This window comes from Perissodus microlepis, chromosome 9, assembly GCF_051167445.1.
Source record: "Perissodus microlepis isolate ML-2025 ecotype Zambia chromosome 9, ASM5116744v1, whole genome shotgun sequence".
NCBI lineage: Eukaryota > Metazoa > Chordata > Actinopteri > Cichliformes > Cichlidae > Perissodus > Perissodus microlepis.
Window position 1 is genome coordinate 8,049,364 of NC_140469.1, and position 72,089 is coordinate 8,121,452.

At 41.0% G+C, this 72,089-nt stretch overlaps 3 protein-coding genes and 3 pseudogenes across 5 annotated transcripts; 5 read left to right on the top strand and 1 right to left on the bottom strand.

Moving 5' to 3' along the window:
• Nucleotides 1-985: 985 nt before the first annotated feature.
• LOC146379968 (kinesin-like protein KIF1B) lies at nucleotides 986-3,522 on the bottom strand (annotated as a pseudogene). The gene is made up of 9 exons (XR_014801340.1): nucleotides 3,488-3,522; nucleotides 2,828-2,942; nucleotides 2,596-2,735; nucleotides 2,434-2,495; nucleotides 2,188-2,339; nucleotides 1,807-2,006; nucleotides 1,643-1,714; nucleotides 1,424-1,543; nucleotides 986-1,330 (listed from the first exon to the last, which is right to left on the bottom strand). The product of XR_014801340.1 is annotated as a kinesin-like protein KIF1B (transcript).
• A 10,156-nt stretch (nucleotides 3,523-13,678) lies between these two features.
• LOC146379969 (kinesin-like protein KIF1B) lies at nucleotides 13,679-19,942 on the top strand. Its single transcript, XM_084939910.1, has 5 exons — nucleotides 13,679-13,694; nucleotides 16,385-16,462; nucleotides 19,391-19,499; nucleotides 19,618-19,684; nucleotides 19,832-19,942. The coding sequence occupies exons 1-5, from the start codon at nucleotides 13,679-13,681 to the stop codon at nucleotides 19,940-19,942; spliced, it is 381 nt and encodes a 126-aa protein (XP_084796036.1).
• Nucleotides 19,943-22,104: 2,162 nt separating this feature from the next.
• On the top strand, nucleotides 22,105-36,642 carry LOC146379970 (kinesin-like protein KIF1B; annotated as a pseudogene). Its single transcript, XR_014801341.1, has 6 exons — nucleotides 22,105-22,343; nucleotides 22,505-22,704; nucleotides 22,797-22,868; nucleotides 22,968-23,087; nucleotides 23,181-23,333; nucleotides 36,501-36,642. The product of XR_014801341.1 is annotated as a kinesin-like protein KIF1B (transcript).
• Nucleotides 23,618-24,226, top strand: LOC146379971 (kinesin-like protein KIF1B). Its single transcript, XM_084940387.1, has 3 exons — nucleotides 23,618-23,770; nucleotides 23,946-24,064; nucleotides 24,196-24,226. Exons 1-3 carry the CDS (start codon nucleotides 23,618-23,620, stop codon nucleotides 24,224-24,226), a joined length of 303 nt encoding a protein of 100 aa, XP_084796513.1.
• LOC146379972 (putative E3 ubiquitin-protein ligase HERC6) lies at nucleotides 24,502-32,134 on the top strand (annotated as a pseudogene).
• A 10,318-nt stretch (nucleotides 36,643-46,960) lies between the features above and the next one.
• On the top strand, nucleotides 46,961-50,576 carry LOC146379973 (uncharacterized). The gene is made up of 4 exons (XM_084939911.1): nucleotides 46,961-47,096; nucleotides 48,074-48,670; nucleotides 49,016-49,062; nucleotides 50,027-50,576. The coding sequence occupies exons 1-4, from the start codon at nucleotides 47,079-47,081 to the stop codon at nucleotides 50,574-50,576; spliced, it is 1,212 nt and encodes a 403-aa protein (XP_084796037.1). The 5' UTR covers nucleotides 46,961-47,078.
• The last annotated feature ends 21,513 nt before the right edge of the window (nucleotides 50,577-72,089 follow it).

Sequence of the window (72,089 nt, forward strand, 5' to 3'; positions counted from 1 at the left end):
TGTAACAATTTACCAGTGTACAGTTTGGTTTGTATCATATCTATCTAATAGACTCCAATTTGTGCATGTAAATGGAGAGTCCTCTTCACACACTGAGGTTAATTATAGAGTTCCACAGGGTTCAGTGCTAGGACCAATTCTGTTTACATTATACATGCTTCCCCTAGGCAGCATCATTAGAAGACATAGCATAAATTTTCACTGCTATGCAGATGACACCCAGCTCTATCTATCCATGAAGCCAGATAACACACACCAATTAGTTAAACTGCAGGAATGTCTTAAAGACATAAAGACCTGGATGGCCGCTAACTTTCTGCTTCTTAATTCAGATAAAACTTATCTTAATGACCTTGTAGTACCATATCACCCTATTAGAGCACTTCGCTCTCGCTCTGCAGGCCTACTTGTTGTTCCTAGAGTATTTAAAAGTAGAATGGGAGGGAGAGCCTTCAGTTTTCAGGCCCCTCTTCTGTGGAACCAGCTTCCAGTTTGGATTCGGGAGACAGACACTATCTCTACTTTCAAGATTAGGCTTAAAACTTTCCTTTTTGCTAAAGCATATAGTTAGGGCTGGACCAGGTGACCCTGAATCCTCCCTTAGTTATGCTGCAATAGACGTAGGCTGCCGGGGATTCACATGATGCATTGAGTTTTTCCTTTCCAGTCACCTTTCTCACTCAGTATGTATTAATAGACCTCTCTGCATTGAATCATATCTGTTATTAACCTCTGTCTCTCTTCCACAGCATGTCTTTTATCCTGTCTTCCTTCTCTCACCCCAACCGGTCGCAGCAGATGGCCCCGCCCCTCCCTGAGCCTGGTTCTGCCGGAGGTTTCTTCCTGTTAAAAGGGAGTTTTTCCTTCCCACTGTCGCCAAAGTGCTTGCTCATAGGGGGTCATATGATTGTTGGGTTTTTCTCTGTATCTATGAAGCGCCTTGAGGCGACTTTTGTTGTGATTTGGCGCTATATAAATAAAATTGAATTGAATTGAATTGAATTATTTGAGGAAGAAGCAGAGTTGGTTTGTTTCCAGCTGAAATCATCCAGGCTCAGGAATTTGAATCGATCCACATCATTTCTGCTTGAACTAGAGAACATGAGTGTCGACTTACATTTGGTCTGTGAGACACATGTCATAGTGACAGTATTTGGGTTAATATGGCATTACTCACCCTGGTCGCATTTCTTCAATATCAGGCACCAAGTTCAGGAACTCGTTCTTTGCAGCCCGCGCAAGGTAGGAGGTCTCCAGAGTGGGAACCATCGGGAAGTTTTCATAGTCTGAGCAGGAGGGACTGGAGGCACGTGAGCTGTTCTCAGGGGTCCTTTATCACAAATCACACCAAGTTAGAATCAAATAGATAACCTGTCAATAACCGTTTGCAGATCGAGGTCAATGTTCCTAAAAATATGTTTACGTCTGGCCCATGGAGCCACAGCGGGAGTCCGAGAGAGGGGCAGGTAGAGGAAGGGGTGAGGGTGGCACTGCTGAAGCTCGTCACGGATGGATCATGTCCGATTGGTGAGATGAGAGAAAGCTGAAGTGAAACAACAGCAGGATGAGGTAGACGTCAATATAGGAACTCCCTGATGTGACACAGAAAGGCTATTTTTTATTTCTTTGTATTATTTCTCACCTTGCAGTCACTGATGCTGTTCACCAGCTGGTTGTATTCAGTATTGAAGGTGTGTGTCAGAAGGCGCAGGCACTACAACACAACAGGAACAAGACCGATCAGCTCCGAGCAGAGAAGGAAGAAGGCAGCAACAAGAACGCCCACTAAGCCGATGTTTTTCTCACCTTGGTGGCCAGCTCCTTCTCACGCTTTCAAAGGTGGTGCTGGAGATCTGCGAGGAGACGGAGGTGGATGTGGACAGAGTGCCGGAGCTCACGCTGGGGGACAGAGACTCGCTCAGGGACTTGGTGGTGGGAGCTGTTCCCACGGGAGCCGCCTCTCCCAGCTTCTCTCCCAGTGCCAGAAGGTGACGGGTCTTTTCCACCTGGAAGAAAGATGGGGGCGAATGTGAGGTGGGAAGAAGAGGGGAGGGTTAGTCATGTAAAGTCTGTACTCTAAGAAAAAACTTTTTAGAATAGCACTTTGGTCTTTGAGTTGAAAAGTCATTTTTCCCTCAATGATATTAAACAGAGATTTATTTCTTTATGAATCTTTTAAGGCCCCACCTCCTGCAGCTGCTCCAGCTTCTCTAGCTCCCACTCGTGCTCTAGGATGAGGCTATCTCCTCTGGGCCCCCAGCCGGCCAGGTTCTCCTCTCCACGCACATAAGCCACTGATGTGTCCAGGACCTTCCTCTTCCTCCTCCTCCTCTGCATCCCTGCTCAGGACATGAGCCCTCATTAGCATGAAGCTCTCCACAGAATTATGATAAAACAGCTGCCGTTCTTTAAACATGTTTCATGGCCGCTCACCTGGGCTTCCAGTGTCAGACATCTTACACAAGCTCAGCTCGTAGATCCCAGTCACTCGGTTGCTATAATGAAGCAGAAGTTTTGAACAAGGAAACTTTGTAACAGGGCAGATATCTTTGATTGTGAAACAGAGATGGCCACAGTGCAGCAGCCCAGATTTACCAGTCAGGAGTTTTGGAGTATCCAGTCCCAAAGAGGTTCTTGAGAGAACGGGGTGGGGAAATCTTGGCGTCTCGGGAGTAAAAGACCATGCAGATGTCTTTGGTGATAATAGCAGGCTGGATGCAATGGTCCAGCTGTAGAGAGGAGATAAAGGGTGTGTGTTAGACACGATGACATCAAGAGACTTAAAAACACGTACAAACAGGTACAACACGGCGGAGCAGCGGCTGACCTCCAGATACGCAGATAAGGTCGTGTAGATCTTCTCTCTGTAGGGAGTGACGTGGTTGAGCAGGAGGGAGTTGTGCAGGGAGCTGTCCCACACTGCCTCAAAGCGATAGAAAGTGCTGAAAAAGACAGAAAGAGGAAAAGTTAGCTTGACAGCATTATTGTTCACATTCATCCTTTAATCATGACAAAACGTGAGGAATCGCACTGAGGTGAGACCTTGACAACAGACAAATCAGGAGCCACAGAGTGTCAAGTGTCAGCCGACACCAATCGGGACAATGATAAGAAAGAAATTCATTTACAGACACGTGAAAAAGCAGTTTAAGGTTCTAGATCTGGATTATTACAACACATCATTATTTATTTAAAGCAACCCAAAATGCACAAATGACTATAACCAAGTACATCCTGTGATTCAGCAGCTGATGGAACCAACTTTAGCAGCAAAAACTTGAGGTAATCATTTTTTATTAGTGTTTCACAGCAGTGTGGACGGATTTCTGGCCTGTTTGTCTTTACAATGTTTCTTCGGTTCATTGAAGTTTGCAGATATTTATTCATTCACAGCTTTCTTAACGTTCAATCATGTTGAAGTCTCAACTTTGAGCCACTGCAGCACCACTCTGTTGTTGCTTTGCTGCTGCGCTCTGGAGTCACTGACCCAACGATGATCTCTTTGACTCTAGAGTACTTCATGGCTCACTCAGTGACCTGGACACTTTGCAGCTTCTTTGGCAGCAAAAAAAGCCCAAATAATCATCACCTGAGCAAAACCGTTGGTATGAGGTGTTTGTGCTGATATGCTGTGTTTGGTTTTCACCAATGTTGAAGCTGTGCATTAGGGCTTAGCTTTTCAACTTTGCAAACCTAACCCATGCTGCCATGTTGTATTTAGAGGGAAAATGGTTTCTCCTGGAAGTCTTTCCAAACAGGCCATATTTGTTGAGTCTTTTTCTAATTGCACTGCCATGAACTCCAACATTTAGCATGCTAACTGTGGCCTGTAGAGCCTCAGATGTGTGGGGTGAATTTTCTGGGACGTCCACTCCTGGTAAGATTGGAAACAGTCTTTGAATTTTTTAACTTGCGAATAATTTTTCTTGCTGTAAAATGATGGACTTCAAAGCCTTCCCACATTCATGGGTATCAACAACTGCTTCTCTCCTCCTCAGTATGTTACCACTTACCTGAATACACCACACCAGCAAACTGACAGTAGTGGTTACACTTACTGATGATCTAGTGCACTTGATTAGCACTTGGCTAATACTGACCCTCTTAAATAATTATGGAAATAGTCTTGGATGTACTTAGTTTTTGAAACATCTGAATTTCGGCTCAGTGTTTGTTAAATAAATAATGACCTGGTATAATGTGTTGTGTTGTTCATCTGAGGTTGCATTTACCTCATACTAAGACCTACTAAGGACCTGATATTTTTTTTTAAATTTATGTACATAAAACCAGAGAGCTCACATAACTGCATATGCTCAGAATAAACAGCACACATGGATACAAATGACTGCCTTGAAGCAGCAATCTTAAGACCATCACTATGAGCTCCATACAAGGTTACACTGTTCCTGTTATTAACATTACGCTTTAAAAGAAGATATTCAACTGTGTACAAAGGAAGCAGTTACCACTGTGTGAGTAATTAGAAAACAACATGTGCACCAATCCTGTACCTGGTGCGGCAGGTAGGTACCATGACAGGGCAGGCCTCCACTGTGATCCACGATGGCTGGGAAGTACCTGTGCATGGAGGGAGGAGGTGACACAACATCCCAACTTATAATATTCTTCCTGGAGATCATTTTTATGGTTCCTTTAAAGCTTGTGCGTGAATATAACACTCCAGGTGGATACTCACTCTCCAGTGGGCTCCAGCTCGCTGATCTCAAACCAGACCAGCAGGTCGTACTTGCTGACACACTGACCCAGGTTGGATTTGGTGATGGTGTTCAACTTGGTGGCTGCAACTGCCACACACACACACACACACACACACACACACACACACACACACACACACACACACACACACACACACACACAGAAGCTCAATGTTATCAAGCTGGAATTTGTCTGAATTTAAGAGAAGATGAATAAAAGTGAGGAGTATTTTCTACATGCTTTGGGTGACTAAATGGAGGATGGATAGGTGACGTGAAAACACTACTGACCCTTTATACTGAGCCAATAGCTCGCACACTTCTACTAAATCTGTCTAAAGAGCCAGTAATCACAGAGGATAGATACTGGAAGCAAACTGAAATGTTAGGAGGAACTAAATCACACATTACAACACCAGTGGCAGCACCCTGCTGTCTCACACATCGGGATCACGGTCCTGTTGAAACGGGCTAATTGCTAAAGCTCACAGTTGCATTCCTCTATACTCAATATGATTGAAAGGAATGTTATTACACTTGAAAACTGCTCTATTCACGTCTTCTTTTGGTGTGAATGATATGTCAGCAAGGTGCAGCACTCATAACCACAGCAGAGCTTTACCGTGCTACCACCTGCAGCCACAGAGCACTATAAGAGCACAGCACGACTCTAATCACTACAGCACCAGCATCAAATGTCTGGCTCATTAGCAACGTGATACACTGTTTACAGCAACACTGTTTACAGCAACAATACTGCACAACAAGCTAAATAGATTTAAAAAAACGAAAAAAAAAATTGTTGGACAACAGAAGATAAATGTCCTTTTTTTTCTAATGTCAACTGGCTGGCTGTGTGGTGCACAGCCTTAAGAGGCCAGCATTCAGACCCCAGAGTTTAACGGCCAAGTTCGAGTCTCTGACGGTCCGTCTGCTATAGCGGGGTAGGCCGAGCGAAAGACGAAGCTCCGGGTTCCTCCTTTTTCGAGCTTTTTTTTTTTTTCATTCACATTTATTTACATTTATTTACATTATTTACACTGAAGCTGTGTTCACATTCATCCTTTAATCATGACAAAACGTGAGGAATCACACTGAGGTGAGACCTTGACAACAGACAAATCAGAAGCCACAGAGTGTCAAGTGTCAGCTGACACCAATGATAAGAAAGAAATTCATTTACAGACAGGTGAAAAAGCAGTTTAAGGTTCTAGATCTGGATTATTACAACACATCATTATTTATTTAAAGCAACCCAAAATGCACAAATGACTATAACCAAGTACATCCTGTGATTCAGCAGCTGATGGAACCAACTTAAGCAGCAAAAACTTGAGGTAATCATTTTTTATTAGTGTTTCACAGCCAGAGATGGGCAGTAACGCGGGGTAAAGCGTTACTGTAATCCGATTGCTTTTTTCAAGTAACGAGTAATGTAAGGGATTACTGTTGCAAAAACGGTAATTAGATTACTGTTACTTTCCCGTAAGCACGCTGCGTTACTGCGTTACTAAAACCGTCATTTTTTTGCCAGAGTGCCTCATGACAATAACAGCTGTGTGCAGATCAACAATGGATAATCTATGGAGGAGTGCAGAGAGAGTATGACCGTGCAGCGTTTAAAGCGTGGAAGTACTGAGCTTACTTTGAGTTTGATTCTGTAAAAAGTGACAAAAACTTTTAGAAACTTCTTTTTACAGCGAAAAACCCCTTAACTTCAGAGCAAGCACCGAGTACGCTACTACGGGATTGGAAATTCACAGAGAGACTCACGGATTCTTCCACAAATTTCTTCTAGTCAGAATGTTGCATATAATTAAATTTTTGCTTGATGCATAAAGTTAAAAGATTAAAACGAATAAAACAAGTTTTAAAAACAGACTTTTCCATTTAATTACATTTTGTATGATGGATTATGCAGAAAAAGTAGAATTGGGCTGAAAGATCTATTGCTTTATTACCTATTCAGGTCATAAATCATGTTTTTAAAAAGTAACTAAGTAATTAATTACTTTTGAAAATAAGTAATCAGTAAAGTAACGGGATTACTTTTTGGGGGAAGTAATCAGTAATTAGTTACTGATTACTTTTATTCAAGTAACTTGACCAACACTGCTAGTTAAGTTACTACCATAGTTAATACAGTTACGGGTAACATGATAGTGCTAACCCATAACCCCGAACTCTGTAATACTGTAAATGATGAGTGATTTAAGTTAACACTAAACATTAAACAGTGTCTCCTGAACATTTATAATCAGGTGTGAGTCTGGCTGCATTGACCTTTGAAGATGCAAATTTAGCATGATGGCTGATGGTGCTGTGTAAGCTTCTACTTACAGGGCTCTAGACTAACTTTTTGCCATGGGCGTACAGGTACGCCTAACTTTAAAAAGTTAGGCGTACCGGCACAAAAGTTAGGCGCACACAAATTTTATAATAATTTATATAATATAATGTGTTTTTCTGGATACACTGTGCTTTTTCAGCATTCAAAGATTGACGACACCGTGTCAGAGCACTGGCTATGAATTTCAGAAGGATCAGGCCTTAACTTAACAGAAAAGTTAGCAATAGTTCTTTTCCTATTACAGCTACATCCACTTCTGTCGTGCTTAGGCTGCTCACTAGGGCTGGGTATCATCACTGATTTCTATAATCCATTCGATTCCGGTTTTCAAAGTCCCGATTCGATTCAACTTAGCCTCAGACAGTCAGAAATATTATAATTCTGATCACTTATCAGTATTGACTTCATCAGAATTGTGAACATCACAGCAGATGCCTTTGTGTGAAAGTAACTGAGAATAAAACACAGAAAAACATGAAGGAGATTTTCCTGGTCTGGCTTTTTATAGCAGATAACCTTAAAAATATTCTACAATGTTCTGCATATAAAGTTTAAATTTCTTCAGTATTGAACAACAGAAAAAATAGGCTTTCTTGTCCGAGGTCATTTAAGTGAAAAAAAGAAAAAAAGACAGCAGCTGACAGCGCTGTAAACAACGGTAGACTGGTGGGTAATAAGCGAATGAATAATACAGAAAACAGAGATTGGAGACGGGAAACTGTTCTTGAAGTACAGAGAGAGAGCTAGCTGTGCATAAAGTGTGATTTTAATAGTCGTGGAAGCAAAACAGCAAAATTCATGACGACATTGATCAAATGTGAAGCGCAGTTTGCTGCTTCTTTTGCTGCTGGCTCGGTGAATTTTGGTTGGAGAGAGACAAAACCCGCAGCTCAGAATCAGCGCAAGAAGACGTAATCACAGCGCGGACCGGACGCATCAGAATCGCTAAGCTCCGACAGCGTGTCCGTCTACGGGCCGTCGGGTGAGAAAGCGGAGAAAGACAAAGTTGATTCTGATGCGTCGGGTCCGTTCTGTGTTTACGTCTTTGTGTGGAATCCGTGTACCTGCTCTCATTTGCTGTTTGGTTGTTGTTGAAATGGTTTTGTGAGCTTTAATGAGAAATAAATAATAATAATGAGAATCTGGCGTTTCTGGCAAAACACAGTTATATTTAAAAGTCGATTCAGGATTTAATGAATTGATATCGCTTTATTCAAGCTACTCACCTCCCACTTTCAACTGGACCATGGCCAATCAGAGAGCTCCCGCCCCTTACTATCTCTGATTGGTTTAGTCCACGATAGGGGCATAATGTGTGTCTGTTGTTGACCACAGGGAAGGTTGCAGATTTTTTTTTTTTTTTTTTTTTGCTACCCGAACAGTTGGTCGCACAGGTGCAACCAAATATTTTTTTTTAGTCGCACCACTGAAAAATTTGGTCGCATTTGCGACCAAATTGGTCGCACTCTAGAGCCCTGACTTACCTTCTACACTGTGTTTAACACACATTTCAGAATAGCAAAGAGGAGCACTGTTGCTTCATCCTTGATACTTTAGAGGAGAACTGGACTGCAGATCAAAAGGTCCTTAATAGCTTTTTGTCCTCCCCGACCCTCAAAGCCAAACCAGCCATGAGAGCTGATGGGACACGATTTGTAAAAGTGACATTATCAGAAACAAAGGGGAGCAACAATACTTCATATTTGCATTCTTTAGAGAAAAGTATTTGAAAAGGCTGTCTGCTGTTTTGGATTGATGTCGTTCTCCTGAGGCTCAAAGAAGTAGGGCAGTGTCACGGTCCTTTTGGCAGCAGAAAGCTGCTGAGTGCTGGAAAGAAGCACGGCCACACCAGCTGAAATGTCTCACTGACACAGAAGCTGTTGGCCATCCTCTGTGTTGCCACTGTCTTCACCCTGCTGTTATTAAGTCTCAATAACATACATTTCTATATAGCTAAGCTTGATGAGCGATGCCTTGTTGGCTGACATTTATGTCTTTGAGCGTGTGAGAAGTTTAATAATTATAAAACCACATGAATTTGACAAATGTCCTTTTAACCGTCAGCTCATGGTGAAGTACACTGAGCCACCCGGAGCTATAATATCAAAATAGAAGCTGCTACCTTTGTCAAGAGTGGCTGGATCTGAGTGCATACTACTTTCAGTTATTCAAATTTTGCTTAATTTGTTAAAAGTCCTGTCTATGTGCAGAGAGTGTCTTCCAGAGGAATGGTTCTGTGGGGATTGTGATGTTCTACATCACAAACATCAGCCACTCCACAACAGAGAAAGTGTTATTGATGTTTTTTAAAGCCATTCCTCCAACCACATGTATTATTAGAGTGGACGGTCAAAATTGCACCAATATACAAGGTATTTCCTCATGAGATTCACTCAATTTTGGTTTTCATATGTGTCTACAGCCAGTTAGAAAGAATCTATTTAAGTGGTTTTCTCTTTCTTGGTAGCTGGCATTCTGGCAACAGTAAAGCTTTGAAACTGCTCCTGTGGGTTGCGTAAACTTCACAGTGTCAGCAGGAAAAATCGTGATTTTAATCGACATTAATAGTAAACAGCAACCTGCTATTTAGGTTTCTGTGGTGGATTTGAACATAGTGTGATGGAGCATGTTTTCTGCCCTTGCTGTACAATCAGAACATGGTATTGCTTTAACAGAAGTCATCTGTGAAGGCAGTGGTGTATTATTCATGTTGTTTCTTTTTCTTTTTGGTCCAAGGACGTTATGATGTGCACCAGGCGATACACAGATGTCAAACATGCCAGCAGCGGTGCAGCCCTGATTTAAAGGACCTGATTAGGAGTGGATATTGGCCAGCATCTGTCAACATGTCTACTCTTTACACTTTAGACCTCTTGAGCTCCTTCCTGGAACTAAAAGTATTTTCTCCATGATTCTCCAGGGAAGCTTTTGCAAAACTGTTGGAGCATGGTACTACAGTGGCTTGCAAAAGTATTCGGCCCCCTTGAACTTTCCCACATTTTGTCACATTACAGCCACAAACATGAATCAATTTTATTGGAATTCCGCGTGAAAGACCAAAACAAAGTGGTGTACACGTGAGAAGTGGAAGGAAAATCATACATGATTCCAAACATTTTTTACAAATAAATAACTGCAAAGTGGGGTGTGCGTAATTATTCAGCCCCCTGAGTCAATACTTTGTAGAACCAGCTTTTGCTGCAATTACAGCTGCCAGTCTTTTAGGGTCTGTCTCTACCAGCTTTGCACATCTAGAGACTGAAATCTTTGTCCATTCTTCTTTGCAAAACAGCTCCAGCTCAGTCAGATTAGATGGACAGCGTTTGTGAACAGCAGTTTTCAGATCTTGCCACAGATCTGAGGGGGGGCGAATACTTTTGCAAGCAACTGCAAGTGTGGGGGAAGGCTGAGTGAAGTATTTCTTTGATATTGTTTTTCAATAAGCAGATGCAAATATTTATTCCTCTGTTATATTTCTGTACATACAGACTGGGCGTGCCAAAAGCGATGCACTGCAGCACAGCTTTCTTGATGAGGAAGAGCAGCTGTGCTGTGATGTCAGCTTCAACTGCCCAGCATGCACACCTGAAATGTTGGCGGTTTCAGTTGATGGTAACAGAAAGCTATATCACTTTCAGCAAAAAGAAAGGTGCTCATTGTTGATGTTCCTTGTGTTTGTGTTTTTATGCACATATTTATAAAAACCTTCCATGGTTAGACTTTATTGTTTCTCTGATGTTACTCTGATGACCGTGACTTTTTTGATGCCGTTTTTTTTTTAAGTATGTTTATTGAGATTTTTTGATATAAGAAAAAAAAAAGACAAAAAAGACACAACCCCCCCCAAAAAACAAACAAAAAAAAACAATAAAACAAAACAGACAACACAACAGCAAGGGCAAAAACACACAAATAAGGCAAAATATTACGCTGCAACAACAAAAATACTACTTCAGCGCCGGCAATAAACAGAAATAAAACGCTGAGGTGGTACGCTGAATTATTTGCGATCGATCAAAGAGAACTTTGTTTTAATACATGATCTAAAAATGGCTGCCACACATCAAAGAAATGACTAAGTTTGTCCGCTGATGTGTACCTAATCCTCTCCACGTGCAACAGAGCAGTCAGTTCTGTTAGCCACATTTTGAATTGAGCTACAATATCCGACTTCCAGAGAGTCAAGATCATTTTCTTAGCAATTACCATTCTGAACAAAAATGTAGTTTGTGCAGCAGAGCTGAGGTGTAAAAGGGAAGAGGAAGATCCAAACAATGCAGTTATTGGGTCCGGCTCTAATGCGCAATTGTAGATATCAGAAAAACATTTAAAAATGTCCAACCAATAGTTATGCAATTTGGGGCAAGTCCAACATGAGTGAGAGAGCCTTCTCCAAGTTTACAACGATCACATGTGGGACTAATAGAAGGAAAAATGATGGCGTTTTTGTTGCTGAAGACAGCAAAATGTCTGCATTTGTAGACACTTTACAGAAGGCAGTGAAAAATGCAAGTTTAGGTGATTTTGTTTTTCATTTTGGTTAATTTGACATAATAGTTTTTACTATAGTAACCAAACGACTGTCTTCTGCAAGATGACTACTGTTAAATTAGAGTAAATGGAAAATCTTGTCATTTACTTTATAATTTCTTACTATTTTATTATATTTGTTACACGTCGTAGACACGGGGAAGAGGCACATGTGGGGATTCCCAGTGGACAGCAGCACGAGAGACTTCAAGGAAGGCCTCCAAACTGGATGAAGAGGAGATGGAGGTCGCTGTGTGTCGACATAGATTGTGTCTTTTGTGTTACTTTCACTTCAGGGACGGCAAACTGTGGCGTGTTTCAGGAACGGTTACATGCCTGACAACTACACTTCTGAACAGGTCCAACTTTTGATTTGCACTCAGAATGATTACATCAAAGAGTTTAGTTAAAAACACTAAATGAAACCTGCAGACTTGCTTAAAGTGATTCGTATTCATGAGAAACTGGAGCGTCATTATCATTGAGTTTATTTCTTTCCCTGCTAAGCAACACCAAGTCTAGCCCTGATTGGCTGATATAAGTGACCACAGACCTGTCGCTGTGTCAGTTTGAATGGGTGATTAGAGACCAACACGTGTTTGTTGCTGCTCCATGTTTTCTGCAACATTGTGTGTAGTTACTGCAGCTGTGTGTGCATTCTGCTGGCAGGAACAGGAAACAAGTGAAAGAAAACTGGCGAGCATCCTGGAAGGAAAACTTAATCGGACATAACAAGTTAAAACAGTTTGCAAGTTTCAAGCCAAACTGCTGAATCTACCGTCCAGGTTCTCCTTGATAGCGTGACTCTGTGTTGTTCTCCTTCATTCTTCTGTCTCTGTCTGTCAAATCTCAGCGTGTTATAAACCAACTGTTGTCACCCTCTGCTGCTCAGTGTGCTGGTTGTTTTCTCGGGAATCTCAACCACAAGAAAGTTTATACGAACGAAGCTAAAAAACCTGTGACAGTTTGTGAAACGTCATTAGCAGCAGTGAAATAAGATTCCAAAAGTTAGTGAAATGATAGAGGCTATTTTATGCTGGAAAAATTCTTCTAGCACAAAGCGGCCCAATAAACGGAATTTTTTAATACAGAAATACATCTAATGATAAAAAGACAAGCAGAGAATTCATTGTCTTTTTTCAATTGCAGAGCTGGGATGCTCGTCTCCTCATGGAGCGCTCTCGAGCTGTGAAGTGTCCAGATATCAGCGCTCAGCTGGCTGGTACCAAGAAGGTTCAGCAAGTGCTCCCCAGACCTGGAGTCCTGGACAGATTCTTCCCAGACCAGCCTCAAGCTGTGCAGCAGATCCGAGCGACATTGGCTGACCTCTACACTCTAGACATGGTGAGAAAAAGGGCACGGTTTTTTCATTGTTTGGAAAATTTGGCATTAGATAATCCTCACCTGGGTGTTGCTGTTCAGTGTAAGCAATATCATTTGCATTTTATTCCTCTGATTTATTTCTGTGTGGCGTTTATAAACTCGTATTTCTTAGGCTGGCTTTTAAGGAAGGAGAAAAGGTATGTATCAGTTGGCTGGGAAGAAAGATGGAGGTGGAAAGGATGTGCGAGCTATGGGACAAAGTTGCTGAGACTAGGTTAAAAAGAGGTGAGGATCAGTGAGCAGGAGTGTGGCTTTGTGCTGAAAAGAGCACAACAGATTGTCTGGAGAGAAGGTGAAGGAAAGTCAGCTGAAGCAAGACAGTTTGTGGAGTTTGTGTTGGACTCTATGTTATGCTGGGAGCCTGGGGATTAGTGGACTTTGATTCCAAGTTAATACTAGCTAGTGTTTCTCACTGGTTTTTGCGTGGTGGAGTAAAAGGGATTGGTTGGTGGCTGTTTCTAATGTTAGCCTTTTCTTTGCTTTCTTACAGGCAGGGTAAAGACATGGTGATGAATGAGTGTGTGGGCCGTCTGCTGAGGACCAAGAGCTCAGGACAGTCAGACGGGGGCGTCGCAGCAGGAGTCACCGTGCTCCACAATCCTCTGCTGTTCTGAGATGTCACACTCCTGCCTGCTAATACAAACCACGGTGAAGTCAGAGTTCCACCTGCACCTCCACCTGTTCTTGCAACAGCATGAAAACTGACAGAGGTGAGACAGCAGAAAAGTTCTTGTCTATTTCTTTTTTTTTTTTACTAAGTTAAGGAATTAAGTTAAGAAGAGTGATTAAATAAATTGTTTCTTGCATTTTTGATTTAATGATTGTGTTTAGGATTATTTCAGAAACGTGTTTAGAGGATCTTTGTAAGCCTGTATTTACTTTAAAAGAAGGGAAGCACTTCTTCATCCTACAGAAAAGGTGACACATTACAGATGAGTTCATAAAAAGTGTCTCTGTCACTCTTTCAAGGCTCTGTCACTTTTTCTTTTTTACTGGAACAGCATGGTAAAGTAGGCCTAGGTTGCCATCTTGTGGCGGTGTGTTGTTACTACAACATATGAAATTGTGTTTCTATTGGAAATATAATTCAGCACCACTGAGCCGCTCTCTCAGTTACAAACTGAACCTGTTTTTAGACATATAAATCACTAAGCACAGTGAAGCTTTTGGTTTTGTAAAAGTGTTTCTTATTCAAAATGCATGTTGATTTTTATAAGGTTGAAGAGCAGTTAGCAGTGCATTCATGGACATCTTTAAACTATTAATTGAAGAATCTTTGGTCATGATGGCATGAACTAGAAACGTGAGCTCCAGGTGAGACTGCACAGAAGAACAAGTGTCCTTAAACTGCATCAACTGATGACTTCTTACAATTTTATTCTGTGTGTTTTTATCATTGAATGTTTCTGTCTTTGTGTACATGTAACGCAGACACTAAAGCTGTGCCAGAATGTCATGCTGAAGAGAAGGATTCTTTTAAAATGCATGGGGGAGCAAGCGAGTCAGATACCAAGGGCACAAAGATGAAGCAGGTCTGATCGGAAACCGTTTATTTCCAGGCCAGGGAGCACAAATAAAAACACCCATAAAAAACGTACACAATAAAATGTTATCAATAATTAAAATCACCCAGGAATAAACAAACCCGATTCTAAAACTATTAAAAATCCAATTTTCTACGTTTACTAAAATCCCCTGATCTAATTATGCCACATGTTTATTATGGGTCCACCAGCAGGCCAGGAATTCCTTTTTTAGAGCGGAGTCCACGCCAGCCTCGTCTCCGGCAGACGAGGAGAAGCCTCCAATCCTCCTCTTGTCCCTTCACTGGGTCCATCGCATCCCAGCCCAGCTCGCGTTCTGCACCGGAGTCCGTCATGCGATGCCACCACAGCTGCTCTCGCGTCAGGGCCCTGTAAAATAACAAACAGGGGCCAGAACGGTCGTCCCTGGAAGCGGCCTTGGCTTATAGCCATGGCGACCCTCTCCCAACCCGGCTTCACCCGGTAAACAACAGTGGAGACACTACTTACAAATGCAGGCAGAGGTATACCTCTGCCCTGCTGCCAATCACATGCGTTGTCTCCTACTGTTGCCGTTCCTTGCTGTCAGGGCTGGGTCGCCACGTCACGCTGGCCGATCCGTCTCCAGCTTAGGCGTCGCAGTCCCACGATCAGGCAGCAGGTCCCTCTTTTCACCTGGCCTTCACACATTCCTCCTCATGAAAGGTCTTTACACAGCTGATAGGCCACCTCTGGACACACCCATCCATCTAGCAGTTGTTCCCTATCAATTAATTTGTCGCATGCCCAGCCAATCCACAGTGGATTACAACATTTCAAAGGAAACACAAAAACATGCAATAGAAACACTAAAATGACACTCATAAATAAACACTAAAAATCAGAATAAAACCAATATGCAAGATAAATACGAATTTCCACTGTGTGACATACACATGCTAACACAAGCTACTGTAACTTAGAGAAGCTCAGCAATATATTATTAAGTACACAAACAGTTCCAGGTGCTGGACTGTTTGAAGGCCCCACTTTGGATCACGTGAAGGACATTCAGTTTTTTGTTGCAAACTGTTTACAAGAAACGCACTATTGTCACACCACAGTGAGCCAGTTGCATGAACAGCAGCCTAATCAGACTTCTGTAGAGTCTCAGAGTTTTTGGAGTCTGCTTCTTGTGTCCAACAGGAAGAATTCTGTCCATAAACAAAGGATTTTAAAATGTACCATTTCTTTTTTTTTTTTTTTCATTTTGTAAAGTAACCTAAAATTATTATTGCCTCAAAGGGATTTATACTCTGAGCTATGGTTTTTTTTGTTTTTTAAATCTTGTTCTAAGCAGCCAACGAATTGTTAATGCATGATTAAAGTGAATTGTTAATTTACCGTTTCTGGTTTTACTATAAACAGACTGGGGACGCTTGTGTTTCCTTTCTTCCTAAAATGATCAGATAAGACTTGATTAAAAGAAATAATGCAAAGGCATTTTGCTGTGTTCACAGAGGGTCTTGAGGGTCCGTGTAAACGGAAAGATCTTGGCGATGGTGTGTATGGATTTGAGTATTACCCCACCACACCTGGAACATATTCCACACAGCTACACATGGGCATGCAAACAGTACAATAACTGGAATACTCCAACTTGCCATTGTGACTGATCATTCTATGCTCTGTTTAGTCCCATGGAGGTTAAGATTGGCACTGAGGCTGGCCAGCAGAAGGTGAGGGCCTGGGGTCCTGGACTGGAAGGAGGAGTTGTTGGTAAGTCTGCTGACTTTGTGGTGGAGGCTGTTGGACACAATGTTGGTACAAGGGGGGTCCTGAAAGCATGTGTTGATTAGCTTCAGTTTCTTCTCTGAAGTTGCTCTGTTTCTCTTCAGGTTTCTCTCAGACCAAGATTGAATGTGATGACAAGGGTGATGGATGGTGCGACATGTGCTGCTGGCCCACAGAACCAGGTGAGTATGCTGTCCATGTGCTCTGCAACAATGAGGACATCCAACACTCTCAGTTAAGATTAGTTTTCGTGATTGTTGCCTCAAGGCCTGAGATCATGGTGGTGGGCTTGTGATGGACGCACTTTTCATGGCTGAAACCTCTCCTCTAGAGGCTAAGCCTAGGCTTGAAGCCACTGGGGTGTTCGTTGGCGACGGTGACGCGATGTCACTGGTATGCATGAAGTTATTAAACTTGATACAGTCCAATAACTCCAGCCTTACTCATCTTGTCGCTTGTTACCTGTGTCTACCTTAAATATCTTCACAAACTCAAAATGTGACCTCTAGCACCAAACGCTTGCTGCAGTTCTTGGTGTCAGAGGTGACACACAAGGTATCAGGTTTTCGCTGCAATTACTTTTTCATATAGGACCAAGTATGTTTGGATAGCTTTTTGCCCTTGAAAACTGCCGTTTAATATTAGACATTCTGTTATGTGAACGGCTGTGTGCAGGCAGGAAAAGGACACAAAGAGCAGACTCCGGAGACACACGTGAACTCAAAACAGCTTTAATGCTGAACTCAAAAGGGCAACAAAACTAGGAATACAAAATACTAGTGATGGCCCGCTTGAAGCTGAAGCTCCGGTGCGTGTGTCAAAAAAATCAACACACTGCTTCAGAAGCACTGTGTCGAAGCTTGATTCGTTTGGCCAGAGTCACGTGATCAGTGACGTCCGAAGCTTCGTTTAGAACCTAACTGCTTCGGTATCTGATTCAATGGTTTATAAGGAAATGAATCATTCGTGGGATTTGTGGAGCGTTTTGATGGTGACAGATAGCAAACCACTGATATTTCTACTGAGAGATTTGGAGCCAGCGAGGAATAGAGGGGGTTCTGTTGTGTGGGAGAATTTTGAGTTGATTTTTGTCAATCGGGTGGGTTTTCCAGCTTTGTGTTCTGGCCGTTTGCTTTTGTTTTGTGCGTGTTTATTATATCTGAAAACGGGAAAAAGGTAAAATGTCAAAAATCTGCTTCCATAATATAAATATCATTAAATAACTTTAGAAAAACTTCCACTTAACTCTTTACATGTAATGTTGTAAAAATATATATTTTATTGTTTAATTAATCTGAAAATGTTAGTCTGCCAAATGTTCAGCAATTGACTTTATTTATTCTCTTTATCTGATAGTTTGTGGGGCCCAGGTAGACTGTATAACTGCATCTCTACCAGTTTCTCTGCACTCCAGCCTCCTCTGTGCCATGTGAAGGGATTTTCCTTAAGGCAGGAGAAATTATCTCCACGAAAAGGAACAGGTTCGGCCATCGCACAGTGAAACAAGTTCTCTTCTTAAATAAAAATGAAAAAGGGCTACTTTAAATGCATCATGTTTTTAATTTGCAAGTTCATAAGCATTTTCCTTTTCCATTTCACAATCAATTCTGCCCCCAGGTCAAAAATATGTCTGGGAAAATTTCCCTAATATAATATTATTTATAAATATACCCGTCTAGCGGTTAATTGCATAAGTGCATGGAGACAGGACCTCACAGCGGAAGCATACTCCATAATGTGTTGTACATTATCATATGTATATTATATGTAATGTGGTATTTTTCAATTATTGTATTTACCAACATCAAGAAGTCACAAGCAAAGAAAGACCAAACCATGGTGCATGTTTAAACAAGGAGAGTTTACTGGTCAAAATTATTTATTAAACAAATAAACCACATTTTTTTAACGACCAAAACATACACGTTTAAAGCAGTACAGCGGCCCAATATCAGACAGAATTCCACTCTGTCGAGTGGGCAATCATTATGAAGCAGCTGGTTTTATTTTGTGGATTCAAGCTGCTCTTCATATTTGTGGCCACCAGAGAGGACTGTGTTGAAAAGCTTCGAGTAATGAACCGTTTTTCAACACAAGCTTCAGAAAGCTTCATTTGGCCATCACTACAAAATACACTTACGCAGACAGAACACACAGCTAGATAGATCGCAGCACGAACACAGGGAAACACAGGGCTTAAATACACAGAGGGAGCAATCAGGGAATGGGTAACAGGAGGGAAACACAGCTGGGGAAAATCAGACCTAACGAGACAAAGGAAGCAAAACCAGACGCATTTACATGAGACACCGACTTTCAAAGTAAAACAGGAAACATAACACAGAGACGCGAACTTGACAAGGGGATACAGCTGACAGGGGAGAAAGAGCAACTAGAGAACACAGAGACATAAACCATAAGACAGAACTCAAAGAAACCAAAGACTGGAAATGATAAATAATATAATAAACTCAAAACCCTGGGTCAACGACCCAGGCATCCTAACACATTCTTGTCTAATGTTATAAATGTATTGATCTGAAAGGTGTAAGTGTGACAAATATGGAATAAGATACGAAATCAGAAAGGAGGCAAATACTTTTTCACAGCGCTATAGTCTGTAAATGGTCTTCTTTTGGCTATAGTAGATCTTTTACTTGTTCCTTTTTTAATTGTTTGTTAAAATTGTTTTTTTCGATCATATTGAGTATAGAGGAATGCAACTGTGAGCTTTAGCGATTATCCCGTTTCAACAGGACCGTGATCCCGATGTGTGAGACAGCAGGGTGCTGCCACTGGTGTTGTAATGTGTGATTTAGTTTAGTTCCTCCTAACATTTCAGTTTGCTTCCAGTATCTATCCTCTGTGATTACTGGCTCTTTATACAGATTTAATAGAAGTGTGTGAACTATTGGCTCAGTATAAAGGGTCAGTAGTGTTTTCATGTCACCTATCCATCCTCCATTTAGTCACCCAAAGCATGTAGAAAATACTCCTCACTTTTATTCATCTTCTCTTAAATTCAGACAAATTCCCACTTGTTAACGTTGAGCTTCTGTGTGTGTGTGTGTGTGTGTGTGTGTTCGTGTGTGTGTGTGTGTGTGTGGCAGTTGCAGCCACCAAGTTGAACACCATCACCAAATCCAACCTGGGTCAGTGTGTCAGCAAGTACGACCTGCTGGTCTGGCTTGAGATCAGCGAGCTGGAGCCCACTGGAGAGTGAGTATCCACCTGGAGTGTTATATTCACGCACAAGCTTTAAAGGAACCATAAAAATGATCTCCAGGAAGAATATTATAAGTTGGGATGTTGTGTCACCTCCTCCCTCCATGCACAGGTACTTCCCAGCCATCGTGGATCACAGTGGAGGCCTGCCCTGTCATGGTACCTACCTGCTGCACCAGGTACAGGATTGGTGCACATGTTGTTTTCTTATTACTCACACAGTGGTAACTGCTTCCTTTGTACACAGTTGAATATCTTCTTTTAAAGCGTAATGTTGCTCTAGCTGTGCTCACTGTGATCCTGAGCTCCTGTTATGTTTGCTGCAGGGGATCCAGCGGAGGATCACAGTGACCCTCATCCACGAGAAGGGCAGCGAGCTCCATTGGAAAGATGTTCATGAGCTGGTTGTAGGTGAGCAGCCTACCTTTAGGGTCTAGTCGTACTATACCTCTGTGTAGAAAACAAACAAACCCAAAGCTCAGAAACAATGTTTTATAGTGTTTGTGTGCTTTTGATAGAGGAAGACAGGACAGAACATCATTAAAGGGACTTTGTGAGATCACACTGAAAACGCACCACTCAGTTCACTCTGAGATATTTTCAGTCTGGAAAGATGAATCTGTCGGGCTTTAGGCTGCTTCTCACTTTAAGCAGTTCATGCTGTAGCTGATGGACCAAAAAATGACATTTCATATTTTAGACATTCAGCTGCTGACTCTGAAGCCAACAGGCTCTTGAGTGTGGATGATTGTGTTGGTACTGGATGCTGTGATCAAACAGCTGTTCTGATCTGTTTTCATTCATGCCTGTTGTTATTAAGCCTCCTAAGCTCCAAACCAGTAAAAGCGATCTTTGGAGGCAACACCCTTTTTAGTACTTTGCTGTATTTGTTTGTGATTGTGTGACACTGAACCACAGTGCTATGTATATCCTCTGTAACACTCAGACGTTTCCAGATCAGTGTTTTCCCCCTCAGCTGTTTCTCTCTATAGTCTTTCCTCTGTAACAATGAGGCACCAGCAGAACATATCTGGCTCTCAGTCCGTGGCTGATAGTGCCCCCTGCTGTTGGTAACAGGAACAGTGTAACCTTGTATGGAGCTCATAGTGATGGTCTGAAGATTGCTGCTTCAAGGCAGTCATTTGTATCCATGTGTGCTGTTTATTCTGAGCATATGCAGTTATGTGAGCTCTCTGGTTTTATGTATCAGGACATAATTAAAAAATATCAGGTCCTTAGTAGGTCTTAGTATGAGGTAAATGCAACCTCAGATGAACAACACAACACATTATACCAGGTCATTATTTATTTAACAAACACTGAGCCGAAATTCAGATGTTTCAAAAACTAAGTACATCCAAGACTATTTCCATAATTATTCAAGAGGGTCAGTATTAGCCAAGTGCTAATCAAGTGCACTAGATCATCAGTAAGTGTAACCACTACTGTCAGTTTGCTGGTGTGGTGTATTCAGGTAAGTCTGAAACATACTGAGGAGGAGAGAAGCAGTTGTTGATACCCATGAATGTGGGAAGGCTTTGAAGTCCATCATTTTACAGCAAGAAAAATTATTCGCAAGTTAAAAAATTCAAAGACTGTTTCCAATCTTACCAGGAGTGGACGTCCCAGAAAATTCACCCCACACATCTGAGGCTCTACAGGCCACAGTTAGCATGCTAAATGTTGGAGTTCATGGCAGTGCAATTAGAAAAAGACTCAACAAATATGGCCTGTTTGGAAAGACTTCCAGGAGAAACCATTTTCCCTCTAAATACAACATGGCTGCATGGGTTAGGTTTGCAAAGTTGAAAAGCTAAGCCCTAATGCACAGCTTCAACATTGGTGAAAACCAAACACGGCATATCAGACAAACACCTCATACCAACGGTTTTGCTCGGGTGATGATTATTTGGGCTTTTTTTGCTGCCAAAGAAGCTGCAAAGTGTCCAGGTCACTGAGTGAGCCATGAAGTACTCTAGAGTCAAAGAGATCATCGTTGTGTCAGTGACTCCAGAGCGCAGCAGCAAAGCAACAACAGAGTGGTGCTGCAGTGGCTCAAAGTTGAGACTTCAACATGATTGAACGTTAAGAAAGCTGTGAATGAATAAATATCTGCAAACTTCAATGAACCGAAGAAACATTGTAAAGACAAACGGGCCAGAAATCCGTCCACACTGCTGTGAAACACTAATAAAAAATGATTACCTCAAGTTTTTGCTGCTAAAGTTGGTTCCATCAGCTGCTGAATCACAGGATGTACTTGGTTATAGTCATTTGTGCATTTTGGGTTGCTTTAAATAAATAATGATGTGTTGTAATAATCCAGATCTAGAACCTTAAACTGCTTTTTCACGTGTCTGTAAATGAATTTCTTTCTTATCATTGTCCCGATTGGTGTCGGCTGACACTTGACACTCTGTGGCTCCTGATTTGTCTGTTGTCAAGGTCTCACCTCAGTGCGATTCCTCACGTTTTGTCATGATTAAAGGATGAATGTGAACAATAATGCTGTCAAGCTAACTTTTCCTCTTTCTGTCTTTTTCAACACTTTCTATCGCTTTGAGGCAGTGTGGGACAGCTCCCTGCACAACTCCCTCCTGCTCAACCGCGTCACTTCCTACAGAGAGAAGATCTACATGACCTTATCTGTGGAGAGCTTCATCCTAATGAGGGCTCATGTCCTGAGCAGGGATGCAGAGGAGGAGGAGGAGGAAGGTCCTGGACACATCAGTGGCTTATGTGCGTGGAGAGGAGAACCTGGCCGGCTGGAGGCCCAGAGGAGATAGCCTCATCCTAGAGCACGAGTGGGAGCTAGAGAAGCTGGAGCAGCTGCAGGAGGTGGGGCCTTAAAAGATTCATAAAGAAATAAATCTGTTTAATATCATTGAGGGAAAAATGACTTGTGCTATTCTAAAAAGTTTTTTCTTAGAGTACAGACTTTACATGACTAACCCTCCCCTCTTCTCCCCACCTCACATTCGCCCCCATCTTTCTTCCAGGTGGAAAAGACCCGTCACCTTCTGGCGCTGAGAGAGAAGCTGGGAGAGGCGGCTCCCGTGGGAACAGCTCCCACCACCAAGTCCCTGAGCGAGTCTCTGTCCCCCAGCGTGAGCTCGGGCACTCTGTCCACATCCACCTCCGTCTCCTCGCAGATCTCCAGCACCACCTTTGAAAGCGTGAGAAGGAGCTGGCCACCAAGGTGAGAAAAACGTCGGCTTAGTGGGCGTTCTTGTTGCTGCCTTCTTCCTTCTCTGCTCGGAGCTGATCGGTCTTGTTCCTGTTGTGTTGTAGTGCCTGCGCCTTCTGACACACACCTTCAATACTGAATACAACCAGCTGGTGAACAGCATCAGTGACTGCAAGGTGAGAAATAATACAAAGAAATAAAAAATAGCCTTTCTGTGTCACATCAGGGAGTTCCTATATTGACGTCTACCTCATCCTGCTGTTGTTTCACTTCAGCTTTCTCTCATCTCACCGATCGGACGTGATCCATCCGTGACGAGCTTCAGCAGTGCCACCCTCACCCCTTCCTCTACCTCCCCCTCTCTCGGACTCCCGCTGTGGCTCCATGGGCCAGAAGTAAACATATTTTTAGGAACATTGACCTCGATCTGCAAACGGTTATTGACAGGTTATCTATTTTATTCTAACTTGGTGTGATTTGTGTTAAAGGACCCCTGAGAACAGCTCACGTGCCTCCAGTCCCTCCTGCTCAGACTATGAAAACTTCCCGATGGTTCCCACTCTGGAGACCTCCTACCTTGCGCGGGCTGCAAAGAACGAGTTCCTGAACTTGGTGCCTGATATTGAAGAAATGCGACCAGGGTGAGTAATGCCATATTAACCCAAATACTGTCACTATGACATGTGTCTCACAGACCAAATGTAAGTCGACACTCATGTTCTCTAGTTCAAGCAGAAATGATGTGGATCGATTCAAATTCCTGAGCCTGGATGATTTCAGCTGGAAACAAACCAACTCTGCTTCTTCCTCAAATAATTCAATTCAATTCAATTCAATTTTATTTATATAGCGCCAAATCACAACAAAAGTCGCCTCAAGGCGCTTCATAGATACAGAGAAAAACCCAACAATCATATGACCCCCTATGAGCAAGCACTTTGGCGACAGTGGGAAGGAAAAACTCCCTTTTAACAGGAAGAAACCTCCAGGACCAGGCCAGGACCCCGTGGAGCGAGGCGTCCTCAACCTCTCCACAGCACAGGTGGAATACAGTGAAGATCAGCAGGCCATGCTTAAGGTTTGAGGCAGGATAGAGAAAAGCTGGATGTAACACGTTTGTCTTTAATGAGAATTCATTGAAATTGTTTTGGTGCACATTGGCCAGTTTTGGACACATTGATTGATGAAATGGCAAATGGACTGGGATTTATCATTTGAATGAACATGAATATAATGCGATGTTTTCTTTTCAGATGCCCAACACATTTGCAGTGTGCACAAAACATGGAGGCATCCTCCTGCAGGCCAACAACGAGAACGACATGAACGACTGGCTGTACGCTTTTAATCCTCTGCTAGCAGGATCGATAAGGTACAAACACACAGACACACACGCTCCTCTCACACCATACACACCACCTCTCATAAAAAGTGCTACTCAGAGGTACTGAGTCTTCTGAAACCAGTGAGGAGCTGCACTGTTGGGCTTTGCACTTGCTGCAGGTGTAACACAGATGAGCCAATAGCCCAATAGATAATTGGGTAAAGCTTTAGTTTAAAATAATTAGTAATTCTGACTATAAGGGCTTGAATATAATCATAGATAAAATGTTTGGCCACGCATCAAATCCTGGAAATCTTAAAATAATCTAAAAATAAATGTCATGGACTCACGGCAGGTTTTAGGTTTTCTGCTGTATGTTTTTAAAGTGCTGATGAAAAAATAATTTAAGCAAATAAAACTGGACCTGAATTTGATCCAAATAACCAAGTTAACCACAGTTAACAACAAAAAGGTTTATTGCCTAAATGTCACAAATTAAGCCCACTGTAAGAGCAAGTCGCTATATCTTATCTTTCTTTCTGGAACTGAAAAACCATCCCATACAGTACAGTTGACTCTTAGGTAGATAATTTCTCGTCTGTTTTTATTCTAGACATTTCTAACATCTATGCAGGAGGAAACACTTCATTTGCAACATGCACGCCTAATGAGGTACCAGCACAAATGCATACAGTGCAGTAAGGATACCTGTGGGAGGATGTAAACATGGCTTTACCAGTTATATCTACTTGTGAGGTCATGTGTCTAAACCAAACATGAACCTTTGCTTCTTTCACAGGGCGCTGATAACGAGTCAGGCAGTGGCACAGAGAACAACGTGACAGAACACTCTATTGATAACATGATTGACAAATGGGTCTCTGCATATAATCCAAAGCTGTGGAAAAATCTAAAAGAGTAAGTCTAACACAAAAGCAGCTGTTATTGTTGTTGTATGTAACTGGTTTGCTGCACAGCATGTACACTGTAGTCTTAGTGTTACTGACTAACCTCATGAACTCTTCACAGGGAAATTCACAGTATGCTCACATCTCCATCCTGTATGAATCAAAGCTTTCAAATCAAATCAAATCACTTTTATTGTCACATCACATGTGCAGGTACACTTGTACAGTACATGTGAGTGAAATTCTGGTGTGCGAGCTTCACAAGCAACAGAGGTGTGCAAAGTAGAATAACATAAGAACAAGCAAATATAAGAATGGCTAAATCTGAGAATTATATGAATAAATATATTTACAATATAAGAGTGTATGCATATTACTGAATGTGTATACTAAATATGTATGTCTACGCGTGTGTATATATGTGTGTGTGTGTACATATTTTAAAAATTAAATAGAGTAAAAATAAAATAAATATATAGAATATACAGAGGTTTGTAGTTGGATATTGTGCAAAACAGAGGCATTTATATACAGTATGGAGTGCATAATGTTGAAGTTCCAGTAGTGAAGGTGAGGTGTCTATGACGTGTTCAGCAGTCTGATGGCCTGGTGGAAAAAGCTTCTCTCAGTCTGCTGGTACGGGACCGGATGCTGCAGAACCTCCTTCCTGATGGAAGTAGTCTGAACAGTTTATGGCTGGGCTGACTGGAGTCCTTGATGATCCTCCCCGCTTTCCTCAGGCACCGCTTCCTGTAGATGTCTTGGAGGGAGGGAAGCTCACCTCCAATTATCCTTTCAGAACACCGCACTACTCTCTGGAGAGCTTTACGGTTGTAAGCGGTGCTGTTGCCGTACCAGGTGGTGATGCATCCAGTGAGGATGCTCTCAATGGCACAGCGATAGAAGGTCCTGAGGATGCGGGGGCTTTCTTGACAGGAGGTAAGAACACCATTTATGAGCATGATCATGACTTCTTTATATCTGTTGAATTTAACATTTGAATATACACATTTGTCATTTTCTTCATGTCAGCAAAGATAAACATTTCCAAACTTCACCAACGTACTCCGGTTTGGACTTGTCACTTGCACGGCGAGGTTTTGAGAAGCTGGTGATGCGAGATGTTGTTTTTGCAGAGGTATTGAACTGGAATGTGACTAACACACGTTTGTAACCTGATGAGTAATTAACTAAAAAAGTAAGAAGTGGACTTTAATTAAACCTTTAATTAATAACAAGTTGCATCAGCAGGCTGAGACTGCTGTTCTGCAGCTGCTTCCATCTGTTGATATGAACCCTGTGGGAGTGGAAGGATTGAGGATCTTCCTGCTTCTCAATGAACTTCTGCATGCATGCATACAGAAATGCAGATGGCAACAGAGCAAAAAGCTTGCTGATGCAGTCGCTGCTACCATGCAACGACTCCCCAATGAAAGCGTCCAGATTTTAGGTACGGTGACACCTACTATTTTGCTTACTGGCTGTCCCGACTTTAGTGCAGTTCTCACATCAACATCATTCTATCCAACTCCAACAGTTCTCAAAGCAGTTAATGCATTTCTCATAACACAATCTCACCTATGCAAAAAACACTAAACTAACAACTAATTTAACAAATCTGAGGAATTAGTCCAAAACCTTGCTGAAGCTTTGCGATTTAGAGCTCATAATTATGTCACAACTCAATTATTATTTAATGTAATTTAATTGTTTTTAAAGCAATTTTAAAGTCTGTTGTTCAGGCATATATTTAGGCAGACTTTAACAACTTTAAAATCTTCAGCACGTCTATTAAAAGTGTATTTATTGGATTAATATATACTGTTTAAATGCATCAATGTATTAAATGATAGCATTTTATTCTAACGAACACTCTAGACTTCTTAATCCATGATATCAGCCAGTGAAGAGCTGACTGTAACTTTGTCATCCTCAGGGGAATGGTGGTCCTCACTGTCACCCTTCAACACGATCAGATATGTTCAGGTGTGGAAGACGGCCCTCTCGTGGATCCCAATCTTTAAGTCTGCTTCTTGCAACGCTCAAGCCAGAAACGTACTGCTAATCCTCCAGCATATGTACTATGTCAGTATCAGAAATGATCAAAATTTAATTAAATGTATTACTGCTCAGCTTTTCAACAAAAAAAGTTGGATTTTCACACAGCCAGTATAACAAATACTACCACTTCTTGTTTTAAGACCAATGAGATAAACAAGAAAATCCCAGAAACAACTTTTTGCCTCGAGCTTAGCCAGATGTTTTCTAAAGGAGGATCTCAAACGTTGGCGAACAAAGTCAAAACTCAAGGTGAGGTCAGCTGACAACAAGTACTTTGAACCTGCTAAGATGGCAGTCAACCCAGAAAACAACTCATTCATGTTAACACACTGTTAAGCTCACTAACTGTTTATGTGGGTTGTTCCCTTTTTTTCCCAGAATGCAGATGATCTGCCTGTGATTCTTTGCAAGTACCCATTTGTGATGGATCTGAAATCAAAGAAACTGGTTTTTGACATGAATTCTGCATTCACTCAGGTAACTTCACCACCCTGTTATAGGAAAACAATAGCAGAATTTGTAATTTTCCAGTCTGCATTAGTGTGTATTAGTGATCACACTTTAAAGCTACACTATTCAGCAGTTTTATATAACAGACAAAACAACCATCTATAAAAATCAAAGGAGTCACAACAGAAAATAAACTAACAGAATACAATCATAAATCAGCAGCTGCCCTCAGTGCTGCAGAAGATTCCAACATTTTGTTGTTTCATTTGTTTTAGTTCTCTCAGCACTCTTTTCACTCACAGTTCAGGCAGGCGTCAGTTTCAGAACCTCAGAACAGAAGCAAGAGCCAGTCTAGCTCACTTGGTTCACCAGCTGCCTTATATACATCACAATTGGAATTTAAATAGAGAATTTATTTTAAAATCATGATACTTTGTTTTGTCTTGCAGAATGAACAGCAGGCGCCTCCACAGATGGTTTTTGTTTTTCCTTATGGATGGATTCCCCAGTCAAAACCCAAATTTTTTAAACTGTACCTGCAGCGCGCATCACTTTTCGAAAGCACCTTCAGAGAGCTGGCAGCTGCTGCTCACAGCGACTTCAAGAAGCCACTTGTGGTGAATATTTGATTGATTTTCACCTGATGATTAATGCATAGCCATTCTTCTGCAACTGTTCTTACCAGAAGCATCTCTAATATTTATATTTCTCAGGTCCATTTTGATGAGGATCCAAACAGCAAAGATGTCTACAAACGAGACCTTTTTCACCACCTGTTTCTTAAAATGGTGTCAGAAGAATCTGGGATGTTCATGCTCAATGACTCCAAAACCCTGGCATGGTTTCCCTCCAATGTAAGACTTTAAAACTGAGCCCACCAACTGTATAAAATTGGTTAAAGGATTGAAATTTAAACGATAAGCAATAATAGAACCAAAGTGAACTTTTATTAATGCAGGCAACAGAGGAGAGCAAGAGAACCTTCTTCCTGTTTGTACTACTGTGTGGCTTGGCCTTGTACAACCAGTGTATCATACACTTACCATTCCCACTGGTTCTGTTCAAGAAGCTACTCAGTTTAGAGCCGACACTGGAGGATATGATGGAGTTCAGCCCGACTGTTGGACGGTAAGTATCCATTTCATTTCAGTAACACATGCTGCTGCTGGTCCCACAGCCTGGCCCCGGACAAGCAGAAGAAAATGTATGGATGGATGTATTTTAAGTTGTCGTGTGTCAAAAGTTACAGTAACTTGTGACTGCTGTAAAATGTACATAGTTGAACTTCTTTTAATACAACTTTTTGTTTTAATTTCTTTAAAGGAGTCTGCAGACCATCTTAAACTATGAAGATGATGTTCTGGCTAATCTCTACATGGACTTTTTGGTATGTGTTTTACTATAGAAGATGATCAGTAATCTGTCTCATTCTCAGGTTTTGCAGCTAAACTCATCTGATTTATAACTAATTTACAGATAATCTGGGATGGAACAGATGTTGACCTGGATCCTCAAACTCCTGGAAAGCCACTGACAAGTCAAAATAAGTAAGAATATAAAACATGAAGTGTTTGTGAGGTTCATCTGCAGCACCTTTGTCTCTGTGAAATGTTTGCTAATTTAACATTTTCCCTACTAAACAGGAAGGAGTTTGTGGAGGCCTATGTGACTCATGCCTTCAACACATCAGTGGAGAGTCTGTTCCAGGAGTTCAAGCGAAGCTTCTTCCTGGTGTGTGAGCAGGATTTGGTGAGGCTGTTTCCACCAGGGAGTGCTGGTCGGCCAGGACGTGCATGACTGGGAAAAGTTTAAACAGGTACAGTCAGCCAAACAGACACAGGCTGTAGTTTCACAGCTGTCCTGTAGCACAATAACTGTGTACTGCATACTGCCAAAAGCATTCAGTCGGCTGCTTTAACACAAATATGAACTTGAGTCACATCTCAGTCTTAATCCAGACTTTTATATGATAGTATAATATAATAGTCAGCCCACCCTTCGCAGCTATAACTGCTTCCACTCTTCTGGGAAAGCTTTCCACAAGGTTTAGTTGTGTTTATGGGAATTTTTTGACTATTCAGAAGTGCATTTGTGGTGTCAGACACTGATGTTGGAGGAGAAGGCCTGGCTCACAGTTGCTGCTCTAATTCATCCCAAATATGTTCTATCAGGGTGAGGTCAGGACTCTGTGCAGGCTAGTCCAGTTCTTCTACACCAAACTCACTCATCCATGTCTTTATGGACCTTGTTTTGTGCACTGGTGCCCAGCCATGTTGGAACAGAAAGTGGCCATCCCCAAACTGGAAGCATGAAATTGTCTTGATATGCTGAAGCATTAAGAGTTCCTTTCATCTGCACTAAGGGGGCGAACCCAACTCCCGATAAACAGCCCCACACCATAACCCCCCCTCCACCACACTTTACACTTGGCACAGTGCAGTCAGACAAGTACTTCTGGCAACCACCAAACCCTGACACATCCATGGGATTGCCAGTCAGAGAAGTGTGATTCGTCACTCCAGTAAACACATCTCCACTGCTTTAGAGTCCAGTGTTGAGATGCTTAAATCACTCCATCTGACGCTTTGCATTGTGTTTGTCAGTGTAAGGCTGGGATGCAGCTGCTCAGCCATGGAAACCAATGAAGTTTGGACATCTGTAACAATAGCAGACTGCAGATATTGGTGACTTAAGTGCACTATGAGCCTTAGCATCAGCTGATTAGCTGTCATTTCCAATTACTTCCACTTTGTTTTAATATCACTAACAGCTGACTATGGAATATTTAATAGCGAGGAAATTTCATGACTGGACTTGTTGCACTGGTGCATCCTATCACATTACCATGCTGGAATTCATTCAGTTCCTGAGAGCGACTCGTCCTTTCACACATGTTTGTAGAAGTAGTCTGCATGCCTAGGTGCTTGATTTAATACACCTGTGTCCATGGAAGTGATTGGAACACATTAATTGAATGATTTGGATGGGTTAGGGAATACTTTTGGCAACATAGTGTATATATGCCTGACCTTACAAACTCTATGATTATAACAGTCATTTTCACTGTTTTCAGAACACAAGTTATGGTTGGAAATATCATGACCGCCACCCCACCATACAGATGTTTGGGAGGTATTTGATGAACTAACTGAAGAGCAGAGGAAAGATTTCCTTCGTAAGTACTTGCTGAAGCCTCCATTATGATATGTTACTGAAATCACAGTGTATCATATAAAACATTAGATTTTTCTGCACTTTACCAAGATATATTAGAGAGCAGCATTGTTCTGATTAATATACTGTAAAGCTGCTTTATGGTTGAGTTAGTCATCAAATGCAAAAGAGACACAACACCTCAAATTCTGACAGATGATTTTAAGTATAATGACAACGTAGTGACTCTCTTACTATAATTTGAATAGGTCAGTACCCGGCTTATTGCAGATCTGACGAATATACCTTAATAACAATATTTCAGTCAAATTAAAGATTCTTCATAGCCTGGTTAAGCCTTTTAAAAAAGCCATGTGTTTTTGCACTGGGCCCTGATTGTCATGGGCTGCAACGGCAGACCGTGGAGTTGTAGAGAAAGCAGGGCCCAAACGCGGGACTCTAGTGAAGGACAGTGGATTTATTTATGGTGAGTGGACAGAAACGACAACTATATACAATTCAAGCACTGTGACTCCTGTGGCAATTCCTCTAAGAATCCCACACAGTGCACGTGTCCATAGCAGTGAAAAGGTGACAACTCCAAAAACCCGATTCCACTCCGTGATTTCCACTCCGTGATTTCCACTCCGTGATTTCCCCTCGTGGCGACGTTCCTGACTCCTGACTCCCGACTCCTGGTGACACAAAAACACACACAGCTCAGCAGGCAGCCTTTAGTAGCGAAGCCGATCTCAACACACTAATCTACGGAGGTACTTAACAGGTTCGACTTAGTATAATCCCGCGCCGACTGGGGCTCCGCCACCTTCTTAAATAAGACGCCCCTCATGAAGCTATCAGACCCAGACCATGACACTGATTCTGTTTTTATCATGCTTGTTCAAAGTACAAAAACGTATGCCAAGGAAAGTGGGCCGAAATTCCTCCCAAAGCTATGTAAAGATTCATTACCAGTTATCACAAACACTTGACTGCAGTTCTTGCTGCCAGGATGCTTCCACCAGTTAATACATTTAGAGGTCAATTGCTTTTTCACATAGGGCCAGCTAGGCTTGAATATTTTTTTCCCTTAATGAATGAAATGATAAATTAACAATTGTGTTTTGTATTTACTTATTACACATAAATGTGACAAATATACAAAAATACTTTTTCCTGTGATGTGATGATAAGATGTATGTAAAAGTTTTCAAAAAAAAATAAGATAAGTAAAATTATATTTTCTTTCCATTGTTGTTCTTCAGGGTTCCTGACTGGTTACAGGAGAGCTCCTATTCTTGGCATCGACCAGGTCAAGATGAAGGTTTTTGCTATTCAGAGCGGCACCTGTGATCAGCACTTCCCTGAGTCAGAGACATGTCACTCTAATCTGTATTTGCCTTTTTACTCAACTAAGGAGATCATGCGAGACAGACTGACAGAGGCCCTGCTAGCAGATACAGATTTCACACTGTGATGGTGGATCGTGTGCAGCTCTAAAGGAGCGTGCACTGTGTCTGAGCCGAGGAGGAGGGATGAGATTTATTTTTACTCTGGGATCTTTTTTTCTTTTTCTGTGGTACCTCAGGATAATTTGCACTGTGTATTACAATAATATTACACTATAGCAAATGCACAACTTGACTTTGTAACATGTATCTTTTTCAAAAAATTCAACATCCCTACATAATCAGCTGTGTAACAGCATCAGCATCATAAGGCACTTTAGAATTATCTAACTTTTCTTAATATGTCATAATTTATCCAATAATTTAAGTTACTGCTGCATTATAATTCTTATGAGTCAAATCTAATTTTTATGCTCAGACAAACATGAACAGGAGAATGTATTGCTTTATAACTACTATATTGCTATAAACATCTGACTATGTAATACAATCCAATAGAGCACTTCTGTATTATTTATCACTTTATTCTTTGTGTTTTGTTTAATTCTGGTGGGGTTGAATTATTTCCAATAATAAATCTTTAACATATGTAACATTGGTTATTTGTTGGAACAATAAAAATGTGTATTTTACACTAAACATTGCTTACCTGGTGTCAGTAAATCCCTAATTACTGCAGTCTGAGGTTTCCTTAACACGATTTGAAGAAGAAAGAGTACAGTAGTACAATAGAGTCACAAGTGATGAAAGCTGGGACGTATATTTGAAAAAAAATGTTTTTCATAGTATATGTTAAAAAAGCAAGCATAGTTTCTTCCAGCAGACAGATGCTATAGATAATAACAAGTCATCACTTATGATCTAATCTAATCTAATAACTCTAGATCAGCCTACAAATGCAGCTGATCTGTAAAGTCAGCTTACAGAAATATATAACCGCATATCATCTACAAAGAAACAAAGCTTTATTACATAAACTCTTTTGTAGCCAATGTGAAGCATCTAACAGAAAGAGGTCGAATGCATATCCTTGAAGCACACCACAAATTTTCAGGTTTCTACACAATGAATTACCATGGGACAAGTAACCACAGTAAAATATCAGTGGCAGAGATATAAAGCGACCACTCTTTAAACAAAATGGAACAGAACAGTTCATGATTTGACCAAAGTGTGGATGTAAATCACTACTTTTATCTTCCAAACAGGAAGGAGTTTGTGGATGCCTACGTGAATCATGCCTTCAACACATCAGTGGAGAATGTGTTTCAGGAGTTCAAGAGAGGCTTCTTCCTGGTGTGTGAGCAGGATTTGGTGAAACTCTTCAGGCCAAAGGAGCTGCAAGAAGTGATGGTGGGCAAAGACTTCAGTGACTGGGAAAAGCTGAAACAGGTAAACAGCTGTTAGTGACACAAAGATGTAATTTGTCTGCAATTCTTTTATCACATCCCATTATTGTGAATGAGTTATCTTTGGTATATCTAACAGTCTCTTTCACTATGATTAGAACACACATTATGAAGGTGAATAAAGCGCAGACCACCTCACCATACAGATGTTTTGGGAGGTCTTTGTGAACTGACTAAAAACAAGAAGAAAGCTTTCCTTTGTAAGGACTGTATTTCATGTTAACATGTAAAACAACAAGTGTGAATCTTATTCTTCAGTATGTCCAAAGAGTCACAACAAAGCAACGAATCACAGGGAGTTAATAAAGTAAAATATTGGGGTTTTATGACCTGAGTTTGATGGAAAAAGCGTTTGACCAACAGCTGAGATGGTTGAGCACTAATGCCTGAATTGACAGACTGATTTCAGATGTTGTGCACAAAAATTAACACAAAAAAAAACCTCACAGAGTTTGACTTTTTTCCTCCTCTGGGGTTTGTGACAGGATTTGACCGCGTGCCTATTCTCAGTATGGACAAAATCAAGATGCAAATCAAAGACACACACGTGCTTCTTAACCTTGGAGCTGCCGTCATATTCAACTAAGGAGATCATGCAAACCAAACTCACAGAGGCCCTGAGCAACAATAAGTGGATCCTTAAGTGATCAACAATAAATGTTTTGTTTTTTTTACTGTACTGAACAGAACATTGTAACACTGAAGGGGGCGGATAGAGAAATTTTCTTAGGGTGGCATAGAAATCAAATGTGGTGGCAAAATTACACATATTCAGGTGTTACATTCCATAATATGCATTATATATCGTTAAAATACATCAAATGCAGTAAGTGTACACATGTTTCATATAAATATACTTTGTAACATTCTTATTTTCTTTAATCTACATGATTAAACATTTCAGTTACATAAAACATGCAATTTTTTCATTTTATGTACTGTAGCCTATATAATAAATAAGTATGTATCCAGTAAGTATAAAATCCACAAAGCTACACAACATGGGGTGGTTCATTTCCAAACATAAGTCTAACGTCAGTTTCACACTTTTTTATTATTAGAAATAATTGAATTGTTACATGTTTAAATTTACACAAAATACCAGAAATCTACACTGTCATGAACACTTTTTTCACCAACATCTAAAAAACTATTAAAGATAAAAGGTGAGTGGATGGAATGACCACTATATTAAACAGTTTAAATATAATGTTTGAAAAGCACATGTCAACTGAAAGTGTAATGAAAGAAACAAAACCTTAAATGCATTCTTGGTGGATTTTAATTGACCTAATACGAGCAATCATCGCCAGTACGATTATTTGTGTTATTATGTACTCTGTGTGTTAATGTGTTGTATCATCTTTTTTAGGTTTCCTATATTAAACACAAAATATAAAAAGTTTGAATTGGCCCTCATCTTCCAAGGTGGAGTGGCACCATTCCCTCTATGGCTGCTTAAACTCTTAAAATTGTGCATTCATATCAGTGTAGACATGTGAAGAAAATACAGACAGAACTAAGTAGATCCAGTTTTCATTCAAAAACATTGGTCCTCATTCAGTATGTGTATGGAAACATCGTTATTCTGTGCAAACAAAAAACACGTGCACACACAAAATTACAGAAAACCTGTGCAAACTTTGTTCTGTGTGTTTGTTAATGACTCTGGATCATCCACATACTGTCATGCTTCTACTTCTCTTTGCAAATAAGCAAGTGTGGTGTGAATAAGGCACGGCGGGTCCAGGGATCAGTGTTTTGAGCCATTTTATTTACATCACCTCACACCACAACACCGCAACCCCTGAGTCCTCGTGTTTTTAACTTGGCGGACGTGATTAAGGATGCCGTGCAGGTGCGTCCGCCCTCCCTGCACGGCACCGCAGGCCACGCCCCACCACATACCCCCATCGCCCGACTGAGGCCGGGGAGCCATCCGGTTGAAATATTAAAAGAATGTTGGAAATTTGATCAGAATACAGTGAAAATGAGAGAAACAGATATTTTTCTCAGATCATTGTGTTAAATTGTCATAATCCCCGTGTTCTCTTTAAGACTATCAGCTCTACTCTAAACAACCCTGAAAGCCTCTGCTGACACATGTAATCAGTTCCTTTCTTTCTTTGTAAACAAGGTCGAGTCTGTCAGGTCAGCAATAGTACTTCCTACAGATGACCCATCAGTGTTTATTCCATGACTGTAAACATGTTTCCATTTGTCACTTCAGTCTTTACTCTGAAATACAGGAAATGACATCATGGCTCAAAATCTTTGTCATTCAAACAATTCTTTATTTAACATTTTTTTTAATTTGTTTAAGAACTTTAATAAAATACATTCAATAAAAACTTGAACAACAGGAAACTGATTTTTCATCCAACCACTGAAAAAAAAGGTAACCACTGAACACAAACACTACAGAAGAACAATTTATAAAGATTAAAATGGAACTACAGGAACATTTTGATTCATAGCCTCATTAGATCTTTAAGGAGAGCCGATCTGAACTCTGTGGAGCCTGATCTCCAGGGTTTTAAGTTGGACTCTGAAACCAGAAGAGGATGTTTCTCTCTCTTCAGATTCACTCTGATCCTGTGATGGGAACGATTTCAGCCCTGCGTGATCGCGCTGATGTTTGCACAGAGCAGATAATGACGTGAATGTTTTGGCACATTGGTAACAGTGAAACACTTTATTAGTAACGTGGGATTGTTTGTGTGCAGAGTATGAACTGAGATTACTGAAGCTCTTGTCACACTGCTCACAGCTGTAGTTTCCTTCCATGTGTGTACGTTCATGCTCGTTACGACTACCTGACTGTGAGAAGCTTTTGTCACAGTGTCTGCACTTGTATGGTTTCTCTCCTGTGTGGACTCGTTTGTGTGTTTTAAGGTCACCTGCAGTGGTGAAGGATGACCCACACTGATCACAGAGGTGCTTTTTGACCCCACTGTGAAAGAGTTCATGTTGTTTTAAGTCAGTTGATGTGGGGAAGCTTCTCCCACATTCTTTGCAGTATTTCAGTTTGTCTCCAGTGTGTTTACGTTGATGTATTTTTAGGCCGGCTTGCTGACTGAAAGTTTTTTCACAGATGTCACAACGAAAGTCTTTCCGACCAACACAGCAATGACAGGGTTGAGAAGTGGATCCATCTGTGTCGCTCTGCTTCTAAACAAAGACACAAAGACCGTGCAAGTCAGTCCTTCAACACTTTTATCCTGAAAGTCGCCTGAAATACAGAGCATCTCTGCAGACGTCCAGTTACATTTTACTGTTTCGATTAACACACTCAGTTTACTGGGCTACAATAACTACAATACTACCACCATAATACTACAGGAATACTTCTTCAATATTACAGTAACATCTGACTAACACTTAAGTACTACCACGCTAACATTTTTAAGGTATCCACATAGTGCTAAACTACTGTAACACTGCAATAATACTAATTTATTACTGCATTAATAACACTGTAATTATGCAGTTATAACACTCAGCTGACTGGGACACAAGAAAAACACTATTACCCCCAATGACACTGTAATTATAACATTAAATGGGTATTTTAACACTAAAAGTACAAAGCTATAAGGAAGCAATGATACTACAGCTACAATACTACGAAACATTACGTAACGATACAACTTTGTTAACCATAAGAGAAGATTACTGAATGGTTTGGTTTTGTACTTATTTTATGTTTTATTTTATTCCATTTACACCTGACAGAGGAATGAGCTGCTGTAAACCAAAGGCCATTAATGCAGAAATAATAACAACACCATGATATACCACGAAGCTGCCTGAAGATTCAATAACAGCATCATATCAGTTTTTAGCACTTTTAGTTTTTCTTATGATCATGTAAACAAAAATCATAACTGAAATTAAAACCTGAATAATGGCTCAGAGCTACTCTTCGGTGCAGTAGAAGTGCTAACATGCTAACACAATTTAATGAGCAGACTTGTTCCAAACAGTCAGACTGAACTTACAAGATAAAAATAAAAATACATACCTCACAGTAACTGCACTTGTAGAGTCTCTTTCTGGTGTGGATCTGTTGGTGTTGTCTCAGGTACTGTGGAGCTTTAAAAGTCTTCTCACACAGGTCACATTGATACGGTTTCTCCTCAGTGTGGGTAAACATGTGGCGTTGTAACTGTGCGTCTGTTGTAAAGTATTTGCCACACTGATCACACCAGTACACATCTTCTCCGGAGTGAATGCGTAGGTGTGTATTTCGGCTCCATAGCCGGCTGAAGGTTTTTCCACAGATGTCACAGCTGTATGCCTTCATTCCAGAGTGGGTAACTAGATGACTCTGTAAGCTGCTACTGTGAGTAAAAGCTTTACCACACTGATCACAGCTGTACGCTTTAACTCCACTGTGGACGACTTGGTGTCTTTTTAGGGCTTTCTTCCAGGAAAACGACTTTCCACACAAGTCACAGCTGAACGGTCTCTCTCCAGTGTGGATGAGCTGATGTTGTTTTAGTTTAAACTTCAAAGTAAAATCCTTCCCACACTCGTCACAGGTGTATTTTTTCTCTCTCTTTCTTCTGTGAGGTTTGTCGGCCTCCTGAGAGCGCTGACTTCTCGGTCCATGTTGGTCCTGCAGTGACAGAGATACGAACAGAGGCAGTGAGTGAAATGCATTCATTAAACAAACTGAGGCTTCAAACTCCCTCCATTAACACTAGTTTTAAACCTGAAGGTGGAGTGTGGCACCAAACACCTTAAAGGTCTCTTATCCCCACCTACTGGTAGTAGTAACACATTACATCCAACCTGTTGTTAAAAATAATTAATCATTGTTCAAACACTCTAAAATCATGCCCATCCCACCTGCTTGTACACAAATATTAATGCTAACACACTCAGAATAGTAATAAATGTTTACCAGGTCTGTACTTTTTTATATTTCCTGTTGCTGTTTCCTATTATATATTTCTATAATTGTCTAATTTATTCGATAATAATAAATCAAATGTAACAGTTACTAGCTTGATTCAGTGAAGGATGATGTCAGAGTCTGACTGTAACCTGAGTTTTTTTTTTTTACTTTTACTCGCTACATTAAAAAAAAAAAGAAATCTGTATTTTCTACTCCTTACATTTTCTAAACAGGCTTGTTACTTTTGGTTTAAGTCATTTGAGGGGAGTTATTTCATCACTGCGGGCTTCAAAGATCAAATTGATTTGAGCCTAAACAGTAACACATGAAATCCAATCCTGCATCATACACCAGGCTGTGTGGTAAAGTCCTATAAATGGAGCATGTAACGATCACTGTAATGCAAACCGTAAATTTTATCTGAGTTTAAAGGTTTAAATCGCCGTCAATTTCATCCTTCTATGATTCAGAGTTTGGCGACATTCCTTATCATGCAGAGTTCCGTTGGCTGAGTTGGGGAAAAGTTCTCAATAGAGTTTTTGAGCTCAGCAAGGAAATCTGTCAGTTCATGGTGTGAGATTATTATATTATCTTATGCCACGTTATACCCCTAATTAAAGATAGTGAAATTATTATGTAGTTTTAGTTTGCATTATTCTCCTGACTTCGAAAAAGGTGACAACTATTACAGTTATTAAACTGATTTGTATTACATTAGACTGCTGATTTATTGTGAATGAGTGATATTGTTTTATGATGCATTATACTGCTGAGGTATAAGAAATACTGTTTTCAGAGAGTCATGGCCTTATTTGTCTGATTAGAAGAGAACAGAGCATACGGGAGAGGTTTTCTGCCCCATGTCATCAGGAGGAGATAAAACAGGGAGCCAAGGCCGTCACTTAGGCGCCGTAAGAGAGAAAGAATGTGAATGTTTAGGTTTTATGACTAGGTGGGCTGAAGCTATAAGAATGTGAGAAACGCTCAGACACTGAGATCAGGCGGACACCCTCCCGCGCTCATCTCCCCTCCGGATGGTTTATGCTCAAAAGTGTTGAATTGTATGGAATAAAAGATTGTTGATTGAGCATTTATACACCGAGTATTGTCCTTCCTTCAGCCCAAAGATCAAAAGAATTGGGAGATTTAACAATGGACATGGCATGTATGATGCGGTGAAGGCATTTCAAGTGAAGCTGTCACAAATGCACCAGTGCAACCTGTCTCACTTTCCCTGTTGCCAAGTAATGTTGAACCAAGTCGGTGCACTTTGCTGATAAACTGAGTGCACTGAGTTCGCACGGCGCTTTGGTGACTGTGAAGCACAAAAAGAGAATTTCGAGCTGCTTCACAACCCATTTACGTGGAAACTGCACCTGAGCAGATTCAGATGGAGCTGCAGTGTAATGGTACACTCAAGGCAAAGTACGACACTGAATGGCCCGCACAGTTTATTAGTTCCATTCCTGCAGCAATGCCCCAGCTCCGTCTACATGCAGCTCCAACCTTGTGTATGTTTTCATTTATTTTTTCTGGGTTTTTTGCAGCATGTTCATATTTCTAACTTGCATAATTTTGACAGGATATATTTTTATGAAGATCAAAACATTTAAAGTTAAAGTTGATTTTTTTTTTTAGTTTATTTATTCTGGAATAATATTCCTGTCTGTTTTTATTCATATTTATGTTTAAAAAACATGGTTTTAGTGTGTTCAATAAATGTTTATCTTGTTTGGCCCGCGACCTAAAGTGTGCCTTGAGTTTTGGCCCCCTGTGCAATTGAGTTTGACACCCCTGGTGTAGAGGATGGAAATCAGCCAGGACAACTCATGAAACATCTGCAGACATCTGGTTGAATTCAGTTGTGTACATCCACAGAGAGCAGCAGGTCAGCTGATCACAGCCTGTACATTAAGAACATCGACTGGAGCTCTCAACAGAAATGATTGTGAGCTGTGACTCTTTTCCCCACACTGAGCCACTACAGCTGATTTTAGGGTTGAATCCTGCTGAATCCCACTTTAACCTCTTCCCTGCCCATTTTCCTCTTTAGAGGCAAAGACACCCTCTACAATGTAGGCATTGTATTATTACATGATTATTACATTACATTAATATAGCACAAGGTTCTGTTAGTTTTACATAAAATATATATATCAGTACTTCATCTTTTAACCCTTTAAGACCTACCATAGAACCAAGTTTGCCAGAGCTTATCTTTATATTTTTACATGCCCTTAATGCCATTTTTGGGAGCATTTCAAGTTGCTATACATCAATATGACCATTATATCCCAAATTTTAATATTATGTATGCATTGAGTCCATAGTAACTACATAAAGTGCGAAAAAACTGCAATTAAATACAAAAATTTGTTTAAATTTGTTTTTTTTGTTCTGTTTCTACACATATTTCTAGTTAGAGAAATTTCAGAGGTTTATCCCTCAAAACTGTAAATGCAAAAAAGTTGCACATTGTTTCCAACCACAGGAAATTTGTTTTGAGTATTTTTGAGATTTTTATATACTGCAGGAAAAACAAAAATAAAAATATTATAATGCAAATTTGCAAAACAAACAGCATGTGCATCAAAATAAACTATTGCCAACAGTGCAATTTGAGTTCTAAGCATCCCAGAAACAATACAGAAAACAAAGTCAAACATGACTTTTAAAAACACCAGTATAGGTATCGCTGAAGGCAGGTTTTGGCAGGTAAAGTCAGACACGTGATAGATCACGCTGACATCTATTCTAACGTAGGAAGTGCTTTGAACGACAAAGCGTGTTTCTGGTATGTTGTGTTTTTTTGCTGCAAGTGCTTTTTATGCAATTTCTGCAAATACATATGTGGAAGGAAACGTGACCAAGGGCAAGCTGATGGCATAAGATGTAAGTACAACTATTCCTAAATAAAATAATTGTGTTAGCTTAAGTGCAGTTCTACCGGGATTTTAAAATTGTTACGCAAAACGGAGCGTTCCTGCTCCAATAGGCCTTAAAGAGTATTTCTTAACACTAGTATCTGTCACCTTCTGTGTTGAGCTCATTGTTTTCTCTGCAGTGGCTGAGCTGAGTCCAAGTAGCGTAAATGTTCCCCTGCTGCTCCGTCAGACTCTTCTCCTCCTGCTGATCAGCTGGGACACAAAACAGAACTTTGTTAGGCTCCACACTGCACTGAAGAATCAAAGTGTCTCATATGTTCATCTGAGAGCACAAACAACAAATTTTAGCTTACTTGGGTGGGCAACTTGTTTCAAACAAAGACAAAAGGTTTGAGCACTGATACCAAATTCAGCAGTATGGCACACCAGTACCAGGAGAGCAATTCCTCTTTAAAAAAGGCCGAAAACAGAACAATCGATGGAGCTGCATAAACGAGTACAGTGTTTCCCAACCACTGTGCCGCGGCATATATACGTGTGCCGTGAGAAATGATCAGGGGTGCCGTGGAAGATTAAACTATCTGAGTGGGTGTAGAAATCTGAGCCATGATCTGAGTAACCCTCATCACTCAGTCACACTCCGATTCTCTACTTGTATCAAGTCCACTGCACTACTTTCAAGCATTCTGCAACCTGTTCTCTAATGTGTGCCTTCCTCCTCTTTGTATATACTCCTCTTATATGTTATTTATTCTTACTGTCTTACTATTTATATTGTTTTCCATGCACAGTTGGTGTGGAGCACCCACAATTTAGTTGAATATGTACAAAGACAATAAAAGACTATTCTATTCTATATATCTTTGTTCCTCCATTTTAGTTTTGTTTGGAGCTTTAAAAGATCTGCAGTACTTTTAAATGTCATAAAATTAGAACACAGATCCCCTCTTAGGGTTCGAGTTTGTATTTGTTTTAAAAATGCATCTCTGGTATCTCTGGCCTATCATTATTATTTTGCTAACAGATAATTGGGCTCATTTACTGAATACTGATCAGAATATATCAAATCATCTTTGAAATCAAGTGCCCTGTGGGCCGACACAACTTTGCACTGATAGAGGCAGCTATGTTTTAGCCTGGAATACATTTATTTTTACCTTTCTGATAAATGGATTTCATTTTAGCACTTTTACCGCCAACTTGTTGGGATTTTTTTTTGGCACCGGAAGTGACCTTATATTGATGACGGCTGGCGTTAGCTAGCTAGCTTGGATAGCACACTGCATTCAAAAACTATGCAGGTGCCACAAAGTGACACAGAGATGCTAACTAGTAACAGTAACAGACTAATAAAATAACAGAAACTCTGATTACACTTAGCTAATTTAAAAGCTTTCTTATTTTTTCTTCTCTGTGTTTCATTAGGATTTGTTGATATCTTCTTGTAAATTAGTTTATAGTAGCTTGACTTGATGTAGAGGCTTTTTCTTTCAACTGGTTCACAAATAACTGACAACAGAGACCGAGGAGAGCAACAGAAAACTTCACTCAGGAGCTAAATTCAAGATTGACTGAACTCAGATCAAAGTTACCTTAGTGCTTCACTTTAGATGAGGAAGAAAAATAAACTAAAACACAAACGCAATGAAGCGGGAACTCTGCGGCTTCTTCTTCTTTGGGGTTTTTCTTTGGCGGTTAGAGCTTTAAGGTGCATTACCGCCACCTACTGGACTAGATCGTTCTTAAACTAAAACTAGACATTTAAAAGTATTTTAATAAACAATAAAAACAAAGACAAAATGTGTCAGTGTGTTATATTCATGAACATAAACATCAGATGGCTTCAGCTTACCCCCATTTATATAAGAGGTTTTGCTCTCTGCAGGGCGCCACAGTAAATAAGTATGTGTTGTTTTGCCTGATTTAATAAAGGTTACACTGACTCACTTGTCTATCAGCAGATCCAAGTGTAGCCATAATTTCCCAGGAGGGTACTTGGGTTTGGAGTCACAGCACAGTTTTCAGATTTAATTAATGGGCTGGAGTACAGCCTGATAATTACAGGCATTCATACTGCCTGTAATTCTATGGCATTCTGTCTCTATGAAGACATTAGATCTTACATATTTCTTGGTTAAAACCACATTCAACTACTTAACAATAAGCCTGCAGCTGCAATGTGGAGGCAACTAAGAGTTTTGATAAATTTTCCAAAAATCTCATCCAATTAATTCTCCTTTACAGATTGTATAACTTTCACTTTTTACAATAAGAATTCTCCAACAAATGTTTAGAAGAAAATGATTTTTCTTTCATTTGTTTTGATACTAACTGAAACCACAAAGCTCCAGTTTCACACCCCAAACTAACCAACTGTAATGATTCTTTTCATCAGCACAATAGTTTTCAGTTTTCAATTTCACATTGGTCTATATTCCCCACATCCTGTCATGTCCTTATCCTCGTTGGGAATCAGAGAAATGAATATAATCAATTCATTAATTGAATTCCACACTTGTGTTCATCCACAGCAGCTGGACAATAAAGTTTATTGTGACCCTGATACTGCAGCAGAAAAGACTTTTCTGCTCCAACTTTCTGCGAGCAAACGCTGAACTTCTCCCAGCGTGTTGAGCTAATGATTAGTTGGTGTTTTTCTCCAAACACTCGCTCACTCTTCTCTCAATGTGTTCACAATAAACTGTGAACAAATACCGAGGAGAGCAGCAGAAGACCTCATTCAGGAGCTAAACTCAAGATTAACTGAAGTCACATTAAAGTTTGCTCGGTGCTTACCTTTAGATGAGCCCACAAACCACGAGACACTCTACTGTGGCAACACCACCAGTTTATAAAGAAAAAGAGACGACAAAGAAAAGTTGTTTTGAATGACTAGCCTGTGTGTGATCGTGCATGGCCTGGGTCCTGTGGGACATGGTCATGGAGGCAGGTGTTCTTGGGTGCCTGGGGCAGGCTCGTACAAAGGGGTGGTCGGCCACTAGTGGAGTCAGCTGCCCCTGGCCTGTGGTTCTCCGTGATTCTCAGCCTTCGTCTGGGGGAGCCCCATCTGGGCTCCAGGGGGCCATTATTGCAGCTTCCCGCCCTCATCATCAAATACAATTGTGACAAAGACACACACTCATACTATCTCTCTCTAACAGACAGGCCACAAGATGCTTGATGATTTATGCATCTGTGGATTTATCTCACATGTGCAGCGGTTGTGGATACATTGAGTTTTTCTATTTGTAAAACATATTCGGAAAAAATAAATCAAGAGACACAGTGAGACGTAGACTGTGACAACACGAGCTTGACACGGGGTCTCATATTTTGACTGTGAGTATAGAGGATTGTAGCTCAAGTTAACATGGAAAGATAAGAGGTCTAAGGTCTCTAAAACTTTTGGATGTTCAGTCTCTGACAGAACGTTTGGAGACAAAGTTAGTTTTGAATTTGTGAAACAAATATTTTATTTACAGTTTCAAATTATACTCAATACATTTCAAACGAAATTAATGAATGAATTACCCAGATGTCTGAATCAAAGTTTAATATTAGGAGATACTTACATGAAATGAGACACCCTGATTGAGATGCTGAGGATGTGACCTCCTCCTAAACTTTCTCCTTCTGTTTTTACCCAAAGATGAAAGAAAATAGAAAACATCTAATCAGTACAATGGAGACAAGATTGAACACAAATTCAATTTCTTATGTTCAGTAAGCTAAAAAACACTCACCTGTTTGTAGGTCAGTCCTGTCATCTCTTCCAACTATTTAAGATGCAGCTAGGTCATGGAGAGCTTTAAAGGCAAATAAAAGAATTTTAAAATGAATGCCAAAAGAAATGGGCAGCCAGTGAAGTGAAGCTAAATTAGGGGAGATGTGCTCAAACCTTCGAGTGCCAGTTAAAACACAAGCTGCAGCATTTTGCACCCTCTGTAAACGAGTAATGTATGAAGCACTGATCCCTATATAAAGTGCATTACAGTAATCCAGCCGAGTGCTAACAAAGGCGTGGATAACTGTCTCAAAGTGCTGCCGTGAAATAAATGTCTTTATTTTATCAGCTGCCTGAGCTGAAAGAAGCTTGATTTTACCACTGCCTTAATCTGGCTGTCAAGCTTCAGGTCAGAGTTCACTTTGACCTCCATGTTTGTCACAGCTGGTTTAACGTACTGTGCCAAGGTATCTAAATACACATTGGGGGTCTCAGTAGGGCTACCAAGAGATTTGAGCCCTGATGGAGGAGACCTTCTCAATAAAAAAGTGTTTAAAAAACCGTTTACAGGCTGCAGACGAGGCTGCAGTCAGTATGTGGTGCACTAAGAACAGAGTTAATGGTTTTCAATAAAACATGCAGGTTGCGACAGTTTGACGAAATAATGTCAGATAAGTGTTGTCTTTTGGTATCTTTTACAGTTTTTTGATATTGATGCCAACAGTCCTTTAGCATCTGGAATGACACTTGTAGCTTGTTTCCATTCACGCTCAGCTCGACAGCACTTGCGTCTGACAGCCTTCAGCCAGGGGTCAGATTTAGTTTTAGGCTGCCTGGTTCTTAACGGAGCCACAGTGTCCAAAGCAATCTGGTAGGTGGAATAAAACCATGAGCTCAGTTCCTCAGTCTGGCTGCACAAAAACTCCGGGATTTTACAGTTCTGGTTAAAAACTGTTAAAAACTGCTCAGCAGTGGGTCAAAAATACGACAGCGGCGAGCAGCAGCGCGGTTTAACTGAGGTACGGGCAAGAGGAACTTGAAACATCACAGGACTGTGGTCAGAAAACACAGCATCACAAATCTCTACGTTAAAAACAGAAACAAACAGAATAAATGTATTCCAGGCTAAAACACAGCTGCCTTTATCAGCGCAAAGTTGTGATGAGGCTTACTCAGATGATGGCTCAGATTTCTACACCCACTCGGATAGGATAATGTTCCACGGCATACAGATGAAATCAAGACAAGTACATCAATACAAAAATTCACACGATTGTTCAAAAATAATAAATTGCATGAATATAGGAAATCTTCCTCTCAGTGACTGAGTTGTCTCATTGTGTCCTCATTTTTTATAGATCAAGGCCTGAGTAACCCAACCTTAAGTGTTCATTAAGGTGTTTGTCACATAGATATAAAATAAGCTCCGAGATTAAGCGGCTGTTATAGACGGGGTGATTAGTTTATGTAAAAATGTAGTTTGTTGTTGTTTTGGTTTACGTGCTGAAAATGGTTTTATTTGTGTATGTTCAATGTGTTAGACTTGTACATAGTTAACCACATATGATCAAATAATGTTGAATCCTGGATATGGATTTGTAAGCAATGAAATTTGAAATAATTGGCTAGGAACAAGAAAAGTGTAAACTTCATCCTACTCCTTTTCGAGCACACACATTCTGTAGACATAGATATTTACATGAAAACTTGATGATTTTTAAGTTGTTTTTTTTTCTGTTGTTATTTCAATTATATTTGCATCTATCTATCTATCTATCTATCTATCTATCTATCTATCTATCTATCTATCTATCTATCTATCTATCTATCTATCTATCTATCTATCTATCTATCTATCTATCTATCTATCTTTTCTTGGCCAGGTGCTCTCCTGGTACTGGTGTGCCATACTGCTGAATTTGGTATCGGTGCTCAAACCTTTTGTGTTTGTTTCAAACAAGTTGTCCACCCAGGGAAGCTAAAATTTGTTCTGTGTGTTCTCAGATGAACATGTGAGACACTTTGACTCTTCAGTGCAGTGTGGAGCTTAACAAAGTTCTTTTTTGTGTCCCAGCTGATCAGCAGGAGGAGAAGAGTCTGACGGAGCAGCAGAGGAAATTTCAGCTACTTGGACTCAGCTCAGCCACTGCAGAGAAAACAATGAGCTCAACACAGAAGGTGACAGATACTAGTGTTAAGAAATACTCTGTTAAAAGCTGAAGTACTGATATGTATATTTTATGCTAAACTAAGTGAACCTTGTGCAATATTAATGTAATGTAGAAATAATGCATACAATGTATACAATGCCTACATCTTGGACGGTGACGTTGCCTCTAAACATCAAAATGAGCAGGGAAGATGTTAAAGTGGGATTCAGCAGGATTCAACCGTAAAATCAGCTGTAGTGGCTCAGTGTGGGGAAAAGGGTCACAGCTCACAATCATTTCTATTGAAAGCTCCAGTAGATTTTTTTAATGTGCAGGCTGTGATCAGCTGACCTGCTGCTCTCTGTGAATTCATCCAGATGTCAGCAGATGTTTCATGAGTTGTCCTGGCTGATTTCCATTCTCTGCACTGACAGTACACTGTCTTTATATTAGACACTAAACTGCTGGTATGTGGGTGGAGCTCAGTGAATGAATGTCAGCATCATGAGCTTAAGTTTAAGTTAATCTCTGCTACACTTGTTGTAATCTAACTCTGACATGAGCACCACAGTCACTGTGCACCAGTCACACACTGTTCTTTACTTAAATCCATCACATTACAGTAAACTTGCCTGCTTATCCTGCACTAACCTGCAGAGGATTTTACTGCAGTCTTTAAATCACATTGTGAGACAAACTGCACACAAACAGTTTGTGTGTTTACTGATGTTTGTTGGGCTGATAGAATTGCTGCATTTGAAATTACCTGCCACATAAAAAATATTACTCCATTTATTCTCGCTCGTCTTCTGTATTGCTAACTAGATGTTGAAATACCGCGACCGCAACTTATCAGCACCTGCAGTCGTTCAGGTTCTGGTGGTGTTTCGTGCCACACTCCACCTTCAGGTTTAAAACTAGTGTTAATGGAGGGAGTTTGAAGCTTCAGTTTGTTTAATGAATGCATTTCACTCAGTGCCTCTGTTCGTATCTCTGTCACTGCAGGACCAACATGGACCGAGAAGTCAGCGCTCTCAGGAGGCTGACAAACCTCACAGAAGAAAGAGAGAGAAAAAATACACCTGTGACAAGTGTGGGAAGGATTTTACCTGGAAGTCTAAACTAAAACAACATCAGCTCATCCACACTGGAGAGAGACCGTTCAGCTGTGACTTGTGTGGAAAGTCGTTTTCCTGGAAGAAAGCCTTGAAAAGACATCAAGTCATCCACAGTGGAGTTAAAGCGTACAGCTGTGATCAGTGTGGTAAAGCTTTTACTCACAGTAGCAGCTTACAGAGTCATCTAGTTACCCACTCTGGAATGAAGGCATACAGCTGTGACATCTGTGGAAAAACTTTCAGCCAGCTAGGGAACCGAAATATACACGTACGCATTCACTCCGGAGAAGATGTGTACTGGTGTGATCAGTGTGGCAAATACTTTACAATAGACGCACAGTTACAACGCCACATGTTTACCCACACTGAGGAGAGACCTTATAAATGTGACCTGTGTGAGAAGACTTTTAAAGCTCCACAGTACCTGAGACGACACCAACAGATCCACACCAGAAAGAGACTCTACAAGTGCAGTTACTGTGAGGTATGTATTTTTATTTTATTCTTGTAAGTTCAGTCTGACTGTTTGGAACAAGTCTGCTCATTAAATTGTGTTAGCATGTTAGCACTTCTACTGCACCGAAGAGTAGCTCTGAGCCATTATTCAGGTTTTCATTTCATTTAAGTGTAAGTCAGATGTTACTGTAATATTATAATACTGTAGTATTATGGTTGTAGTATTGTAGTTATTGTAGCCCAGTAAACTGAGTGTGTTAATCGAAACAGTAAAATGTAATTGGACGTCTGCAGAGATGCTCTTTATTTCAGGCGACTTTCAGGATAAAAGTGTTGAAGGACTGACTTACACTGTCTTTGTGTCTTTGTTTAGAAGCAGAGCGACACAGATGGATCCACTTCTCAACCTTGTCATCGCTGTGGTGGTGGGCAGAGATGGGCAGTAACGCGTAACGTGTTAGTGCAAAAACGGTAATTAGATTACCGTTACTTTCCCATAGGAACGCTGCGTTACTGCGTTACTAAAACCGTGATTTTTTGCGAGAATGTCTCATGACAGTGACGTAAGCAAGTGCGACGTTCGTGACAACAGTTGTGTGCAGATCAACAATGGATCATATATCGAGTGCAGGAGAGAGTATGAGCGTGCAGCGTTTAAAGCGTGGAAGTACTGACCTTACTTTGAGTTTGATTCCATAAAAAGTGACAAAAACATTAGTGTCCGTTGTGCGTGGGAAGAAAACTTCTTTTTACAGCGAAAAAAACCCCCTAAACAAGCTCCGAGTGCGCAACGAGGTAATGGGAAACTCACAGAGAAACTCGCGGATTCTTCCACTGACCGCTGCACACCTGCACCAGGGTAAACCTCCGCCTGCCCCACTCCTGCTTTACACGTGAAAATAGAGCAACAGGACCGCTAGTCTTTGATTTTATTTATTTTCTGCTGTGTTTTACTTGCATCTATTTGAAAGAGTGAGTGTAAACACACACAAAAAAATATTTTATGTGCTGGAATGTGCAGAAAATAGGTTTAAATGTTAAACTAATTTATTCAAGTCAATGTTGCATATAATTAAATTTTTGCTTGATACATAAAGTTAAAAGATGAAAACTAACAAAACAAGTTTTAAAAAGGGACTTTTCCATTTGATTACATTTTGTATGATGGATGATGCAGAAAAAGTAGAATTAGGCTGAAAGATCTATCGCTTTATCATCTATTCAGGTTGTAAATCGTGTTTTTAAAAAGTAACTAAGTAACTAAGTAACTAAGTAATTAATTACTTTTGAAAATAAGTAATCAGTAAAGTAACGGGATTACTTTTTTGGGAAAGTAATCAGTAATTAGTTACTGATTACTTTTTTCAAGTAACTTGACCAACACTGGTGGTGGGAAAGACTTTCGTTGTGACATCTGTGGAAAAACTTTCAGTCAGCAAGCCGGCCTAAAAATACATCAACGTAAACACACTGGAGACAAACTGAAATACTGCAAAGAATGTGGGAGAAGCTTCCCCACATCAGGTGACTTAAAACAACATGAACTCTTTCACAGTGGGGTCAAAAAGCACCTCTGTGATCAGTGTGGGTCATCCTTCACCACTGCAGGTGACCTTAAAACACACAAACGAGTCCACACGGGAGAGAAACCATACAAGTGCAGACACTATGACAAAAGCTTCTCACGTTCAGGTAGTCGTAACGAGCATGAACGTACACACATGGAAGGAAACTACAGCTGTGAGCAGTGTGACAAGAGCTTCAGTAATCTCAGTTCATACTCTGCACACAAACAATCCCACGTTACTAATAAACTGTTTCACTGTTACCAATGTGCCAAAACATTCACTTCATTATCTGCTCTGTGCAAACATCAGCGCGATCACGCAGGGCTGAAATCGTTCCCATCACAGGACGACAGTGAATCTAAATAGAGAGAGAAACATCCTCTTCTGGTTTCAGAGTCCAACTTAAAACCCTGGAGATCAGGCTCCACAGAGTTCAGATCGGCTCTGCTTAAAGATCTAATGAGGCTATGAATCAAAATGTTCCTGTAGTTCCATTTTAATCTTTATAAATTGTTCTTCTGTAGTGTTTGTGTTCAGTTGTTACCTTTTTTTTTTTCAGTGGTTGGATGAAAAATCAGTTTCCTGTTGTTCAAGTTTTTATTGAATGTATTTTGCTAAATAAAGTAAAAAAAAAAAAAAAAGTTAAATAAAGAATTGGTTATGCTTATTCACCTCTTCTGCAAAATTTTCAGCCTTTTCACCTCTTATTAGCACAAATCTCAGCTGTTTTCAGAAAAAAACTCTTTTGAGCAGAAATTCTGCTGATTCATCTCTTTTCAGCGCATCTTTTTGCTTCCTTACCTCTTTTCATCAGAAATTCTACTGATTCACCTCTTTTCTGCAAAGTTTTAGCCTTTTCACCTCTTATCACCACAATTCTCAGCAGCTTCTGCTCATTTCGGCAGAATTGTCAGTCTCTCCACCTCTTCTTTGTGAGAAAGAGTTTGGTGCAGTGAGTTGAGTAGCTGCCTTGAGACCAGAAGGGCCAGGTTCAAATCCTGCTCAGGGCAATGTTTTTTTTATTTTATTTATTTATTTATTTTTATTTATTTATTTTTTTCTTCAACTTTTTCAGCTTTTTTCAGCAGACATCTTCAGCATTAAGGCATCCACACAGCATTTTTGCAGGAAATGCAAATTTTTCTAGTTGAAGTTTGAGACCCCTGCCCTAGACCAACGTAACACAGGTGAGAAGCAGCTGTAACAATGTTGAATGTCAGAGCAAATAGATGAAGTACGAGAGAAGAATGTATGAAAGATTGTGTTGAAATGTGCTGGAGCTGTATGTGAGGCATTCAGGGAACATCGGTCATTTATGTGGAGAGAAATATGTCTCAAAAGTGTTACAAATGAATACAGTATGATCCACAAACATAAACTAAGATTTAACAAATATGTGCAGTGATTGATGTGCTCTCAGGCATGTGCTTCAATCCACACACAAATACAAAACAATTGACCAGACGTACAACTGTTTCACAAACTCTCTAAAGCATTCACACTCCAATGGATGCATCAGAAAGCAATTTGGGATTACGATCTTGTCCGAGGATATTTGGCTTGCAGACTGGAGCAGCCAGGGATCAAACCAGAAAACTTTCTGATCAAAAGCTGACTTGTGCTAAATGCTGAACGGCAGCCACCCCATTTTAGCCATCCAAGATTAAATGGCACATTCTTTAATTACAGAGTTAGGGATTGTTACATGGAACTCAAAAGAAATGTTGAACCCATCTCGTGTCCTGTGTCTTCTAAAGCTGTCTGTACTTTTACCTCCAAAGTTCATCAGCAAACAGTTTGCAGGCCTCTAATTATCAGGCTGTACTCAAGCGCTTGAATTCAACCTAAAAGCTGTGCTGTCATACAGAACCAAGTACCCTCCGCGGAAACTATAGCTAATGTCACAACTGGATCTGATGAGACAGCTATGATTTCTGGACTCGAAGTAAATAATCCTGAATCAATTCATACAACATCAGTTTGTTTGTTTCGCTTTCATAACAAATAGTTTGAGCCATATACAAATACAGAAGCGACAAATGGAAACATATTTACAATCCAAAGTAACGGTTTTCAGTAGCACAGTCTTTTATTTACAGTCTGCTTCTCCTGGTGGTAAACCTCTATCACACGTTTGGATTAAAACTTAGGCCTATATAGCTGCTGGTTCCAGCTTAAGCAATATTTTAAAAATACTAAATTCTTCATTGATTTAAGCTGTGGGGTTTGCTATACACTGGCAGAAAATTGTAGAGTAAATGGTGAAACAAACAAACTAAATCACAAGATCCTTGAATTCCATCTTTTCTATTAACAGAAACTCCAACAACTTTGTGGCCAATTGATGATGTTTAGGATATGAAAAGTCCAGTCCAGCAGGTGGCGGTAATGCGCCTTAAAGCTTTAACCGCCAAAAAATCCAAAAGCTGAAGAAGAAGAGTTCCCGCTTAATGGCGTTTTTCTCTCAGTTTATTATCAAGACTGATTTAAAGGTAAGCACCGAGCTAATATTAATCCGAGTTTAGTTAATCTTGAGTTTAGCTCCTTAATGAGGCTTTCTGTTGCTCTCCTCGGTGTCTCTTCTCAAGTTTTTGTGAACCAGTTGGAAAAAAAATCTGACTAAATTGACTCAAGCTTCTCTAAACTAATTCACAGAAAGATATCAGCAAAAGGTTGTGAAACAGAGAAGAAAATCATTTTATTAGACGAAAGCTTTTAAATGAGCTCATTGTAATCAGAGTTTCTGTTATTTTATTAGTCTGTTATTAAGCGCTAATTAGCATCTCTGTGGCACCTGCACAGTTTATGAATGCAGCCTGCTAACCAAGCTAGCTAGCACCACCGTTCATCCATATAAGGTCACTGCCGGCTCCAAACGACCCAACATGTTGGCGGTAAAAGTGCTATAATGAAATCCATTTAAAAGAAAGGTAAAAATAAATGTATTCCAGGCTAAAACACAGCTGCCTTTGTCTTATCAGCGCAAAGTTGTGTTGGCCCACAGGGCATTTGATTGTAAAAACTGGCCTCACTCTGAGAGGCCTGTTGTTAAAATCATTTCAAAGATAATTTGATATATTCTGATCAGTATTCAGTAAATGAGTCCAATTAACTGTTAGCAAAATAATAATGATAGGCCAGAGATGCATATTAAAAACAAATACAGCCTCGAACCCTAAGAGGGGATCTGTGTTCTTATCACATTTAAATGTACTGCAGATCTTTTAAAGCTCCAAACAAAACTGAAATGGAGGAACAAAGATATATAGAATAAAATAGTCTTTTATTGTCTTTGTACATATTCAACTAAATTGTGGGTGCTCCACACCAACTGTGCATGGAAAACAATATAAATAGTAAGACAGTAAGAATAAATAACATATAAGAGGAGTATATACAAAGAGGAGGAAGGCACACATTAGAGGACAGAATGCTTGAAAGTAGTGCAATGGACATGATACAAGTAGAGAATCGGAGCGTGACTGAGTGATGAGGGTTACTCAGATCATGGCTCAGATTTCTACACCCACTCAGATGGGATAATCTTCCACGGCACACCTGATCATTTCTCACGGCACATGTATATATGCCGCGGCACAGTGGTTGGGAAACACTGTACTCGTTTATGCAGCTCCATTGATTGTTTTGTTTTTGTTCTTGGCCAGGGCTTTTTTAAAGAGGAATTGCTCTCCTGGTACTGGTGTGCCATACTGCTGAATTTGGTATCAGTGCTCAAACATTTTGTGTTTGTTTCAAACAAGTTGCCCACCCAGGGAAGCTAAAATTTGTTGTTTGTGCTCTCAGATGAACATATGAGACACTTTGACTCTTCAGTGCAGTGTGGAGCCTAACAAAGTTCTGTTTTGTGTCCCAGCTGATCAGCAGGAGGAGAAGAGTCTGACGGAGCAGCAGGGGAATATTTACGCTACTTGGACTCAGCTCAGCCACTGCAGAGAAAACAATGAGTTCGACACAGAAGGTGACAGATACTAGTGTTAAGAAATACTCCATTAACCCTTTAAGGCCTATTGGAGCAGGAATAGGGCTGCCACAAACGATTATTTTGATAGTCGACTAGTCACCGATTATTTTTGCGATTAGTCGACTAATCAGATAATGCATCCATTGAACTTAAAACGTACAGCTTATTGCACCAGCATGCATCTGCTCTTATATAACTATCATTAGCTTACAGCTTGAAGTGTTTAAGGTCTGTGCTAACTAAAAATAAAGACAAGATGATAGTTTATTAAATTTGCAGATTGTTTCGGTGGAGTTTAATAAACTCAGCCGTCTGCTCCTTGCTACCTAAAATATAACAGTACAGCACCGAGCACCTGAAACACGGACAGTTTGTTGATATTGTAATCAAAAATACAGCCCCGGGGGGGAGGGGGGGCGTTTTAAAAACGCACCGCCCCTATTGCGCATGTCTCTAAATGGTATGGCCTTCCAGATTGCCTCAGTTGTATCGTGAGTGTAATTTCAAATAAAATAAAATAAAACTCAGAAGCGTCTGTGTGTTGTATTCTTCTTTTTCTTCTTCTTCATCTTCTTCTTCTTCTTCTTCTTCTTCTTCTTATTATTATTATTATTATTGTGATTATGCTTCATTTTCATGTAATGGGGTATCAATGACCCCCACACTGCCGCAGCAGCTTCTGTGCGTGGCCCCCAAGTGCTACGTTTTCTTTCCCGATCCCCTGACGAACCCATTAGAATCGCTCTGGGGCACTCTTCGACCCCAAATGATCGTTCTGTTTTTTTGATTTTCATTCACCTGTCTCTACTGAGGGTGGGGTACTTTGGGACCCCAAGGGTCTGGGGCTGCCCCGAAGGGGAGCACAAGGGTTAAAAGAACAAAATTTGATCAAAAACCAAAGAATTTGCATGAAAACAACAGAATTTGAACGAAAACAACGGAATTTGAACGAAAACAACGGAATTTGAATGAAAACAACGGAATTTGAAAACAAACAACGGAATTTGAAAACAAACAACGGATTTTGAATGAACAGAACAGAATTTGAATCAAAACAATGGAAATAGAATGAACAGAACAGAATTTGAATCAAAACAATGAAATTTGAATGAAAACAACAGAATTAGAATGAAAACAACTGAATTTGAAAACAAACAACGGAATTAGAACGAAAACAACGGAATTTGAATGAAAACAATAGAATTAGAATGAAATGAATAGAATTTGAATGAAAACAACGGAATTAGAATGTATAGGGCTTTGGAGTTGACGTCACGCCGCAATGCATTGTGGGAGCGCGGCACCATTTTCGGGGTCTACGAATCAAAACAAACACACTGTGTTGGAACGACGATTACAAGATGCTTAAAAGCAGCTCAAAAGAGAATGGACTGTATAGAGACCGATTTCGTCCAGAGGCGAAGCGGCGGTTCTTGCAGAAAATAACGTGCATTGGAAATGTGGACCCGTATGAAACACGGCCGTGGAGTATAAACCCTGAAGACCAACCGCTATTGACGTAGCCTGATATATTTTCGTACCTTATCTGTGGAATCAGCGCGTACAAGTCGTCATCCAAACAAAGGTAAGTCAGCTCGAGGACTGCGAGTAAAATGCGTTTGATTTCCCTGCAAACATTCACATTAGTGCAGCATAAATTCATTCATGAGGGGAAATTACAGTGATAACATGTGGAGGCTGTTAGATGGATAACATAGTGAGTTGTGTGTGACATTGTCCTGAAGGATTTAGTTATTCTTTATGGTTAAAGAAATTGCAATGATTTATTCATATTTATTATAAATAATTCTAATTATACATCTTGCTTCCATATTTGTATCCTGTGTCACTAAAAATACATTTTATTTTAATTTTATACATTGATTAATGACCTGCAGAATCTCCTTATCATATTAAGTGATTCATAATTGTCACTTTATGCTTTCTCCATCTCTAAAGTGATGACATCCTTGCATTACATACTTTAGGTTCATTTTCTGCAGGCAGGTTTCTGACAGAGAACAGGCAGATTTAGAATATATCATGCAGCGTTCTATAGATGGACACATAAAGAAATGAAAAATTACATGTATGTGCTAACTTTCTAAACACTTTGTTACATTTATGATAAAGTAGATAAAACACATTTATGTCGGCCTTGGCTCATAGTTCTTGTCTTTAAATGAACTTTGTGTGTGTTTCAGGTACTGCACTCTCAAAGACTGAATGAACCAGCATTGCAGCCACGGGTCACTGTGAGCATCACAGGGAAGGTTGAAGCCGCCCACTGCACCTGTAAGGCCGGAGTCGCGGAGACCTGCACCCACGTCGCTTCTCTTCTGTTTAATGTAGAAGCAACAGTGTTGATCTGTGGCACAAGGACTGTTACAGATGAACCTGCATACTGGGTTTTGCTGGGTAATATGACCAAAATACAGGTCAGAGGCCATAAGGTAGACTTCTCGTCTTCAGCTGCCCAAAAAAAGGCTCTTGATCAAAACATAAACAGACCATCCGTAATGAAAGGTCAAAGGAGCCTCAAAAAAAAAAAAATCCCACCTGCTACTGTGGAGGAGTTGTCACTGCTATAATGTTTTATCTAGGGGTTCAGATTTATGCCTGTAGTGCACTGCCGTGTAAATAATTTGCATTTACTGAATATGTACTGAGTCCCACTGTTCAAAAGTTGAATAAAGAAACAAACTACTTTTTGCCTCTTTTTTTAAATTTATTAAAACCACTTTATAGAACATCACATCCTTTACAGTGTAGAATCCATGTCATTTACAGTTTACAAATGACAAAATGTTTACATAAAATCATGAAGGGTTTACATGATATCACCCACTACTAACATTACTTTATTTACTGTATCTTCTGAAAAAATACCGCTATTTATACAGCACAAGACTTAAGAATATTTAACAGGAGCAAGTTTCATTGTTCCCTGGTTTTACTACCACACTGTTCAACAAACGCAGCAAACCTTCACCATCTTATCCAGAAGGGTCACCTCTTCACCCTCACATGGAAGAAATAATCTGATTGGCATGGTGGTATGTTTGAAGCAGGTCCCTTGTGTAGCGCTGGAACCCAGTCATGATGTGCCATCCATTTCATAGGCTGGTTTGCTGCAATAATGCCAAATAATTAGCAACTCTATAAATAGAAGGTAGTTCTGCAAAATCACTCAGTAGGATGTTTATTCTAATTTGCTATGAGCTCAGAGTGCATCGAAAATAAAACTAATAGGCTATAAAGAGTGATATGAACATATTTAGAACTTACCGGAATGAAAATGTCTGGAGCACCAACAGATATTTGGAGATGGAAGAGAACTGGATATCAGCTCGTCTCACAGCTGCTATCCAGGCTAGACGCCTTGGTTTGGTAACATCGATACACGAGCTGCCTCATGTTGCTTCCAGGTTGGGAAACAATGAAAAGACAAACCCTTTTCAAGCTTATTCTCTTGCCGGTCGTGCGATCGAACATTGCAGCCGACCACACAGCAAGAACAAACCATGGCTGTTGTGTGTGCCTTCGCTCCTTTTTCGCTTGCGCTTAGACCCCCAAAATGGCAGATCGGGCCAAAATCCTTTCCACGCCCACCCCCGTGACATCACGCTCCAAAGCCCTATAGAACAGAGTTTGAATGAAAGCAACAGAATTCTAAAACAAACAATAGAATTTGAATAAAAAGAGTAGATTAGAATGAAAACAAAATCATTTGAATGAAAACAGAGGAATTTCAATGAAAAGAACGGAATTAGAATGAAATGAATAGAATTTGAATGAAAACAACGGAATTTGAAAACAAACAACGAAATTTGAATGAACAGAACAGAATTTGAATCAAAACAACGGAAATAGAATGAACAGAACAGAATTTGAATCAAAACAACGGAAATAGAATGAACAGAACAGAATTTGAATCAAAACAATGAAATTTGAATGAAAACAACAGAATTAGAATGAAATGAATAGAATTTGAATGAAAACAACGGAATTAGAATGTATAGGGCTTTGGAGTTGACGTCACGCCGCAATGCATTGTGGGAGCGCGGCACCATTTTCGGGGTCTACGAATCAAAACAAACACACTGTGTTGGAACGACGATTACAAGATGCTTAAAAGCAGCTCAAAAGAGAATGGACTGTATAGAGACCGATTTCGTCCAGAGGCGATGTCATGGTCCTGGGTCATTTTGACCCAGCGTTTTGTGTTTTATGATTATGTCCCTCTGTTCTAGTTATTCGGTGTCCTCCCCCCTTGTGTCCGGTTCGGGTTCTAGATTTCCTGTTTTGTTCTGAAGGTCTGTGTCTGTTGTCATTGTGTTCAGCTTGTGTCCTCCAGTCATCATGTTTATTCAGATCAGCTGTTCTTCCCTCCTGTGTGTGATTACCCGATTACCTTGTGTGTGTATATTTAGTGGGTGTCGGTCTGTGTTCATTGTCGGCTCGTCTGCGTTCTTTGGTGTTCCGTTCCTGTCTCTGCGTCTCTCTGCTCCGTTATGATTTCATGTTTGCTCTTTAGTGTTTCCCAGTTTAGGTTTCCATCAGTAATTTCTCATGCTTCGTTGCCTGTTTCTGCCACTACCACTTTGTAAATAAACATCACTCGCCTCATCAGTCACTGCTGCATTTTGGGTCCTCCTTTTCCTCCACACCACACGGCTCACCCCGCTAGCCGTGACAGTACGAGCCGACCAAACATGGACCCAGCAGCAGCCGCGCCTTCCCAGGAGTTTCGGGAGTAAGTAATCGACTCCGTGTCAAGGTTGGTCAACCTGTGGCTCGAACGTGAGGGAGAGGAATGTCACCGCGCTGTAGAAGCCAGGCTACAGCAGCTAATTTCTGCTCACTCCTGGCTACTCGACTCCCTTCACCCGCTCGCAGAGGACTTTATTCGGAACGACCTCCATCTTCACCCTCCAGCTGCTACCGCTTCCTGACCCAGCCCGGTGGTGAATGTTTTGCACTGCCCGCCGGGCAATCTGCGGCCCAGCCCGCCGGATGTGGAATTACCCGGCCGGTCGGAGCTATCTCCGAGAAGGAAGCGACGTTCACGCCGCCGACGCCCATCGCCACAGCCGGGCCCCGAGAGTTCTGAGTTGCCGGCTGTGGTGAGTGGAAAAGACACCCTTTCTGTTTCTCTGGACTTCGTGACTGTTTATTCTGGGGCCGTTTTCTGTGCTGCCAGTGAGGGTAACGGCGTTTTCCCTGGCTCGCCTGCAACCGCTAATGTGAATGTGTTTCCTGAGACCGTGGCTGCCCAGCCTGAAGCTCGGTTAGCTGCCCAGCAGCCACTAGCTCAGCTAGCCGCTCAGTCGTCACCTCCATCACATTCAGCCTCACGACCCATAGCTCAGTCGTTACCACAGCCAGACTTATTAGAAACTATGTTACAATCCATAGCCCAGTCAATAGCTCAGTTGGTAGAAGACTCATCAGCCTTATCATCAGTTCAGTCACCCTCAGTTCAGCCTCCTGTTCAGCAGCCACTAGCCCTGCATCCTGTGTCACTCGCTACTCCGGTACAACAAGCTCAGTCAAATCAATCTGAAAGGAACTGTGTTTCATCCGTTTGTTCCAAGCAGAGAGACAAACCTAATAATAATGCAGTCATTCCTAAAAAGCTGGCCAGTTCAGAGACTGTGACGCACTCCAGGGCCTCCCCAGACGCTGGGCTTCAGCCCCCAGCCGACTCTGGACCCCTGGAGGTTAAGAAGCCAGCTGAGGACTGCACCCGGCTGTCACTGCCTGAGCTGAGTCAATGCTCTGTGCAGCTGCAGTCTGCCTTTTGTTTGCCAGAGGCCCGTGCGCCTGCTGGTTCTGACCTGTTCCTGCCAGAGGCCCGTGCGCCTGCTGGTTCTGACCTGTTCCTGCCAGAGGCCCGTGCGCCTGCTGGTTCTGATTTGTTCCTGCCAGGGGCCCGTGCGCCTGCTGGTTCTGACCTGTTCCTGCCAGAGGTCCGTGCGCCTGCTGGTTCTGATCTGTCCCTGCCAGAGGCCCGTGCGCCTGCTGGTTCTGATCCGTTCCTGCCAGAGGCCCGTGCGCCTGCTGGTTCTGATCTGTACCTGCCAGAGGCCCGTGCGCCTACTGGTTCTGATCTGTGTTTTCCAGAGGCCCGTGTGCCTGCTGGTTCACCCCTGCGTGTGCCAGGGGCCCCTGTGCCCCCTGGTTCAGTGACTATTTCCGCTGGGGGGTCTGGAGAGCCCGGCCAGCACTTTCCTGTCTCCGCTGGAGGGCCCGAGGGGCCCGTCCAGCCGCCTGTCTCCGCTGGAGGGCCCGAGGAGCCCGTCCAGCCTCCTGCTTCGCCAGCTGGAGGGCCCGAGGAGCCCGTCCAGCCTCCTGCCTCGTCAGCTGGAGGGCCCGAGGAGCCCGTCCAGCCCCAAGACTCGTCAGCTGGAGGGCCCGAGGAGCCCGTCCAGCCCCAAGACTCGTCAGCTGGAGGGCCCGAGGAGCCCGTCCAGCTTCCTGCCTCGTCAGCTGGAGGGCCCGAGGAGCCCGTTCAGCCCCAAGACTCGTCAGCTGGAGGTTCAGGGGAACCTAGCCAGCTTCCTGCCTCGTCAGCTGGAGGGCCCGAGGAGCCCGTCCAGCCGCCAGCTGCAGCCTCATCATCCTCGCCGGCTACAGCTTCATCCACGCCGCCGGCAGCAGCAGCAGCAGCTTCATCCACGCCGCCGGCAGCAGCAGCAGCAGCTTCAACCACGCCGCCGGCAGCAGCAGCAGCTTCAACCACGCCGCCGGCAGCAGCAGCAGCCTCCGTGTCAGCATCCTCGCCAGCTGCAGCCTCCGTGTCAGCATCCTCGGCGTCGCCTGGTCCAGCTTCAGCATCCGAGGCTTCATCTTCGCCTGGTCCGGCCTCCGCTTCATCTTCGCCTGGTCCGGCCTCCGCTTCAGCCTCGCCTGGTCCGGCCTCCGCTTCTGCCTCGCCTGGTCCGGCCTCCGCTTCTGCCTCGCCTGGTCCGGCCTCCGCTTCTGCCTCGCCTGGTCCGGCCTCCGCTTCTGCCTCGTCTGATGCTGCGGGGGCCACGCCATCTTCAGGTCCCAAACTGCCGCCTCGACATCGGCGGTCATCTGCCAGGCCGCTTGTTGGGCGTCATCGTCGTTATGGACGACCTCCCAAACGCCGCCGCTGCCTTCCGCGCGGCCGACCTCCGGACTTGTGTTGCCGCCGCCGTTGCTGTCCGCACGGTCGGACGCCTGAACTGTTTCCCCGTCGCCGCCACTGCCTTCCACATGGTCGGCCCCTGGAGATGAACTGTTCTAGGCTCCTGAATTGGCAGCCTCCGGGCCGGCCTCCTGAACTATGTTTTGGGACCCTGTTCAGGGACTCCAGTGTGTGTTGTGTTTTGGACAATTATTTTGGCTCACTGGAGCTTGTTTTTTGTTTGGTTTTGGTCCCTCCGTCCTGGGCCCCCGCCGCCCGCCCTGGGTTGGTCGTCTGTTTTTGTTTTGGGCTGTCTGGAGCCAGCCCTTGGAGGGGGGGGTACTGTCATGGTCCTGGGTCATTTTGACCCAGCGTTTTGTGTTTTATGATTATGTCCCTCTGTTCTAGTTATTCGGTGTCCTCCCCCCTTGTGTCCGGTTCGGGTTCTAGATTTCCTGTTTTGTTCTGAAGGTCTGTGTCTGTTGTCATTGTGTTCAGCTTGTGTCCTCCAGTCATCATGTTTATTCAGATCAGCTGTTCTTCCCTCCTGTGTGTGATTACCCGATTACCTTGTGTGTGTATATTTAGTGGGTGTCGGTCTGTGTTCATTGTCGGCTCGTCTGCGTTCTTTGGTGTTCCGTTCCTGTCTCTGCGTCTCTCTGCTCCGTTATGATTTCAGGTTTGCTCTTTAGTGTTTCCCAGTTTAGGTTTCCATCAGTAATTTCTCATGCTTCGTTGCCTGTTTCTGCCACTACCACTTTGTAAATAAACATCACTCGCCTCATCAGTCACTGCTGCATTTTGGGTCCTCCTTTTCCTCCACACCACACGGCTCACCCCGCCAGCCGTGACAGGCGAAGCGGCGGTTCTTGCAGAAAATAACGTGCATTGGAAATGTGGACCCGTATGAAACACGTCCGTGGAGTAGAAACCCTGAAGACCAACCGCTATTGACGTAGCCTGATATATTTTCGTACCTTATCTGTGGAATCAGCGCGTACAAGTCGTCATCCAAACAAAGGTAAGTCAGCTCGAGTACTGCGAGTAAAATGCGTTTGATTTCCCTGCAAACATTCACATTAGTGCAGCATAAATTCATTCATGAGGGGAAATTACAGTGATAACATGTGGAGGCTGTTAGATGGATAACATAGTGAGTTGTGTGTGACATTGTCCTGAAGGATTTAGTTATTCTTTATGGTTAAAGAAATTGCAATGATTTATTCATATTTATTATAAATAATTCTAATTATACATCTTGCTTCCATATTTGTATCCTGTGTCACTAAAAATACATTTTATTTTCATTTTATACATTGATTAATGACCTGCAGAATCTCCTTATCATATTAAGTGATTCATAATTGTCACTTTATGCTTTCTCCATCTCTAAAGTGATGACATCCTTGCATTACATACTTTAGGTTCATTTTCTGCAGGCAGGTTTCTGACAGAGAACAGGCAGATTTAGAATATACCATGCAGCGTTCTATAGATGGACACATAAAGAAATGAAAAATTACATGTATGTGCTAACTTTCTAAACACTTTGTTACATTTATGATAAAGTAGATAAAACACATTTATGTCGGCCTTGGCTCATAGTTCTTGTCTTTAAATGAACTTTGTGTGTGTTTCAGGTACTGCACTCTCAAAGACTGAATGAACCAGCATTGCAGCCACGGGTCACTGTGAGCATCACAGGGAAGGTTGAAGCCGCCCACTGCACCTGTAAGGCCGGAGTCGCGGAGACCTGCACCCACGTCGCTTCTCTTCTGTTTAATGTAGAAGCAACAGTGTTGATCTGTGGCACAAGGACTGTTACAGATGAACCTGCATACTGGGTTTTGCTGGGTAATATGACCAAAATACAGGTCAGAAGCCATAAGGTAGACTTCTCGTCTTCAGCTGCCCAAAAAAAGGCTCTTGATCAAAACATAAACAGACCATCCGTAATGAAAGGTCAAAGGAGCCTCAAAAAAAAAAAATCCCACCTGCTACTGTGGAGGAGTTGTCACTGCTATAATGTTTTATCTAGGGGTCCAGATTTATGCCTGTAGTGCACTGCCGTGTAAATAATTTGCATTTACTGAATATGTACTGACTGAGTCCCACTGTTCAAAAGTTGAATAAAGAAACAAACTACTTTTTGCCTCTTTTTTTTTATTTATTAAAACCACTTTATAGAACATCACATCCGTTACAGTGTAGAATCCATGTCATTTACAGTTTACAAATGACAAAATGTTTACATAAAATCATGAAGGGTTTACATGATATCACCCACTACTAACATTACTTTATTTACTGTATCTTCTGAAAAAATACCGCTATTTATACAGCACAAGACTTAAGAATATTTAACAGGAGCAAGTTTCATTGTTCCCTGGTTTTACTACCACACTGTTCAACAAACGCAGCAAACCTTCACCATCTTATCCAGAAGGGTCACCTCTTCACCCTCACATGGAAGAAGTAATCTGATTGGCATGGTGGTATGTTTGAAGCAGGTCCCTTGTGTAGCGCTGGAACCCAGTCATGATGTGCCATCCATTTCATAGGCTGGTTTGCTGCAATAATGCCAAATAATTAGCAACTCTATAAATAGAAGGTAGTTCTGCAAAATCACTCAGTAGGATGTTTGTTCTAATTTGCTATGAGCTCAGAGTGCATCAAAAATAAAACTAATAGGCTATAAAGAGTGATATGAACATATTTAGAACTTACCGGAATGAAAATGTCTGGAGCACCAACAGATATTTGGAGATGGAAGAGAACTGGATATCAGCTCGTCTCACAGCTGCTATCCAGGCTAGACGCCTTCGTTTGGTAACATCGATACACGAGCTGCCTCATGTTGCTTCCAGGTTGGGAAACAATGAAAAGACAAACCCTTTTCAAGCTTATTCTCTTGCCGGTCGTGCGATCGAACATTGCAGCCGACCACACAGCAAGAACAAACCATGGCTGTTGTGTGTGCCTTCGCTCCTTTTTCGCTTGCGCTTAGACCCCCAAAATGGCGGATCGGGCCAAAATCCTTTCCACGCCCACCCCCGTGACATCACGCTCCAAAGCCCTATAGAACAGAGTTTGAATGAAAGCAACAGAATTCTAAAACAAAAAATAGAATTTGAATAAAAAGAGTAGAATTAGAATGAAAACAAAATCATTTGAATGAAAACAGAGGAATTTGAAAACAAACAACGGAATTTGAATCAAAACAACGGAATTTGAATGAACAGAACAGAATTTGAATCAAAACAACGGAAATAGAATGAACAGAACAGAATTTGAATGAAAATAATGAAATTTGAATGAAAACAACGGAATTAGAATGAAAACAACGGAATTAGAATGAACAGAACAGAATTTGAATCAAAACAATGAAATTGGAATGAAAACAACAGAATTAGAATGAAAACAACGGAATTTGAATGAAAACAACGGAATTTGAATGAAAACATCGGAATTAGAATGAAATGAATAGAATTTGAATGAAAACAACGGAATTAGAATGTATAGGGCTATGGAGTTGACGTCACGCCGCAATGCATTGTGGGAGCGCGGCACCATTTTCGGGGTCTACGAATCAAAACAAACACACTGTGTTGGAACGACGATTACAAGATGCTTAAAAGCAGCTCAAAAGAGAATGGACTGTATAGAGACCGATTTCGTCCAGAGGCGAAGCGGCGGTTCTTGCAGAAAATAACGTGCATTGGAAATGTGGACCCGTATGAAACACGGCCGTGGAGTAGAAACCCTGAAGACCAACCGCTATTGACGTAGCCTGATATATTTTCGTACCTTATCTGTGGAATCAGCGCGTACAAGTCGTCATCCAAACAAAGGTAAGTCAGCTCGAGGACTGCGAGTAAAATGCGTTTGATTTCCCTGCAAACATTCACATTAGTGCAGCATAAATTCATTCATGAGGGGAAATTACAGTGATAACATGTGGAGGCTGTTAGATGGATAACATAGTGAGTTGTGTGTGACATTGTCCTGAAGGATTTAGTTATTCTTTATGGTTAAAGAAATTGCAATGATTTATTCATATTTATTATAAATAATTCTAATTATACATCTTGCTTCCATATTTGTATCCTGTGTCACTAAAAATACATTTTATTTTAATTTTATACATTGATTAATGACCTGCAGAATCTCCTTATCATATTAAGTGATTCATAATTGTCACTTTATGCTTTCTCCATCTCTAAAGTGATGACATCCTTGCATTACATACTTTAGGTTCATTTTCTGCAGGCAGGTTTCTGACAGAGAACAGGCAGATTTAGAATATATCATGCAGCCTTCTATAGATGGACACATAAAGAAATGAAAAATTACATGTATGTGCTAACTTTCTAAACACTTTGTTACATTTATGATAAAGTAGATAAAACACATTTATGTCGGCCTTGGCTCATAGTTCTTGTCTTTAAATGAACTTTGTGTGTGTTTCAGGTACTGCACTCTCAAAGACTGAATGAACCAGCATTGCAGCCACGGGTCACTGTGAGCATCACAGGGAAGGTTGAAGCCGCCCACTGCACCTGTAAGGCCGGAGTCGCGGAGACCTGCACCCACGTCGCTTCTCTTCTGTTTAATGTAGAAGCAACAGTGTTGATCTGTGGCACAAGGACTGTTACAGATGAACCTGCATACTGGGTTTTGCTGGGTAATATGACCAAGATACAGGTCAGAGGCCATAAGGTAGACTTCTCCTCTTCAGCTGCCCAAAAAAAGGCTCTTGATCAAAACATAAACAGACCATCCGTAATGAAAGGTCAAAGGAGCCTCAAAAAAGAAAAATCCCACCTGCTACTGTGGAGGAGTTGTCACTGCTATAATGTTTTATCTAGGGCTTCAGATTTATGCCTGTAGTGCACTGCCGTGTAAATAATTTGCATTTACTGAATATGTACTGACTGAGTCCCACTGTTCAAAAGTTGAATAAAGAAACAAACTACTTTTTGCCTCTTTTTTTTAATTTATTAAAACCACTTTATAGAACATCACATCCGTTACAGTGTAGAATCCATGTCATTTACAGTTTACAAATGACAAAATGTTTACATAAAATCATGAAGGGTTTACATGATATCACCCACTACTAACATTACTTTATTTACTGTATCTTCTGAAAAAATACCGCTATTTATACAGCACAAGACTTAAGAATATTTAACAGGAGCAAGTTTCATTGTTCCCTGGTTTTACTACCACACTGTTCAACAAACGCAGCAAACCTTCACCATCTTATCCAGAAGGGTCACCTCTTCACCCTCACATGGAAGAAGTAATCTGATTGGCATGGTGGTATGTTTGAAGCAGGTCCCTTGTGTAGCGCTGGAACCCAGTCATGATGTGCCATCCATTTCATAGGCTGGTTTGCTGCAATAATGCCAAATAATTAGCAACTCTATAAATAGAAGGTAGTTCTGCAAAATCACTCAGTAGGATGTTTGTTCTAATTTGCTATGAGCTCAGAGTGCATCGAAAATAAAACTAATAGGCTATAAAGAGTGATATGAACATATTTAGAACTTACCGGAATGAAAATGTCTGGAGCACCAACAGATATTTGGAGATGGAAGAGAACTGGATATCAGCTCGTCTCACAGCTGCTATCCAGGCTAGACGCCTTCGTTTGGTAACATCGATACACGAGCTGCCTCATGTTGCTTCCAGGTTGGGAAACAATGAAAAGACAAACCCTTTTCAAGCTTATTCTCTTGCCGGTCGTGCGATCGAACATTGCAGCCGACCACACAGCAAGAACAAACCATGGCTGTTGTGTGTGCCTTCGCTCCTTTTTCGCTTGCGCTTAGACCCCCAAAATGGCGGATCGGGCCAAAATCCTTTCCACGCCCACGCCCGTGACATCACGCTCCAAAGCCCTATAGAACAGAGTTTGAATGAAAGCAACAGAATTCTAAAACAAACAATAGAATTTGAATAAAAAGAGTAGAATTAGAATGAAAACAAAATCATTTGAATGAAAACAGAGGAATTTCAATGAAAAGAATGGAATTAGAATGAAATGAATAGAATTTGAATGAAAACAACGGATTTTGAAAACAAACAACGGAATTTAAAAACAAACAACGGAATTTGAATGAACAGAACAGAATTTGAATCAAAACACTGGAAATAGAATGAACAGAACAGAATTTGAATGAAAACAATGAAATTTGAATGAAAAGAACGGAATTAGAATGAACAGAACAGAATTTGAATGAAAATAATGAAATTTGAATGAAAACAACGGAATTAGAATGAAAACAACGGAATTAGAATGAACAGAACAGAATTTGAATCAAAACAATGAAATTGGAATGAAAACAACAGAATTAGAATGAAAACAACGGAATTTGAATGAAAACAACGGAATTTGAATGAAAACATCGGAATTAGAATGAAATGAATAGAATTTGAATGAAAACAACGGAATTAGAATGTATAGGGCTTTGGAGTTGACGTCACGCCGCAATGCATTGTGGGAGCGCGGCACCATTTTCGGGGTCTACGAATCAAAACAAACACACTGTGTTGGAACGACGATTACAAGATGCTTAAAAGCAGCTCAAAAGAGAATGGACTGTATAGAGACCGATTTCGTCCAGAGGCGAAGCGGCGGTTCTTGCAGAAAATAACGTGCATTGGAAATGTGGACCCGTATGAAACACGGCCGTGGAGTAGAAACCCTGAAGACCAACCGCTATTGACGTAGCCTGATATATTTTCGTACCTTATCTGTGGAATCAGCGCGTACAAGTCGTCATCCAAACAAAGGTAAGTCAGCTCGAGGACTGCGAGTAAAATGCGTTTGATTTCCCTGCAAACATTCACATTAGTGCAGCATAAATTCATTCATGAGGGGAAATTACAGTGATAACATGTGGAGGCTGTTAGATGGATAACATAGTGAGTTGTGTGTGACATTGTCCTGAAGGATTTAGTTATTCTTTATGGTTAAAGAAATTGCAATGATTTATTCATATTTATTATAAATAATTCTAATTATACATCTTGCTTCCATATTTGTATCCTGTGTCACTAAAAATACATTTTATTTTAATTTTATACATTGATTAATGACCTGCAGAATCTCCTTATCATATTAAGTGATTCATAATTGTCACTTTATGCTTTCTCCATCTCTAAAGTGATGACATCCTTGCATTACATACTTTAGGTTCATTTTCTGCAGGCAGGTTTCTGACAGAGAACAGGCAGATTTAGAATATATCATGCAGCCTTCTATAGATGGACACATAAAGAAATGAAAAATTACATGTATGTGCTAACTTTCTAAACACTTTGTTACATTTATGATAAAGTAGATAAAACACATTTATGTCGGCCTTGGCTCATAGTTCTTGTCTTTAAATGAACTTTGTGTGTGTTTCAGGTACTGCACTCTCAAAGACTGAATGAACCAGCATTGCAGCCACGGGTCACTGTGAGCATCACAGGGAAGGTTGAAGCCGCCCACTGCACCTGTAAGGCCGGAGTCGCGGAGACCTGCACCCACGTCGCTTCTCTTCTGTTTAACGTAGAAGCAACAGTGTTGATCTGTGGCACAAGGACTGTTACAGATGAACCTGCATACTGGGTTTTGCTGGGTAATATGACCAAGATACAGGTCAGAGGCCATAAGGTAGACTTCTCCTCTTCAGCTGCCCAAAAAAAGGCTCTTGATCAAAACATAAACAGACCATCCGTAACGAAAGGTCAAAGGAGCCTCAAAAAAGAAAAATCCCACCTGCTACTGTGGAGGAGTTGTCACTGCTATAATGTTTTATCTAGGGCTTCAGATTTATGCCTGTAGTGCACTGCCGTGTAAATAATTTGCATTTACTGAATATGTACTGACTGAGTCCCACTGTTCAAAAGTTGAATAAAGAAACAAACTACTTTTTGCCTCTTTTTTTTAATTTATTAAAACCACTTTATAGAACATCACATCCGTTACAGTGTAGAATCCATGTCATTTACAGTTTACAAATGACAAAATGTTTACATAAAATCATGAAGGGTTTACATGATATCACCCACTACTAACATTACTTTATTTACTGTATCTTCTGAAAAAATACCGCTATTTATACAGCACAAGACTTAAGAATATTTAACAGGAGCAAGTTTCATTGTTCCCTGGTTTTACTACCACACTGTTCAACAAACGCAGCAAACCTTCACCATCTTATCCAGAAGGGTCACCTCTTCACCCTCACATGGAAGAAGTAATCTGATTGGCATGGTGGTATGTTTGAAGCAGGTCCCTTGTGTAGCGCTGGAACCCAGTCATGATGTGCCATCCATTTCATAGGCTGGTTTGCTGCAATAATGCCAAATAATTAGCAACTCTATAAATAGAAGGTAGTTCTGCAAAATCACTCAGTAGGATGTTTGTTCTAATTTGCTATGAGCTCAGAGTGCATCGAAAATAAAACTAATAGGCTATAAAGAGTGATATGAACATATTTAGAACTTACCGGAATGAAAATGTCTGGAGCACCAACAGATATTTGGAGATGGAAGAGAACTGGATATCAGCTCGTCTCACAGCTGCTATCCAGGCTAGACGCCTTCGTTTGGTAACATCAATACACGAGCTGCCTCATGTTGCTTCCAGGTTGGGAAACAATGAAAAGACAAACCCTTTTCAAGCTTATTCTCTTGCCGGTCGTGCGATCGAACATTGCAGCCGACCACACAGCAAGAACAAACCATGGCTGTTGTGTGTGCCTTCGCTCCTTTTTCGCTTGCGCTTAGACCCCCAAAATGGCGGATCGGGCCAAAATCCTTTCCACGCCCACGCCCGTGACATCACGCTCCAAAGCCCTATAGAATAGAGTTTGAATGAAAGCAACAGAATTCTAAAACAAACAATAGAATTTGAATAAAAAGAGTAGAATTAGAATGAAAACAAAATCATTTGAATGAAAACAGAGGAATTTCAATGAAAAGAATGGAATTAGAATGAAATGAATAGAATTTGAATGAAAACAACGGAATTTGAAAACAAACAACGGAATTTAAAAACAAACAACGGAATTTGAATGAACAGAACAGAATTTGAATCAAAACACTGGAAATAGAATGAACAGAACAGAATTTGAATGAAAACAATGAAATTTAAATGAAAAGAACGGAATTAGAATGAACAGAACAGAATTTGAATGAAAATAATGAAATTTGAATGAAAACAACGGAATTAGAATGAAAACAACGGAATTAGAATGAACAGAACAGAATTTGAATCAAAACAATGAAATTGGAATGAAAACAACAGAATTAGAATGAAAACAACGGAATTTGAATGAAAACAACGGAATTTGAATGAACAGAACAGAATTTGAATCAAAACAACGGAAATAGAATGAACAGAACAGAATTTGAATCAAAACAACGGAAATAGAAATAACAGAACAGAATTTGAATGAAAACAATGAAATTTGAATGAAAACAACAGAATTAGAATGAAATGAATAGAATTTGAATGAAAACAACGGAATTAGAATGTATAGGGCTTTGGAGTTGACGTCACGCCGCAATGCATTGTGGGAGCGCGGCACCATTTTCGGGGTCTACGAATCAAAACAAACACACTGTGTTGGAACGACGATTACAAGATGCTTAAAAGCAGCTCAAGAGAGAATGGACTGTATAGAGACCGATTTCGTCCAGAGGCGAAGCGGCGGTTCTTGCAGAAAATAACGTGCATTGGAAATGTGGACCCGTATGAAACACGGCCGGGGAGTAGAAACCCTGAAGACCAACCGCTATTGACGTAGCCTGATATATTTTCGTACCTTATCTGTGGAATCAGCGCGTACAAGTCGTCATCCAAACAAAGGTAAGTCAGCTCGAGGACTGCGAGTAAAATGCGTTTGATTTCCCTGCAAACATTCACATTAGTGCAGCATAAATTCATTCATGAGGGGAAATTACAGTGATAACATGTGGAGGCTGTTAGATGGATAACATAGTGAGTTGTGTGTGACATTGTCCTGAAGGATTTAGTTATTCTTTGTGGTTAAAGAAATTGCAATGATTTATTCATATTTATTATAAATAATTCTAATTATACATCTTGCTTCCATATTTGTATCCTGTGTCACTAAAAATACATTTTATTTTCATTTTATACATTGATTAATGACCTGCAGAATCTCCTTATCATATTAAGTGATTCATAATTGTCACTTTATGCTTTCTCCATCTCTAAAGTGATGACATCCTTGCATTACATACTTTAGGTTCATTTTCTGCACGCAGGTTTCTGACAGAGAACAGGCAGATTTAGAATATATCATGCAGCGTTCTATAGATGGACACATAAAGAAATGAAAAATTACATGTATGTGCTAACTTTCTAAACACTTTGTTACATTTATGATAAAGTAGATAAAACACATTTATGTCGGCCTTGGCTCATAGTTCTTGTCTTTAAATGAACTTTGTGTGTGTTTCAGGTACTGCACTCTCAAAGACTGAATGAACCAGCATTGCAGCCACGGGTCACTGTGAGCATCACAGGGAAGGTTGAAGCCGCCCACTGCACCTGTAAGGCCGGAGTCGCGGAGACCTGCACCCACGTCGCTTCTCTTCTGTTTAATGTAGAAGCAACAGTGTTGATCTGTGGCACAAGGACTGTTACAGATGAACCTGCATACTGGGTTTTGCTGGGTAATATGACCAAGATACAGGTCAGAGGCCATAAGGT

Coding starts and splice junctions, on each gene's coding strand:
- LOC146379971 (XM_084940387.1), top strand. CDS start 23,618: ATGAGCAAGCACTTTGGCGACAGTGGGAAGGAAAAACTCCCTTTTAAC. Junction 23,771..23,945: donor ATCAGCAGGCCATGCTTAAG/GTTTGAGGCAGG, acceptor TTTTCTTTTCAG/ATGCCCAACACATTTGCAGT. Junction 24,065..24,195: donor CTGCTAGCAGGATCGATAAG/GTACAAACACAC, acceptor CACTTGCTGCAG/GTGTAACACAGATGAGCCAA.
- LOC146379973 (XM_084939911.1), top strand. Junction 48,671..49,015: donor ACAAGTGCAGTTACTGTGAG/GTATGTATTTTT, acceptor GTCTTTGTTTAG/AAGCAGAGCGACACAGATGG. Junction 49,063..50,026: donor TCTCAACCTTGTCATCGCTG/TGGTGGTGGGCA, acceptor CTTGACCAACAC/TGGTGGTGGGAAAGACTTTC.
- LOC146379969 (XM_084939910.1), top strand. Junction 16,463..19,390: donor CTGCTGGCCCACAGAACCAG/GTGAGTATGCTG, acceptor TGTGTGTGGCAG/TTGCAGCCACCAAGTTGAAC. Junction 19,685..19,831: donor GTACCTACCTGCTGCACCAG/GTACAGGATTGG, acceptor TGTTTGCTGCAG/GGGATCCAGCGGAGGATCAC.